Raw genomic sequence first — 69,418 nt, 5'->3', positions numbered from 1 at the left:
TTCCTCTCCAACTACAATGCTCAGAGGTCTCCCATTACACTTGGGATAAAATCTCAAGTCTCCATTGAGAGTGAGAAATACCCCATCTCAGAGCTTTTGAATTTGTTCTTCCTTCTGTCTGCAATGTTTTCTTCCTAGATGCTCATATGGTTCATTTTATTCAGGTATAGTTCAAATGTCACCTCTTTGGAGAGTCCGCCTCAGATTACCATACTCCAATTATCATCATTGATCATTCTCTACCACCCCACCTTCCCCTGCTTTATCTTTAATTTCATAATATGTATCTCTATGAGATGTGGTGTGTGTGTATGTGTATGTGTGTATATATATATAATCACATATATATATATATATATATATATGTATATATGTATTTGTTTATTTCCTCTCTTCTCCAGGCTTAACACCCTGTGAAAATAAGGATACTTTTAATTAGCCTCTAAGTTCTCACTACACAGAAAATGCAGGATACAAAGTAGATGCTCGATAACCATTTGTTGAATGGATGAAAAGAGGAGAAGCTTTTTTAAATAACAGGATTTATCAAAAGTTTACAATATTTCCCTCACATTTTAATAATCAAACCCTGTTCTACCCTCATCTCCTGTTTTTTTTTTAAACCAAAATGTGAAATGAGCCCTATCCAAAGTGGTCTCTTCCTCCCCAAAAGGTCTCCTTCATTTTCCTTCCTTTTTTACTGACCAGAATTTATCACAGTTTCCAGCATCATAATACATGCCTTTCTCATACTTTCCACTGCAATCACATGCAAAACAAAGGCTATTTGTCATTTCCTTTGTATTTAAGGTTAGTACTATATGAAGCACTCAATGTGCTAATTATCTGCTTCATCCCATTGTATTTTAACACAAATCACCCCTTTTTAAACAAAGGAAAGGGAAAGTGAAGTCGCTCAGTCGTGTCCGACTCTTTGCGACCCGTGGACTGTAGCCTACCAGGCTTCTCCGTGCATGGGATTCTCCAGGCAAGAATACTGGAGTGGGTTACCATTCTTCTCCAGGGGATCCTCCCGACCCAGGGATCAAACCCGGGGCTCCTGCATTGGAGGCAGACGCTTTAACCTCTGAGCCACCAGAGAAGCCACAGACACTCAAATGTTCAACTACATGACTGAATGAATTTCTCTGTGACATAAATAAATCAGGCAAACCAAACTGTAGTGTTAAATGACTCCGGCAAACCAAACTGTAGTGTTAAATGACTCCATGGGCAGTAGTTTATTAGAAGAGCTAGGATGTGCAGGGGAGGTAAGAAAGGAGATGTAGGGCTTCCCTGGTGGTTAAGAATCTGCCAACCAATGTAGGGGACAAGGATTCCATTGATCAATCCCTGGTCTAGGAATTAAGACCTCACACGCTGCAGGGCAACTAAGCCCGCACACCACAACCACTGAGGCACACATGCCCGAGAGTTCATGCTCAGCAACAAGAGAAGTCACCACAAGAAGAAGCCAGCACACGACAACTGGAGTGGAGCCCCTGTTTGCTGCAACCAGAGGAAGACTGCACATAGCAACAAGAGTCCCAGGGAAGACCGCAAGCAGCCAAAACTAAATAAACACATTTTTTTAATTTTTAAAAAAGAAAGGAAATTTCAGTCTTCCATTTAACCAAAATTGGAATCAATTATCTAAAATTTCCTCAATGGAGGGTTCAGGATGGGGAGCACGTGTATATCTGTGGTGGATTCATTTTGATATTTGGCAAAACTAATACAATTATGTAAAGTTTAAAAATAAAATAAATTTTTTTTAAAAAGTGCATTAAGGAATATGCACATGTCACAGAAATAGCAACATATTTATAGTCAGAAGACACACCTAGAATACCTTCTTTTCCATATTTTGGTTATGTGACCTTGTACTTCAAGAAGCATGTCTCCTCATCTATAAGATGGAGACCATATTATCAAACTCAGATTTTGCTGAAAATTAAAGGATCACTTTATATAAGTGCCTAATACCACCAACATCACAGACGAGATACACAGCATACATTTGTGAAAGAGAAGGGAGTAAGAAGGGTTTGAAAAGGGTACATAGGAAAGAAGCCAAGAGGAAAAAAAAACTTTTGATGGTGTTTATCCAGGGTGATAACATTCAACTAAACCCTCACTCAATTCTAGCTTTTGCTTAAGATGAAAATGCATTTTCAAAATAAGAGTCACGAATAAGGCCACTTATCATTTACTGGTGAAAATAAGTTTCTTCAGTGAAATTGTATGGGTTTCTTCACTGCAGCAATTATCCACATTGGTATTAGTTGTCATACAGACATAAATAGACACAAACAGAATCTAGATTTCTTAACACCAGTGCAACTTCAAATCCACAGAAGCCTTTTTAGAAGGAGAGGAAATTCAGGAGAGCTTGATTAGTTATAATTATGTTAGTATAGCTACTTAAAAATTTGTGTTAGTATAGCTACTTAAAAATTTTTCGAAATGCTTATTCACAATCTTTGTGAGTTTTTGTTTGTTTGTTTGTTTTGAGATTGACAACACAGAGAAACCCCAAAGAATTATTATCTCCATCTTATAACTGAGAATACTTCAAAAAAAGTGAGTTATCTAAGGTCAAGTGGGAGGTCAAAGTCTTCTAATTGTATTATTTCCACACTGACACTCAGCAATTTACCTTGAAACCTTGGACCCCTCAACCACTGAAACTGGAGGAAGAACATACACAACACTGGAGCCTCAAATAAGGGAAACATAAAGATGTATTTTTATTTGCTGGAACCAGCTGTACCCCACTCTTCCATCTTGCTGGTTACAACAACCACAGCTTTGTCCGTTGTGTGGCAGGAGCAGGGAGAAATGAAATTCAGCTCTGGGAGGATGCAAAAATCATAAACCAAGTAGAACTATATAGCATGGCCAGTGATACCTATGTCATGCTCTCCTGATCTCTTAACAATTAAATAGAAGATAAGGATACTATCCTCTTTGAGGTCTATCATTAGAGCAACTAAGGAATCTTCAGTGTGTAAAATAAAAATTATGCCTTTAAATAAGGAAACTACAGCACTGTTCATAATAGTTCTAGCATACCCAACAAATCTTTGCATTGTGAGGAAGAAAATTGATAGCACATGGAAAGACTGAAAGATAAATGAAATAGCTCCTTTTGTAGTTCAATAGCTTGAAGTGAAGTGAAGAGGTATTAGTTGCTCAGTCATGTCTGACTCTTTGTGGCCCCATGGACTGTAGCCCATCAGGCTCCTCTGTCCATGGAATTCTTTAGGCAAGAATACTGGAGTGGGTAGCCATCCCCTGACCCAGTGACTGAACCTGGGTTTCCTGCATAGTTTACATAATGGGAAATCTGCTCAGCCATCAAATGGGCTGTATGCTGGGCTCCAAAGCCAGGCAGATAGGTGCACTGGGTTCCACGATTTCTCAGAGTCACTATTTGCACTTCCTGGCTGGGCAAGCCTAGAGGCTGTGCTCTGGATGAGGCATCTGGATGGTGCTGTTGGCTTGCGACCCTGCCTAAGCAGGGATACAGGACAAATTCCAATGGCTTGGCCAGATTTCTGGCTGGGCACCTCATGTAGGTAGAGCTGCTCTCATGCTCCCTGGCCAAATGAGGTTACTGGCTCCACACCACAGGTGGGCAGAACTGCTTGCTGTGCTCTCTGATAGGGGTATCACTGCCATCAGGTACACAGTCCATCAAAATCTGTGCACTGGATGCTGTAAACCCTGCCCCACCTCCCTTTTATTTCAAGCTAATCCCAGGGAGTCACTCCCTTTTCTCCCAATGTTCCCTGTGAGATGGAAAGAAGTGGATCTCAAGAGAAGTTTCCCAGAATGTTGTGGAACCTGGAAGTTCACATAGGGATCTCTTTTCCCTGCTGGAGAAATATTTTGGTGTGGCTCTGTGCTGGCCTGCAGGAGGGGCTGTGTGGTCAGAGTGAAGTTGCTTTGTGCTCCAGAGGAGGGTGCTTCAGCCTCACCTCTGGGTTCTGGGATTTTTTTCCCCCTCTCCCTCCCCTCAAAGGCCTTCTTGTCTGTGGATAGTTGCTAGCTGGTCTTTCTTTAATGGAAAGTAAAACCAGGAGCCTCTGATTCTGTCATCTTGCTGATTTCACATTTACTGCCACCCACCCCCTCATGAGACTTTCTTTATAGCATCTGTGGAAAGTAACTAAGTTCTAAAAATCACTCAAATCTGCTACACATGGCATATCTGCATTATTTCCTAAATATACTTATATAAAAACATATTCACCTTTATGAGCTACCATGCTTTTCATAACACAGTATAGAATATCAGTGTTTAATGGTCTGTATTCAATAGACTAAATACCTATACTCTTGAAATAATTTAAAATAATATCTACTACATGACTACCACACTAAAATAAATTTAAAGAACATGATTAAAATAAGATCTACTACTCTTTGCATTATTAAGCCCCAAGTAGAGAAAGATCCTTGGAAGGAAAGTTATGACCAACCTAGATAGCATATTCAAAAGCAGAGACATTACTTTGCCCACAAAGGTCCATCTAGTCGAGGCTATGGTTTTTCCAGTGGTCATGTATGGATGTGAGAGTTGGACTGTGAAGAAGGCTGAGTGCCGAAGAATGGATGCTTTTGAACTGTGGTGTTGGAGAAGACTCTTGAGAGTCCCTTGGACTGCAAGGAGATCCAACCAGTTCATTCTGAAGGAGATCAGCCCTGGGATTTCTTTGGAAGGAATGATGCTAAAGCTGAAACTCCAGTACTTTGGCCACCTCATGCAAAGAGTTGACTCATTGGAAAAGACTCTGATGCTGGGAGGGATTGGTGGCAGGAGGAGAAGGGGATGACAGAGGATGAGATGGCTGGATGGCATCACTGACTTGATGGACAATAGTTTGGGTGAACTCCGGGAGTTGGTGATGGACAGGGAAGCCTGGCGTGCTGCAATTCATGGGGTCACAAAGAGTTGGACACGACTGGGCGACTGAACTGAACTGAAGTGAGAGAAAGCTCTGCAATAGAAATAAATAGACATGATCTAATGTCCCTGACCTTAGGAACTTTACAATTTCCTTAGAGTGCAAAGACAGATACACTTGAAATTAAATAGTAACTCAGGACAATAATATTAGAAATGTCAAAAGGCTATATAAATCTATACTTTTTATAAGCTACGTTTTGAAGATTAATTCCTCTTTCTCATACTAATCTTTGGGATTTATTGATTCCAAAGCTATTCATATATTTTGTAACTGCATTATCTGCCAACCTTTCCAGCAAAAACAGCATAAAACAGATTTTGCTGCTGCTGCTGCTAAGTCGCTTCAGTCGTGTCTGACTCTGTGCGACCCCATACACGGCAGCCCACCAGGCTCCCCCATCGCTGGGATTCTCCAGGCAAGAACACTGGAGTGGGCTGCCATTTCCTTCTCCAATGCATGAAAGTGAAAAGTGAAAGTGAAGTTGCTCAGTCGTGTCCGACTCTTAGCAACCCCATGGGCTGCAGCCTACCAGGCTCCTCCGTCCATGGGATTTTCCAGGCAAGAGTACTGGAGTGGGGTGCCATTGCCTTCTCCGAAAATAGATTTTAGTGACTAGCTAAAAAAGAGAAAGAACAAAATACGAGGGAAGAGAAAAAGCATTATATTTTCGGGATTTTAATAGAAGAGCCTAAAATTTAAAAATTAAGGTGAACTTTTTATATAGTGAGTAGACTACTTTCTCAGGGTCAGTCTAGTTCCTAAAATAAAAGCTACTGTGTATTGACTTTAATCAATCAACTGTGTAATATTAGCATAATCATAAATGCATCATCTAATCCTCTTAACATCTCATATCATTAGTACCATTTTTCTGATGAGTGAAACACTATAGGCAAGTTCAGACAGCTTGGAAGGCATAGAGTCAGGCTTTCAGCTGATGACTATTTGACACGAAACCCCACATCTTTCACCACCTCCTAAGAAGGGAGTAAAGAAAGGGTACCTTAAATAATGCAGCAGTATACTGAGAATACAGAACATGCGTGTATTCTAAGTCATTCAGTCGTGTTCAACTCTTTGCCACCCATGGACTGTAGCCCGCCAGGCTCCTCTGTCCATGGGATTCTCCAGGCAAGAATACTGGAGTGGGCTGCCATTTCCTACTCCAAGGGATCTTCCCGATGAGGGATTGAACCCGAGTCTCTTACATATCCTGCATTGGCAGGCAAGTTCTTGATCACTAGTGCCACCTGGGAAGCGAATATAGAACATGAATCATCTAAATTCTCCAGATTGAAGTGTACATTACACAGAAATTATTGAGAGATTAAATTTTAAAAGTTTACATTTTAGTAGCTAGCAAAAAATTTCCTGAATCACTTTGTTGCAGGAAGGGGACCCCTTCCAGGGCCCGAAACTGGGCTCTTGTCTAACACTCAGAAATGAATTGTCTGAGGAGACACATGTGCTGACAAAGCAAGAGACTGGAAGAGGGCACCCAGGCGGAGAACAGCAGGGTAAGGGAACCGAGGAGAACTGCTCTGCCACGTGGCTCGCAGTCTTGGGTTTTATGGTGATGGGATTAGTTTCCCGGTTGTCTATAGCCAGTCATTCTGAGTCAGAGTCCTTCCTGGTGGTGCACGCCTTGTTCAGCCAAGATGGATGCCAGAGAGAAGGATGCTGGGAGGTGGTCGGATATGTGGTATCTCCTTTTGATCTTTCCTGAACTCTTCTACTTGTTGGGGTTTATTAGTTTCGTGTTCCTTACCAGGATCTCCTGTTTTAAAACGACTCATGCAAATGGTTACTATGGTGCCTGGCCAGGGTGGGCAGCTTCAGTCAGTGTGCCTCCCCTAACAACTTCATATTAATAAATATGAAAAATGAAGAATAATTCATAACCTCAGTTTTCAACCAATGCTGACTCAATCCATGATATTTAGTACAACATGTGTATTTTTTAAAAGTAATAAGGACTTTCCTAGTGATCCAGTTGTTGGGAATCCTCCTACCAATGTAAGAGACATGGGTTCGATCTCTGGTTTGGGGAGATTCCACATGCCGTGGGGCAATTAAGCCCCTGTGCCACAACTACTAAGCCTGCGCTCCAGGGCCTGTCAGTCATAACTCCTGAGCCCTCGTGCCCTAGAGCCCGTGCTCTGCAATAAGAGAGGCCGTTGCAATGAGAAGCCTGCACACTGCGATTAGAGAGTGGCTCTGGATCACTGCAACTACAAAAGCCCACTTGCAGCAATGAAGACCCAGGACAGCCAAAAATGAATAAAATAAATTAAAGAATTAAAAATTCACATAATGCACACCCACACAGTCGGCCAAGATGCATGTTCCCACTAAGGTCTACTTTACCTGGCTAATATATATCCATACCACAATCCACAGTAAGGTATAAATTTTAGCAAAAGTAACTCTTAGCAATCAAAGGCTAATATTCACATACAAATCATACAAATACATGTATTCCATACACACATAGACACACTGTGGTTTTCTCACATGTTATTCAGGCTATCACAAAATGTGAATTGAGATGTCATATTTTTGCAAAAAGAGTTATAATATTATATTATTACCTGCTTTCTCTTATTTATTTGACTCAAAAGCAGTCCTTTGCAAGAACACAGTCTGAGGGATGCTCCACGTCATCTAGCTATGAAATAGTTTTATAAACACAAGTGTCCCAGAGAGAAGGGCTTGCCAGTTGGCCCAGTGGTAAAGAATCCACTCGTCAATGCAGGAGATGCAGGAGACGCGGGTTTGATCCCTGGGTCAGGAAGATCCCTGGAGGAGAAAACGGTAACCCATCCTGGTTTTCTTTCCTGGAAAATTCCATGGACAGAGGAGCCTGGTGGGTTACAGTCCATGAGTCACAAAGAGTTGTACACAACTTAGCAACTGAGCATGTACAAACATCCCGCATAGACATTTACTCCAATAACCTGTTTTGATTCAAAACATAATCTAACCAAACATGTTTAATAGCCTGGCTAGGAAAATAAGTACCACTGTTTATAGAACAGTCTCTCTGGAAAGAAAAGGAGATAGACTCTTGGTTCTACATAAAAATCTTGTTAATTCTATTTACGTTTCCCCTTCCTACATTTGTAACAACTGAATAAACAAATTATGCATTTTATTTTGTAGCTGCAATCTCTGTAGACAAACTGATTAAAATACTTACGTTGATGTGATCAATACATTTAGCAATTAATAAAGATCCAGGAATTGATTCTTAAAATTTAAGGAATTCTGTACCTTGATTCACTTGTGTGCTATTGTCTCTTTTTCTAAAAATTAGGGATTGTTGGTGCAAAAATCAAAAAAGAGTTAAGGGGAAAGGGCCACAAAGAGAAGACTTCAGTTTTCTACTACATCATTGAGGAATACATGTTATTAAGGAACAACGTGATGATTTAGGTGGAAATAAAAGCATGTATACTTGAAAGAGAACTCATGAAAGAAGGAAGCAATTGGAACTGACATTTCCCATTATCATCACTTTGTTTTTGTCCATGACAGTTAAGATCTGAGGAATATTAAGCAGTGTTTCCATAGCTGCATGTAGAAGAAAATAATATTCCTGCCACCAGAAGCTGCTCTAGTACATCTTTCTCATTGTACTCCAGGCCACAGATTCTACCACACAGACACACAAAGGGAAGTGTGTTATCCCTGAAAACTCTTTGTCAGTAGTTCTCTTCTCCTCAGTTCGCAGTTCTAACAGCCTCTTCCCTTTCTAAAAGGCTGCCTTTGGCCTCACCCCTTCCCAAATTCACCAGTTACTTCACAACACATCTGAAATTCCTGTCCTGTAAAGGAATGCTAGGCTTTGTCTTGGTGTTCAGCTTCTCTTCTAAGAGATATGTCCACACACACAAATTGTTAGGTTTACAGTTCTAACAGCATATTTTAAAGCTACAGAGCGTTATACCTAGCTATATGTTTGTGCATATTAAAGTAAAATTATAAGAATAATTTGTCACAATTGAGTCTCTTTGATTGGTTTTCCTGTTGTACACCCATGGCTGATTCATGACAATATTGTAATTAGCCTCCAATTAAAATAAATAAATAAATTTAAAAACAGAAAGTTTAAATACAAATTTAATACCAATTCCACTCATTGTTTTTTAATTTGGACAGATGAAACTAAAACTTTAAAAGGCCACTCAGTCTTTAAATCATGTTTCTGAGCCCCTACTTTGTGAAATCTAGCATCAAACAAGTTAAACGCAATCTTTGTTCTAATCCTCATGGTCCAGCCAAACTTTCCAAATTACCAATAGAGGAACCCAGTTCACAGTGTCACTCTCTATTATTTACAAGTTATGTGCTTTAACATGTTATATACTCTGTAATCCACAATTTCTTTAACTGTAAAATATGGGTAGTAATAGTGAAAACTCAGAAAGTAACTGTAATAAGAGAAGGTAGAGTGAACAGCCCAGTGACAGACAGGATTGATTTTAGATTGATATATCACTTTGTGTATGTGTGTGTTAGTTGCTTAGTCGTGTCTGACTTTTTGCAACCCCATAGACTGTAGCCCACCAGGTTCCTCTGTCCATGGAATTCTCCAGGCAAGAATACTGGAGTGGGTTGCCATTTCATTCTCCAGGGGATCTTCTGGATTCAAGGATCAAACCTGTGTCTCCTATGTCTCCTGCAACTCCTGCATTGGCAGGCAGATTCTTTATTACTGAGCCACCTGGGAAGCCCCATTTAGTAACAATACTGTATTGTATATTTGAAAGCTGCTTAGAGAGTAGATCTCAAAAATTCTTATCACTAGAAAAAAAATTCTGTAACTATCTGAGATGATTAACATTAAGCAAATTTATTGTAGTAATCATTTTGCAGTATATATCAAATTGTACATCTCGGACTAATACAATGTGATATGACAACTGTATCTCAAAAAAAAAAAACAACTTGAAAAAGACAGGAGGCCTGGTATGCTGCAGTCCATGGAGTGGCAAAGAGTTGGACATGACTTAGCTACTGAACAACAACTTGAAAAAGACATTTGCCTGAAAATAACTTGAATTGGTAGACTCAGTAAAGCAGACTGCCCTCCTTAGTGTGACTAAGCCTCAACTAATCAGTTGAAGGCCTCAAAAAACAAAAAGGCTGACTCTCCTTTGAGTAAGAGGGAACTCCTCCTGTCTGACTGCCTTCAACCTAGGACATCAGTATTTTCTTGCCTTCAAACTTAAACTGACACATCAGCTCCTCTTGGTTCTCCCCCTATCCAGGCTCTCCTGTGCCTTCAGCTGACTGTCAGTCTCAGGTCTTGCCAGCCTCCATAATGAGGTGGTTTAGTAGCTAAGTTGTGTCCAATGCTTGCAACCCCATGGGTCATAGCCCACCAGGCTCCTCTGTCCATGGGATTCTCCAGGCAAGAATACTGGAGTGGGTTGCCATTTCCTTCTTTAGGAGATCTTCCCAACCCAGGAATCGAACCCAGGTCTCCTGAATTGCAGGCAGATTCTTTACCAACTGAGCTTCAAGGGAAGCCCCGCCTCAATATTTACATGAGCCAATGCTTAAAATCAATCAATCCTATTGGTTCTGTTTCTCTAGAGAACACTGAATAATACATATACTGACCACAGACATTTCATTTTATGGTCCTATAATTGTTGCAGGGAGGAAGCCAATTCTGACTCCATGTTGGAAACTGTTTCTTTGATTTGCTTTTCTGTTGCTCTTGTTATTATAATCATACTCAATGGCTTGCCTGGAGGACTCTGCCCCTCTGCTTGACAGTAAACTAAAGTGCCTTTGTTCAGTTCCTGGAGAGAGAGTTTGTTCCTGCTCATCCATGAGTAGAAGAGATTAACACATCCCTTCCAAAGGCTGGCCATTCCCTTGGAGATGTTTTGCAAGGCTGAAGACCCTTTCACTTTACTTCCCTAATGCCTCTCTCTCTCTCTCTCTCTCTTATTCTGCCTTTTTAATTTAGTTCCTTATTGCTTCCTTCTCTCTGATCTATAAAAGAACCTGGCATCCAGGCCCCAATACAATGATTATTTTGAGGCACTAGCCTGCCATCTTCTCTGTCTGCCAGCTCTCTGATTGAAGTCCTTTTCCTTGCCTCAACACCCCATTACTCAGATTCACTGGCCTGTTGTGTGGCGAGCAGAGTAATATTGGACTCTGTAACATAATCATATTTTTTAAAAAACACATTCTGCTCTGAATTTTTCTCATTTTGTGTTTGTACTTAGTTTTATATTCTTCATTAATGAAAAACTGAATGAAATGGTTTATACACAAACAAACAAACACACACACACACATTTCCTTTCTGGAAATTTGAGTCCCAGTCCATGCTTCTTTGTTGATTATTCCTTAGAAATGTTGGTTAAGTTTTAGGGTTCCCTTAGTTATAATTTATATTTTACTATTACCTACTTACTTAGAATTAATGATAAGGTATAAAATATCTGAGAAACACCATTATCACCCTTTGGGACAAATATATCCATTCAAGAGTATTATTAAGATATTATGGAGTAAAATTGTAGGGATACTAAATATTCAATAAATATTTGCTGAATGAATGAAAGATAATTTGAGATCAATGGTATTTCCTACCACTGTGGCTCATTTCAAACACCATAATTGATGGGTTAAAAAATGTTTGCTGAGTGGCAGCGAAAGGACAAATGAGGCTGGAGGGGATGAATATATCCACATGGTTAAGTGCTTTCTCTAAGAATGCATCTAAGTCTTTTGTTTTCTGACAGAGAAAAGAGAAGTTTGCACTTACCCAAGAGGAAGGAAATTGGTAAGTCAGGTGAAAGGGCTGGGTTTCTAGGACTGTGCTGAAAGATTAGGAGATGAGAGAGAACAAAGGGAGCATAGATGAAGGTCAAAAAGAGTGAAAGCTGCAGAGGTGCAAAGATTCACTAAGACTCTGGAGGTGGCACTCCGCTGTCAGACAAGTGTGAACTTGACCAGAAACAGAAAAGTAGAGATCACTGGAGTTAATGAGGTCCAGAAACCCAATGAAGAACCTATTAGAAGTGTCATTAGTATGGGTATTGAAGTCACTGAGGAGAGCTGCCTTCAAAAAGAGCTCTGTAATAGTAAATATAACCACGATACCAAAAGAGGACTGTTTAATAAAACAATCACATTAGGGCCCTATTCAAATAAGTTGTGCAAAGAAATCACATACATGATTAACGCAAAACGGATGCACTAATATTCATGAATAATGCTTTAAAATATTATATCGTCCAGAAGCTCATTGCAGTTGCCCTGCATCACCCAGGTTTTGGAGGAACCTGGGACGCTGCACTCATGCTCTGCCCACTGACATGCACCACCTTCCCACCCCACCCCCATTATGGAACCGGAACCTCCTCTCAACCCTCCCAAGCCCAGTAAGGGACTTGACTTTCAGTCCCTTGCAGAACTGCTGACCTGACCTGAGATGCCTGCTCCTGGCTACCCGCATTGTCCACCCTGGGAACTCTTTGAGGCTGGTGGAAATGGCCCCGCAGCTTTGCATTCACCTTCTTGCCCACTGCACCCGTGTCGCCCGCCATGCTGCCCGTGCTGCCCTCACTAAGTACGCCAGAACTACTGCCCCAAATGTGAGGCCACGGTCAACAGCCACGCTGCCCTGGAGTTCCACGCCTCCTTCCAGTGCCTGGCCATGGCCTTCTACCTCGACTGTGATGACATGGCCTTGAAGCACTTCTCCCGCTTCTTCCTGCTCTGCTCCCATGAGCACAGCGAGCGGGCTGAAAACCTGCTGTTCCTGCAGAACCAGCGTGGCGGCCGCATCTGCTTCCTCGACATCAGAAAGCCTGAGACCCAACAGAGGGAAAGTGGCCTCCAGGCCATGCAGGACGTCCTGCACCTGGAGAAGTGCATCAACCAGAGCCTGCTCAACCTGTACCAGCTGGCCACTGACAGCAGTGATGCCCACCTGTGCCACTTCCTGGAGACCCACCACCTGGACCAGCAGGTCAAGTTCATCAAGGAGTTGGGGTATGTCAGCAACCTGAGCAACGTGGAGTCCCTGGAAGGCAGCCTGGCAGAGTACGTCTTTGACAAGCTCACCCTGGGTGACGGCGACAAGAAGGACTAAGCCTGGACTGGACTTTCCGCCGAGTCCCGGGTGAGTGCCCAAGGTCACCCTGCCTGCCATGCAGACCACAGTATTGCCCTCGCAGAAAAAGTTCACCTAAGTTTTTTCCCTCCAGTTTTGCCATTTCTTCACATAAAGTTATTGGTTCTCAGAATTGAAAGAGACATGTGTACCCCAATGTTCATCGCAGCACTGTTTATAATAGCCAGGACACGGAAGCAACCTAGATGTCCATCGGCAGATGAATGGATAAGAAAGCTATGGTACATATACACAATGGAGTATTACTCAGCCATTAAAAAGAATACATTTGAATCAGTTCTAATGAGGTGGATGAAACTGGAGCCTATTATACAGAGTGAAGTAAGCCAGAAGGAAAAACACCAATACAGTATACTAATGCATATATATGGAATTTAGAAAGATGGTAACAATAACCCTGTATGTGAGACAGCAAAAGAGACACAGATGTATAGAACAGTCTTTTGGACTCTGTGGGAGAGGGCGAGAGTGGGATGATTTGGGAGAATGGCATTGAAACATGTATAATATCATATATGAAACAAATTGCCAGTCCAGGTTCAATGCATGATACAGGATGCTTGGGGCTGGTGCACTGGGATGACCCAGAGGGAGGGTACGGGGAGGGAAGTGGGTGGGGGATTCAGGTTGGGGAACACGTGCACACCCATGGCGGATTCATGTTGATGTATGGCAAAACCAATGTAATATTATAAAGTAATTAGCCTCCAATTAAAATAAATAAATTTATATTAAAAATAAATCTTAATTCCTAAGTAAAAACAAACAAAAAGTTATTGGTTCTTCAAATAAAGTTATTAGTTGATGCATCAATAAATGTCTGTTTGATTTGTATGTGCAAATCTCTCACCTTTTAAACCTTAAAACAGATATCCAGGAGTCTCTCCAGCTACCCATGCCCTGTCCACGTGCAGCTCAGGATCTCCACCAGAGAGAGAAGGTGTTCCATGGGATCATGGAAAACACAAACTCATTCCTCTACTAGTAAACAATGTCCGGTGGGGGGTGGTCTGGGGCCCTGGTGAGTGTGAGCGCCTGTGCAGAGATAAAGCATAAGGTACATATACACAATGGAATATCACTCAGCCATTACAAAGAATACATTTGAATCAGTTCTAATGAGGTGGATGAAACTGGAGCCTATTATACAGAGTGAAGTAGCCAGAAAGAAAAACACCAATACAGTATACTAACACATATATATGGAATTTAGAAAGATGGTAATGATACCCTATATGCAAGACAGCAAATGAGACAGAGATGTATACAACAGTCTTTTGGACTCTGTGGGAGAAGGCGAGGGTGGGATGATCTGAGAGAATACCATTGAAACATGTATACTATATATGAAACAGATAACCAGTCCAGGTTCAATGAATGAGACAGGGTGCTCAGAGCTGGTGCACTGGGATGACCCAGAGGGATGGGATAGGGAGGGAGGTGGGAGGGGGGTTCAGGATGTGGAACACATGTAAACCCATGGCTGATTCATGTCAACGTATGGCAAAACCAATCAGATCAGATCAGATCAGTCACTCAGTCGTGTCCGACTCTTTGTGACCCCATGAATTGCAGCACGCCAGGCCTCCCTGTCCATCACCAACTCCCGGAGTTCACTCAGACTCACGTCCATCGAGTCAGTGATGCCATCCAGCCATCTCATCCTCTGTCGTCCCCTTCTCCTCTTGCCCCCAATCCCTCCCAGCATCAGAGTCTTTTCCAATGAGTCAACTCTTCGCATGAGGTGGCCAAAGTACTGGAGTTTCAGCTTTAGCATCAGTCCTTCCAAAGAAATCCCAGGGCTGATCTCCTTCAGAATGCACTGGTTGGATCTCCTTGCAGTCCAAGGGACTCTCAAGAGTCTTCTCCAACACCACAGTTCAAAAGCATCAATTCTTCGGTGCTCAGCCTTCTTCACAGTCCAACTCTCACATCCATACATGACCAACGGAAAAACCATAGCCTTGACTAGATGGACCTTTGTTGGCAAAGTAATGTCTCTGCTTTTCAATATGCTATCTAGGTTGGTCATAACTTTCCTTCCAAGGAGTAAGCGTCTTTTAATTTCATGGCTGCAGTCACCATCTGCAGTGATTTTGGAGCCCAGAAAAATAAAGTCTGGCACTGTTTCCACTGTTTCCCCATCTATTTCCCATGAAGTGATGGGACCAGATGCCATGATCTTCGTTTTCTGAATTTTGAGCTTTCAGCCAACTTTTTCACTCTCCACTTTCACTTTCATCAAGAGGCTTTTGAGTTCCTCTTCACTTTCTGCCATAAGGGTGCTGTCATCTGCATATCTGAGGTTATTGATATTTCTCCCGGCAATCTTGATTCCAGCTTGTGTTTCTTCCAGTCCAGCGTTTCTCATGATGTACTCTGCATATAAGTTAAATAAACAGGGTGACAATATACAGCCTTGATGAACTCCTTTTCCTATTTGGAACCAGTCTGTTGTTCCATGTCCAGTTCTAACTGTTGCTTCCTGACCTGCATACTAATTTCTCAAGAGGCAGATCAGGTGGTCTGGTATTCCCATCTCGTTCAGAATTTTCCACAGTTTATTGTGATCCACACAGTCAAAGGCTTTGCCATAGTCAATAAAGCAGAAATAGATGCTTTTCTGGAACTCTCTTGCTTTTTCCATGATCCAGCGGATGTTGGCAATTTGATCTCTGGTTCCTCTGCCTTTTCTAAAACCAGCTTGAACATCAGGAAGTTCACGGTTCACATATTGCTGAAGCCTGGCTTAGAGAATTTTGAGCATTACTTTACTAGCGTGTGAGATGAGTGCAATTGTGCGGTAGTTATTGTAAAGTAATTAGCCTCCAACTAAAATAAATAAATAAAATAAAATGTATAATAAAAAAAAAAGTGACCTGAAAATCATAATTGGGGTTAATCTGGAGAAAGAATGAAGGGAATGGGGTTGGGCAAGGGTTGAAATGAAGGGGGTTTTCACTTTATTTGAAATGTTAATGTTTAATTCTGCATAGCAAGAAGAGGGGTCCAGAAGCCAGCTTGGCAAAATCCCTCTTTGACAAGCTCAAAGTGAAGAGAAGCCCTGGTGAATGGAGGCTAGAATCATCTGGCCTCAGAAGGGAATAAACTACCTATTTTCTGCTCTGTTGCGATCTCATTTCCTTGAGCTATGTAATCAATATTACATAGGTGATTTCCTTTAGGCAATATTCCTGTAGGATGAATGGCATTATCCCTGTTTTATTTTTTTTTAAATGATAGGTTTATAAGTGGTGTTTGTATGTTTCTTTCAGGTGTTCAGACCTTGAGTCCAAGTTCTCTGTTGTTCCCAGCCCTGAATGACATATTTCACACTTGGTGCTCACTAAACACAGAGGTCTCTTACTCCTCAGCTGCCTCTCTCTATTTTTAGGTCAAAATTGGGCTTCCTAAAAGAGTTTTCTGTATTTTTTTTTCTTCCCTGGAAAAGTGAATTTCTTTCTGTTAAGTTTAGAAGTTGTAATACATCCATAAGATTCAGAAATCAAAGTATATAAAAAGATTTATTGTGAATTATTCATTCTTTCACTGTTCCCAGGCTCCCAATTGTCTCTAGGCAATGGGTGTTTCTATGGAGAGACATGTCCTTGGGGTTTCTTACTTTGATAGTGATGCTGAAATCACCCAATTCAACGACTTTAATATATTTACAGAGCTGTACAACCATCATCACAACTAATTTTAGAATATTTTCATCACACCCCAAATACCTCACGACATTTACAGTCACTCTGTAATATCACCCCCAGACCCTGGCAAACAATGATCTATTTTTGGTCTCTGCACATCTGGCTTTTTAAGACATTTACTATAAATGGAAACATAGCAATATGCATTCTTTTCTGTCTGCTTTCTTTCATTAGGCATAATGTTTTTGAGGTTTATCTGTCTTATATATTGGTACTTCATTCTTTCTTATTGCTGAATAATATTCTACTCCATGGATATACTACTTCTGTTCACCCACCAGTTGGAAGACACTTGAGTTTTTACTTATAGGCTTTAGTGAATATTGCTGCTGCAAACATTCACATATAATTTAAAAGAATATTTTAACTTCTCCTGGCAAAATATTTTAGGATTGATATTGCAATGGCCTATGGTGAACATATATGTAACTTCATAAGAAACTGCCAATCTAAATAAAAATAAAAGTAAACAAGTGAGACCTAGTTAAACTTAAAAGCTTTTGCATAGCAAAGGAAACTATAAACAAGGTGAAAAGACAACACTCAGAATGGGAGAAAATAATAGCAAATGAAACAACTGACAAAGGATTAACTTCCATAATATACAAGCAGCTCATACAACTCAATATCAGAAAAACAAACAACACAATCAAAAAGTGGGGAAAAGACCTAAACAGACATTTATCGAAAGAAGACATACAGATAAAACACATGAAAAGATGCTCAATATAGCTCATTATTACAGAAATGCAAATCAAAACTACAAAGAGATATCACCTCACAATGGTCAGAATGGCCATCATCAAAAAGTCTACAAACAATAAATGCTGGAGAGGGTGTGGAGAAAAGGGGCCCCTCTTGCACCGTTGGTGGGAGTGTAAATTGATACAGCCACAATGGAAGACCAAATGGAGTTTCCTTAAAAAACTAGGAATAACACCACCATATGACCCAGCAATCCCACTCTTAGGCATATACCCTGAGGAAACCAAAAATGAAAAAGACACATGTACCCCAATGTTCATTGTAGCACTATTTACAATAGCTAGGACATGAAAGCAACCCAGATGTCCATCAACAGATAAATGGATAAAGACGTTGTGGTACATATATACAATTGAATATTATTCAGCCATAAAAAGGAACACATTTGAGTTAGTTCTAATGAGGTGGATGAACCTAGAGCCTATTATACTGAGTGAAATAAGTAAGAAAGAGAAAGAAAACATATTGTATACTGATGCATATATATGGAGTCTAGAAAGATGGTATTGATAAATTTATTTGCAAGGCAGCAATGGAGAAACATATAGAGAACAGACTGGTGGACATGGGGAGAAGGAAGGAGAGGATGAGATGTATGAAGAGAGTCACATGGAAACTTACATTACCATATGTAAAATAGATAGGCAATGGGAATTTGCTGTATGTCTCAAGGAACTCAAACAGGGGCTCTGTATCAACCTAGAAAGGCGGGATGGGGAGGGAGGTTCAAGAAGGAGGGGACATAGGCATACCTATTGCTGATTCATGTTGAGATTTGACAGAAAAAAAAAATTCTGTAAAGCAATTATCCTTCAATTGAAAAATAAATTAATTTAAAAAAAAGAAACTGCCAATCTGTTTCCCAAAATGTCCACATAATCTCTCATTTCTATTAGCAATGTGTGAGGATCCAATTTCTGTAATGTTTTGGAAATACACAAAACTGCCTATTTACTTTAAATCACAGCCATTCTACTAGGTGTTAAGTAGTACCTTATTGTGATTTTTTAAAAAATTTCTCTAATTACTAATGGAGCTGAGTATATCTTTATTTATTTATAGATACTATTAATAACTAGAACTCATATGAAGAAATGAAGACTATTGTTAAAAGTAGCTACATAAATAAATATAAAAGCCACTATTATTGTATATTTCACTTAGAACTCCTTGTATCCTATAGGATATTTAAAAAGTCATAAAAGTTTGTCATAAATGTATACTAATGGGAACACAGTATATATATATAATTTGTGACAGCAACATAAAGGGGGGAATATGGAACTGTGTAGTGGCATATTTTGTGCAGTTGAAGCTAATTTACTACTAATTCAAAATACATTGCTCTACACTGAAGATATTAATTGCAATCTGCAAGGTAATCATTTAAAAAGTAAATAAAAATATACACAGAAAATTGAGAGGGAATCAGAATGGTTCACTACAAAAAATGAAACATGAAAGAAGTTAACAATAGAGGGAACAAGGAACAAAAATAAGATATATAGAAAATAAACAGCAGAAGTAAGTCTTCCCTTGTTATTAATTACAAGAATGATTAGAATGCATGTAAACCCTTGTTTAGAGGAAAATGTATAACTTAAGAGCCTAAACTTAAAAATAAAGGTTTCAAATATTACTTTACACCTTAAGAAACCAGAAGAGCTAGCACAAAGAAGGAAATAATAAAGATTAGAGAGGAGATATATGAAGTAGAGAATGGGAAAACAAAGAAGCAAATCAATGAAACTGATAGTTCTCTCCTTAAAAATATCAACAACAGTAACAAACTAAAGAAGTAGGAGAAACAAATAACTAAAACCTGGAATTAATATGGGGACATCACTACTGATTTTACAAAAAATAAAGTATCTAACACAATGCAATGGACAATTGTGTCAACAAATGTGGGATAACCTAGATGAAACAAATTACTAGAAACACAAACTACCACAATTTAATCAAGAAGAAATAATCTGCAAAGATCAGTAACCAGTAAAGAGATTGTTGAGAGGCTATTTATTATTGATTCAAAGAAAAGTCCAGGATGAATCCTACTGAACATTTAAAGACGAATACCAATTCTTTCTAAATTCTTCCAAAAAATAAAAGGAACACTTCTTAACTTAATCTACAAGACCAGTATTAACTGATACCAAAGTCCGATATTGACATCAAAGGAAAACTACAGAACAATATCCCTTATGAGTACAGATATAAACACTCTCAACAGAGTACTAGCAAACTGAATGCAGCAGTATATTAAAAGTACTATATATTGTATTATATAATACAGCATAATATATAGTATTATATACTATATTATAGGCCAAGTAGAATTTTCCCTAGGAATGCAAGGTTGATTCAATACACAAAAATCAACTAATCATACTAACAGAATGATTGGGAGAAAAAGCATGCAATCATTTCAACAGAAACACAAAAATATTTGACAAAATTAAATACCATTTCAATATTAAAACACTCAACAAGCTATAAAGAGAAGGGAACTTCCTCAATATGATAAAGGGCAGCTTTGAAAAACTAGAAGCTAACACCATATTCAATGGTGAAACAACAAAAGCTTCCCCTCTAAGGTCAGGAAAAAGAAAAGGATGCCTGCTTTTGCCATTTCCATTCAACCAGACATTCTAGCCTTACCATTTAGGCATGGAGAAAAAGACATCCTAATTGAAATGGAAGGAGTAAAACTATCTCTATTCACAGATGACACAACCTTAATATAAAGAGAATCCTGAAGAACAAAAATTATAATACTTTCAGGAAAATTGCAGAGCATAGCTTCAACACACAAAAATAAATTGTACTGTATACCTGATCAACGAATAATCTGAAAAGGAAATTAAGAAAACAACTCCACTAAGAGCATCAGAAAGAAAAAAATACTCAAGAATAAGTTTAACCAAGGAGGTGCAAGACATTTACTGTGAAAACTACAAACATTGCTCAAATAATTTTTTTTAATTTTATTTTATTTTTAAACTTTACATAATTGTATTAGTTTTGCCAAATATCAAAATGAATCTGCCATAGGTATACATGTGTTCCCCATCCTGAACCCTCCTCCCTCCTCCCTCCCCATACCATCCCTCTGGATCGTCCCAGTGCACTAGCCCCAAGCATCCAGTATCGTGCATCGAACCTGGACTGACAACTCATTTCTTGCATGATATTTTACATGTTTCAATGTCATTCTCCCAAATCATCCCACCCTCTCCCTCTCCCACAGAGTCCATAAGACTGTTCTATACATCAGTGTCTCTTTTGCTGTCTCGTACACTGGGTTATTATTTACCATCTTTCTAAATTCCATATATATGCGTTAGTATACTGTATTTATGTTTTTCCTTCTGGCTTGTTTCACTCTAAATAATAGGCCCAGTTTCATCCACCTCATTAGAACTGATTCAAATGTATTCTTTTTAATGGCTGAGTAATACTCCATTGTGTATATGTACCACAGCTTTCTTATCCATTCATCTGCTGATGGACATCTTCCATGTCCTGGATATTATAAACAGTGCTGCGATGAACATTGGGGTACACGTGTCTCTTTCCCTTCTGGTTTCCTCAGTGTGTATGCCCAGCAGTGGGATTGCTGGATCATAAGGCAGTTCTATTTCCAGTTTTTTAAGGAATCTCCGCACTGTTCTCCATAATTTAAACTAGGTCAATATGAATGAAAAGACATCTCTTGTTCATTTACTGAAATATTTAATATTTTAAATATGGTAACAGTCCCCCAAAGAGTTCACAGATTCAATGCAATTTCTCTCAAAATCCAAATAAAAAATGTATCATAATAAATTTTGGAATATTTTCACTGTCCCCCAAATAAACCTCATTCCACTTAGCCATTTCCCAAGGCTATTGGGAAAAGGCTACTATATTTTGCAGGAATGGACATACTGATCTTAAATACATACAAGTGAAAAGAAAAAAGGTGATCAAATGGACTTGATTAAAATTAAAAACTAAAAGACAAATTGCAAATGGGAAAATATTACAATATGTATCTATGACTAAGAAATTACATAACGTTAAATTTTATTTGTCAACTTGACTGGACGAAGGGATGCCCAGATATTTGGGCAAATATCATTATGACTGTGTCCCTGAGGGTGTTTCTGGGTAAGATTAACCTTTGAATCAGAATAAATAAATAAAGCAGATTGACTTCCCTAATGGGGGTGAGCCTCATCCAATCAATTGAAGGTCTGACTAGAACAAAAAGGCTGACCCTTTTTTAAATGAGGGGGGATTTTTCTTTCTTTTGGATTTGAACTGAAACATTAGCTCCTACTGGGTACTGAGGTTGCTGACCCTTACACTGGAACTATACCATCAGCTCTCCTTGATCCCCTGCTTGACACTGCAGATAGTGGGACTTGTCTTTCTCAATATAATTTCATGCCTTTTTCTCACCACACTTTAGAGCCTTCTTTTGAAAAAATGAATTTACTATGGCATCATTCATATACCATATAATTCACCCTCTGAATTTATATCCAAGAACTTTTAGTATATTCATAGTTATACACCCATCATAAATTTTAGAATATTTTCATCGTCCCCAAATAAACTTCACTCCACTTAGGTAGCATTTCCCAATATCCCTACCTGCCCAATCCTAGGCAATTACTAATTTGCTTTCTGTGTAGTATAGACTTGTCTGTTCTGAACATTTCATATAAATGGAACCATACAATATGTGTTCCTTTTTGGTTTCTTTCACTTAGCATGTTTTCAAGGTCCATTCATGTGGCAGAACGCATTATTACTTTATTCTTTTTATTAATGAATAATATTCTGTTAGATGGTAATATCACACTTTCTATATCCATTCATCATTTGATGGGCATTTGGATTGCTTCCAATTTAAATAATCTCCCAGGGCTGTGGTAACAAATTGCCTTGAACTGATGACCACACCCCCCCTACCCCTGCCATAAAACAAAAACCACATACTTATTCTCTTAGAGGTCTGGAGGCCAGAAGCACCAAAATATGTTCATTAGGCCCAAATCAAGGTGTCAGCTACTATATATATCCTCTGGAGGATCCAGGGTAGAATCTTCCTTTCTCCTTCCACTTTCTGTTTGCTGTTATCTTTCCTTGGCTTCTGCCTGCATCCCTCCAGTCTTTAAGGCCATCATCTTCAAATCTTTGTTCTATCTGCCCTTTACATTTTCCTCTCTGAGTGTGAAACCTCTATCTCCCTCTTAAGTGGTTGTGTCTGACTGCATTTAGAGCCCACCTAGATAATCCAGCATAATATTCCCATCTCAAGATCTTAAAAGTAACCACATCTAAAGACAGTCTTAGTTTTGCCATATAAGATTACATTCATGGGTTTCAGAGATTCATATGTAGATTATTTTTTGGTAGTGTAATTTTCAGCTTACCACAGTCTTCCCTCTGGCCCCCAAAGGTTCACATCTACATCACATGTGAAATACATTCATCCATCCCAACATCCCATTGAATCTTAATCCTTTACAATGTAAATTAAACTCAAGTCCAAAATTTCATATAATGAGTTTAGAAGTCCAAAACCTAATTATCAGCATTATGTAAATCAGAGAGTGAGACTCTGCATATGATCCATCTTAGGACAACATACTTGTCCATCTCTATACCTGTAAAACTAGAAAACAAGTTGTTGTTGTCTAGTTGTGTCTGACTCTTTTGGAACCCAGGACTGTAACCTACCAGGCTCCTCTGTCCATGGGATTTCCCCGGCCAGAATGCTGGAGTGGGTTGCCATTTCCTTCTCCAGGGGATCTTCCCAGACCAGGGATCAAACCTGTGTCTCCCATATTGGCAGGTGGATTCTTTACCATTGAGCAATCAGGGAAGCCCAGAAAACAAGTTACCTCTTTCCAATAAACAATGTTAGAACAAATCAAGTATAAGAGCTTTAGCCAATTCCTATTCCAAAATGGAAAAAATCAGAACAAAGAGGTCACTGATTCCAAGTGATTTCAAAGCCCAGTATGGATATTTCATTAGGCTGCCAGGCTTAGGAGGAATTCCTTGCAGGTCAAGATTTCCCCCTCTGTGCTGAAGGCTCCATGTTCTGAGCCCAGATTCTTCTCTGAAAGTTATTCTTCATTTTTATTAAAGGGTAGCATATGTTAGTATCTGAGTAGTTGTAGCCTGTTTCCTGCGTAGAATTTGAAAACCTTGTGACATTCCTTTGTTTCATCTTCTCTCTGTTGCACAGGGACAGCCTTGGGTTTCTCTCCACATGCTTTCATAAGAGTGAATCTCCTAATTTTTTCCAGTCTGGAGAGGTAAGAATACCTCCAATTTTGTACTTTATCACTAGGCCTGTTGATCCATTTTGAGTTAATTTTTTGTCACTGTAGTACTTCTTTCTCAGTCATAACAAATACAAAAAGCATAAAGTCATTCTCTATAAAATTCACAAATGAAACTATTGAACACCAAATCATATAAAATTCAAAAATATAAACTCAATAAGTTACAAATGTCAACCAATTATCATGGAGTGACTTAACACACGAATTTCTTCCTTAGCAAACAAATTACAGCAATCTCAATATTTATCTGTGTCTCATCCTATAGAAATGGTCACTGAGTTAGACTATATTTTTTGTGATTTGGTAGGCCTTAAATCTTGTTGAATAATTTTTCAATTTGAGAACAAATTCTCTACCGGCAACTGGTATTGACAGTTATATATAAACTGAGAGTCAGATAAGGATTTGGAACTGTGTGCAGTATATTAAGTTGCATGATGATGTCCCATCTGTTATTTTTTACTAGGTTCATCAGTCACTTTCAATTGTAATTTTTTATTTAGTTGTAGTAATTCATTTCTACAGTTTTTCAAAGTATACATGTTATCTGAAACAGAGGTTAGCAAACAATGGCTTACAACCTGAATCTGACCCATCATCTATTTATGTACAGCCCACAAGCTAAAATGGCTTTTGTATTTTTAAATGATCAGAAAATGTTAAAAGAACAGTAATTTTGACATGAAAAAATTTTTCTAAAATTCAAATTTCAACAGCCATAAATACAATTTTATTGGAACACAGCCATGCTCATTTGATGACACCCTGTCATTGGGGTGCTTTTACACCTGGCTGTTTATAGACTACAATGGTAGAGTTTTCCTAAGTACATTTGCCTCAGTCTTACAGTTGAAACTGACCCACTAAAAAAGACACGTGAGGCAGAAAAATCATCACCCTTCTAAGGATCAGACATCTGATTTCATAAGAGCTCACTAACAACTGAAAACTTCATTTAAACTCACACACCTATGGTTAATTTATCTACCACAAAGGAGGCAAAAATATACAATGTAGAAAAGACAGCATCTTCAATATGTGGTTCTAGGAAAACTGGACAGCTACATATAAAAGAAATACATTAAAACATTCTCTAACATCATACACAAAAATAAACTCAAAATGGATCAAAGACCTAAATATAAGACTGGACACTATAAAACTCTTCCAGGAAAACATAGGCAGAACATTCTATAACATAAATCACAGTAATATATTTTTTGATACATTTTCTAGAATAATAAAAATAAAAATAAACAAATAGGACCTAATTAAACTTATAAGCTTCTACAGGGCAAAGGAAATCATCAAAAACAAAACAAAAAGAGCCCACAGAATAGGGGAAAATATTTTCAAATGAGGTGAGCAACAAGAGACTAATCTCCAAAATATACAAACAGCTCATGCAGCTATATGTCAAAAAAGCAAACAATCAAACAAGAAGATCTAAATTGACATTTCTTCAAAGAAGACATATAGATGGCCAAAAAGCACAAAGCAGAAGAAAAGATGCTCAACATCACTAATTATCAGATAAATGCAAATCAAAACTACAATGAGATATCAGCTCATACTGGTCAGAATGGCCATCAACAAAAAATATGCAAACAATAAATGCTAGAGAGAATATAGAGAAAAGAGAAACCCCCTACACTGTTGGTGGGAATGAAAATTAGTATAGCCACTATGGAGAACAGTATGGCGGTTTCTTAAAAACTTAAGGTAGGAACTACCATATGATCCAGCAGTCCCACTCCTGGGCAGGCATTGGAGAAAGCCATAATCCAAAAGGACACATGCACCTCATTGTTCACTGAAGCAGGACATGAAAGTAACCTAATAATCATGACATGGAAGCAACAATATATCCATCAACAGAAGAATGGATAAAGAAGATGTGGTACATATATAAAATGAAATATTGTTGTTGCCATTGTTGTTTAGTCACTAACTAATGTAAAACTCTTTGCAAGCCCATGGACTGTAGCCTGCCAAGCTCCTCTGTCCATTGGATTTCCCAGGCATGAATCCTGGAGTGGGTTGCCATTTCCTTGTTCAAGGGATCTTCTTCACCCAGGGATTAAACCCATGTCTCCTGCATTGGCTGGCTGATTCTTTAAGGCTGAGCCAACAGGGAAGCCCACAATGAAAATATTACTTGGTCAGAAAAAAAAAGAACAAAATAATGCCATTTGCAGCAACAAGGATGGACCAAGATAAATGCCATATGTTATCATTCAAATGTAGAATCTTATTTTTTTCAAAAAAAAGGTACAAATTAACTTATTCCCAAACATAAAGAGACTTACATATATAAAAAACAAACTTATGGTTACCAAAGGGAAATGTGGGGGAGAGGGATAAATCAGGAGACTGGGATGAATATACACACACTATACTATATAAGATAGATAACCAACAAGGCTCTGCTGTATAGTATAGGGAAACTCTACTCAAAATTCTGTGATAACCTACATGAGAAAATAATCTAAAAAAGAGTGGATATATGTATGTATATAAATAAATCATTTTGCTCATCACCTGGAACTAACAAAACATTGTAAATCAACTATATTTCAATAAAACTAATTTTTTAAAAAATTTAAAAACTGTATTTAAAACTCCAGTTGGAGATTGCTTCTCTTTCATGTTGCCTTCCTTTTTCCAGAGATCCCAATAAGGCAAAAATCATCACTTATCAAGATGTATTGTTGTTTAGTCACTAAATTATGTCCAACTCTTTGTGACCCCATGGACTGTAGCCTGCTAGGCTTCTCTATCCATGGGATTTCCCAGGTAAGAATACTGGAGTGGGTGGCCATTTCCTCCTCCCCAGGGGATATTTGCCAACTCAGGGATCAAACCTGCTCATTTCCTGTGTTTTCTGCATTGGCAGGCAGGTGTTTGTTTTTTTTTTTTTTTTTTTTTACCACTAAGCCACTAGGGAAGCCAATGAAGATTTACAGTTTTCAATATTCAAATAGTTCAAATTTCAATCAGCCCAGCAGTGGCAAAGAGCAAGGAAAGTATAGTCCACAAATGCTTCCCCCACCCCTAGCTTTCCCTTGTGACATTTATATAATTAGAAGGATATAATATTTTATATCCATGTCATCATACACCCAGAAGCAATTAGCCACAAAGTACAAACTCATTTTTTATGATTCTTTTTCTTCAGCAGAAATTATTCACTCAAACCCTAACAAGAAATTCAAAATGTATGGGTTTAGTATTACAGATCCTAGGACTACCCTGGTGGTTCACTAGTTAAGGCTCCAAGTTCCAAATACAGGCAGCCAGGGTTTGACTCTTCCTCAGGGAACTAGATTCCACATGCTGCAACCAGTAAGAGTTTGCATGTCACTAAAGATCCTCTATGGCACAACAAAAATCTAAGATCCCACGTGCTGCAACTAAGACTTCGTACAGATAGATGCACAGATAGTTGGATAGCTGGATGGATGAATAAATAGATCAATCAATCAACATTAACATTACAGATCCTGGACATCTGGTCTGGAATATGACATAGAAGGGCAGTGCAGTTTGCCATAAGAGCTAACTCAAAGAAATTGGAGTGTCCCCTCTTGCCTTTCTCCCTTTTGTGATTTTTCTAAAGTTTTGTTTCACTCCTGGGAACTGAATGTAACCATTTTCCTCGCATTTGGAGGACAGAACAGTGTAAAACATTTAACATTCCAGGCCTACTAAGCTTATTTTTTGGAAATATGGGGACCCTTTCTCCTGCATCCTGGAGGCAATACAAAAACCAAAAGCTTTTTGGACAGTTTTCTTCAGTTAGCCTGCCTGGCTAAAAGCAGTCAGGGGAAGGAGCAAGCCAACTCTCCTGGTGTTGGATCTATCAGTTTCAAATTCCACAGTTACCTTTCACCCCTCACTACAGACAGCAGCCCAGATGCTGTTTCACACCATGGATGACTCCATAGCCACTTAGGTATCAATGGGTGACAGTGAGGGTCCTTAGCCTACCTGAGTTCTCCATGCCATGCATTCCCCAAAGGAGAAGGTCACTGAATAACTGACACACTCTGCCCTCCAATACAAATGGGACTGTACATGAAATGGACATCCCAGCTCTAGAGCTGATCCATGCTAATTAGCCAGGCAAATCAAATGAGTCCTTTATTCCTAAGTTTAAGTCGAGAAAGGTTTGTAAGATATTGAGGGAAGTAAAAGAAAAGATCATGATGAATAAAACAAACTATTTCTGGAGGAAAACCCCCAGATAATATAAAACTGAAGAGAATATCATTAAACCTTCAAATACAGAAACATACTGTAGAAGAAAACAATCAGAGCAGGTCTCCCCAACACTCTGTTGGGAATGGCTCCACACAGCAACAAGTGAGTTGTTGGGCACATAAACCTTCACCTGTATTGACACTCACTCCTGATTGTTCATATTGTCACCTGGGTGCTACCTCCTGTCACATCAGCAGTGCATTAGATTCTTAAAGGAGAACAGACCCTACTGTGAACTGTGCACCTGAGGGATCTAGGTTGTGCTCTCCTTAGAATAATCCTGAAAACATACTCTCCCTCCAAGACAAAAATTGTCCTCCAGGAAACCAGTCCCAAGTTTCAAAAATGTTGGAGGATGCTGAATTAGACAATGAGAAAAGTTCTTTCAAATTATTAGTAATGCTAAATTTAAAACTTTAAGGCATCAGGTGCTCAGGTCAAAGCATTGGTGCCTCACCCAGGCTTTGAACTTGGAACGAACTCAGTGCTCTTGCCCCGCCCACAGGCCCCGCCCACCTGATGACCTCTTCCTTAAGGGACCCAAAGCCCAGGCGCTCACCCTGCACTAACGGTCACCATTTCCTGTCCATCCCAGAGCCCGCACCCAGCCACCTGCCCCGGGGCCCAGAGCCCGCCTCTGGCCGCCGTCATGGGTCACCGTGAGAAGGCTCCGAGGAGGCGGCCAGCACCTCCTCACCCGCTGCTGCCCATCCCGCTGCTGCCCTCGCCGCACCTCCCTCATCCGAGACGCCTTCCGGATGGTCTTGCCACTGCCCGCCATGTTGCCCGCAGCGGCCTGGCAGGGGCGCTACCACTACCGCCCCGAGTGCGAGGCCTCAGTCAACAGCCACGCCACCCTGGAGCTCCGCCTCCTTCCAGTGCCTGGCCAGGGTCTGCTCCCTGCACCACCACCACGACATGGCCCTGGAGCACTTCTCCCGCGTCTTCCTGCTCCGCTCCCAGGAGAACAGCGAGACGGCCGAGAGCCTGATGTTCCTGCAGAACCAGCGTGGGCGCCGCGTCTCCTTCCTGGACACCAGGATGCCCGAGACCCAAGAGCGGGAGAGCGGCCTCCAAGCCACGCAGGATGCCCTGCACCTGGAGAAGAGAGTCAGCCAGAGCCTGCTCGACCTGTACCACCTGGCCACCGAGAGCAGCGACGCCCATCTGTGCCACTTCCTGGAGACGTGCCACTTGGACCAGCAGCTCGAGTTCATCAAGGAGCTGGCAGACCATCTCACCAACATGTGCAAGATGGGGGCGCCAGAAGGCGGTCTGGCAGAGTACGCTTTTGACAAGCTCACCCTGGACACCAGTGACAGGAGGACTGAGCCTGGACTGGACTTTCCCCCGAGTCCCGGGTGACTGCCCAAGGTCACCCTGCCTGCCATGCAGACCACAGTGTTGCCCTTGCAGAAAAAGTTCACCTAAATTTTTTTTTTTTTTTTGCAGTTTTACCAGTTCTTCACATAAAGTTATTTGGTTCCTCAATAAATAAAGGTCTCTGTTTGATTTTTGTGTGCAGCTCTCTCATCTTTTAAACTTTAAAACAGGTATCCAGGAATCTTTCTTGGCTACCCAGGTCTGGTCCATATATAGCTCAGGATCTCTGCAGAGGGATGGAGGAGTTCCTGAGATCCTGGAAAACACAGGACCCCCATGAACAAAGTAGGTGGACAGGGTGGGGTGGGCCATCTGAGGACCTAGTCTATGTGGGTACCTGTATGGTAAAATATATATATATATATACATACACATATAAACACACACACACACATTCAAAATACTGCATTCAAAATACTGGTTGTCTCTTAGTGAGAAGTGAAGAATGAGATTGGACAGGGAGTAAAATAAAGGAGTCTTCAACTTTACCTGAAAACCTTTTAGCTCAATAGATTATGCAAATGTTAAAGTTTGTTGCTTCTGAGTAGCATGTGGGTCCTAAACAGGTATGGTACTGGCAGGGTCTGGCATATCATTGGAAAACACTGATACTGGTAACTAAGCCATAGGCTGACTTTCCCTATAGACACAGGAGTAACATCCTAGCTCACCATGCTAGTCATACATATTGCCCTTAAAAACATCCATCATATATGTTGTTATTCTGTCTGTAAGTCATGTCCAGCTTTGTTAACACCACAGACCACAGCATGCCAGGTTTCCCTGTCCTCACCATCTCCCAGAGTTTGCTCAACTTCATGTCCATTGAGTTGGTGATGCTAACAATCCCATCATCTGTCATCCCCTTCTCCTCCTGTCTTCAATCTTTCCCAGCATCAGGATCTTTTCTAATGAGTTGGCTCTCTGAATCAGGTGGCTAAATTATTGGGGCTTCAAGTTCAGTCCTTCCATTGAATATTCAGTGTTGATTGCCTTTAGGATTGACTGGTTTGATCTTCTTGCAGTCCAAGGGACTGTCAAGAGTCTTCTCCAGCACCACAGTTCAAAAGCATCAATTTCTTTGGCACTCAGCAATTTATGGTCCAACTCTCTTTCTCTTTCTCTCACACACACACACACATATTTTCCCCCTTCCATTGTACCCTTTCTTCCATTAAAGTAATCATATCAGAAAACTCAAACTACCTCAGGAGAAGGGCTGAAAAATATGTGGTCAAGGTTAAGGTCAAATTTTTCTTTCTGAATAAAAAATAAAATAAGACTCCCCAAATATTAAGCCAGTGATTTTGGCTCCTTTAAAGAAAGTAGGTAAGTGATGGTGAGTTGAGGCTGGGAGACAAATTAGGAGACATGGTAGCAGGGCAGACAGACAGTGGTGGCTGGAAATAGAGTGGTCACTGAGGAAATGAGATCTTCACATGTTCCAGATGGATTTTGGAGACAAGATTTGCTTATGGGACAGAGGAGAAAAATGGGAAATGGTGAGAAATAATCTCCATTCCAGGTTTTTCACTTGATCATCTGGGTTGAAGTGTTTCTATTAATTAATCTGGGAACATTAACGGGGAGATGAAAAGGATGTGGAAAGGCATGTCATGTAAGTCTCAGATGCCTATTAGATTGCAAGTGGAAATACCTTGCAGGCAGCCAGAAAACTGAATCTGAAGCTCATGTGGAAATCAAACACTGCTCTGAGGGCATTTCTGGGGTTAGATCTTGTGTGCCCCTCCCACCTCTTGTTTTAAAAAAGCTTACAAGCAAATTTAATCAAAGAAATGAGAATATACAGAAACAAATGAAAACACTTAAAAAGAACAAATAATGGTTTAGCCATTAAAACACCTTCAGTTTCTTCTCAAGGGCTTTATATAATATTCTGAAATACGTCCTTGAGTTGTCTTGCAGTTACTAAAACCCCACCATGTAGAAAGAGTTAACTACATGCTGACCACAAGAATGTATAACCCAGACCTGCTGAAACCAGAAGGCTCATGACTGAGATTCCTGAAAACATCACCCTGTTACCTCGCCATCAATGGATCAGAGAATTGAGCACAAGGTGATCATGCACCCTGAGACCCTTTGCCTCACACTGTTGTTAAAACCTTCTGGTGAAAGCAGCTGGAGAGCTGGGGTCTTCTCAGCATGAGCTGCTGGTTCTCTTTGCCTGGCCTGCAACAAAGGTTTTACTCTCCCTTATACAACCTGTGCCAGTAGATTGGTTTCACTGTGTTTTGGGGGAGTCAACCCCAGGGTGGTTGAGTAACAAGGTGAGATAACAGTACTGAAAATAAACATAGGAGAGCCAACATCTTCTTGAGAGTGCTGGACTCACAGGACTGGATAAACTAACTATTGGACAAGAAGATAAGCAGAGTCCTGGAAGATTAAGTGAGAGATCACAAAGGTCAGGCCACCTAGGCTTTCTAGTTAGATATCTTTGGTACTGAAGTAGTTTATATGGTATCTAATGTGTCATGAGCTCATTTAACCAACCTAGGCCTACTTAACCAGTTCATCTAATTAACAAGTGCTGCCCACTGTCTGTGTACAGGAAGCAGCTTATGTGATGCAGGGCTATGTGGGTTGCTCTGTAGTACAGGTCTCTATAGTCAAAGCTATGGTCTTTGCAGTAGTCATGTATGGATGTGAGAGTTGAACCATAAAGAAGGCTGAGTGCTGAAGAATTCATACTTTCAAATTGTGGTGTTGGAGAAGACTCTTGAGAATTGCTTGGACAGGAGAGAGATCAAACCAGTCAATCCTAAAGGAAATCAGTCCTGAATATTCACTGGAAGGACTGATGTGGAAGCTCCAATACTTCAGTCACCTGATGGGAAGAGCTGACTCATTGGAAAAGACTCTGATGCTGGGAACGATTGAAGGCTGGAGGAGAAGGGGATGACATAGGATGAGACGGTTGGATGGCATCACTGACTCAATGGACATGAGTTTGAGCTAACACCGGGAGATAGTGAAGGACAGGGAAGCTGATCCTGCTGCAGGCCACGTGGTTGCAAAGAGTTGTACATGCCTTAGTGACTGATAAACAATCTCAACAACTTGCCAAGTCGAGAGGAAGGGATGCTACACGATAGAGAGGAAAGTCTTCCACATCTTGCTTGTCTCAACAGGATCCACACCTGTCCTCTCTTCTCACTGTCCCATCCCTTCCTCATCTCTCCATCTGCTCATCCAGTGGATTCCATACTGAGGGCTCTAAATTCCCGCTACTCAAAGTAATCTCCCTGACACCAAGAATACTGGCTTCATTTGGGAGTTTGCTAGAAATGCAGGTTCCTAGCTGGACCCCAGACCAAGTAAATCAGAATCTATACTTGAATGGAATCCCTAGTGATTCATGTGCAAGGTAAAGTTTGAGAAGCACTGATCTACAGAATCTTCTCAGGCACTCACCGTGCATAATGGTTGCCATTTCCTGTCCATCCCAGAGCCCACACCCAGCCACCTGCCCTGTGGCCCAGAACCCACCTCTGTCCTCTGTCATGTGTCTCCGTAAGAAGGCTCCGAGAAGGCAGCCAGCATGTCTGCACCCGCTGCTGCCCTTGCTGCACCTCCCTCATCTGAGACGCCTTCCGGATGGTCTTGCCGCCGCCCACCATGCTGTTTGCAGTTGCCTCGCAGGTGTGCCAGGGCTACCACCACGAGTGCAACAGCCACGCTGCCCTGGAGCTCCATGCCTCCTTCCAGTGCCTGGCCAGGGCCTGCTCCCTGCACCACCATTACCACAACGTGGCCTTGCAGAGCTGCTCCTGCTTCTTCCTGCTCCGCTCCCAGGAGCACAGCGAGACTGCCAAGAGCCTGATGTTGCTGCAGAACCGGCGTGGGGGTAGCTTCTCCTTCCTGGACATGAGAAACTCTGAGACCCAAGAGTGGGAGAGTGGTCTCCAGGCCATGCAGGATACCCTGCACCTGGAGAAGTGTGTCAACCAGAGCCTGCTCAACCTGCACCAGCTGCCCACTGACAGCAGCAACACCCACCTGTGCTACTTCCTGAAGACCCACCACTGGGACCAGCAGGTGGAGTTCATCAAGGAGCTGGGAGACCATGTCAGCATCCTGAGGAACAAGGGGTCCCTGGAAGGCAGCCTGGCAAAGTATGTCTTTGATAAGCTCATCCTGGGTGACGGCGACAAGGACTGAGCCTGGACTGGACTTGCACCAAGTCCCAGGAGACTGCCCAAGGTCACCCTGCCTGCCATACAGACCACAGTATTGCCCTTGCAGAAAAAGTTCACTTAAGTTTTCCATCTTTCAATGTTGCCAGTTCTTCCAATAAATTGCTTCCTAAAAAAATAAAGGCCCCTTGTAGATACATGCGTGCAAACCCTTAACCTTTCAAGTTTTAAAACAGGTATCCAGGAGTCTCTTGAGCTACCAATGCCCTGTCCACAGGCCGCTCAAGATCTGCACAGGAGGGAGGGAAGAAGGGGATCCATGGGACCCTGAACAATACAAAACATACCTTCCCTTAATAAACAATGTGGTATATGGGGTGGGCGTGGGTGAGGTGAGGCCCTGGTGAATGTGGGTGCCTGTGAGTAGACGAGACATAAAAACATGGCCTGAACATCATGACTGGGGTTGATCTCCAGAGAGAGTGAAGGGAAAGGGATTGGGAAGAGAACAAAATAAAGGGGTCTTCATTTTGTTTGGAGCAGACTTCTGGGTAGCAAGATGGGGGCCCTGGATGCTGACATAGCAGAGTTTCTTTCCGACAAGCTCACCCTGGGCTTCAGTGACAATCTAAGTGTAGCAGGGCTGGCTTTCCTAGAGACACACTTCCTGTAGTCACCACTGTTGAGCATGGATGCTGCCCTTACAAAATATCAATGTGTGATTTTTTTACTTGAACTGTACCACCCTGCGATAAAGTAGCATGATACCACTCAAAATTTACCTCAATAGAAGGGCTGAAAAATATGATATAAAAAATATCTGATTTATTGATATGGCAGGAAACATTCCTTTCTCAACATATTCATATACATTACATAGAGTATGTCAAATACCTAAGAACAATTATGATATAGCATTTCTGATCATCATACTTTAAGTATGACCATCTCAAGAAAAATAAAGAACTGACTTGTTCACAGTACTTTTTTCACAAACCACAGACTGTTAGGAATCACTCTTATAAACCTCTAGTGTACCTGGGCTGGAAATATGAAATTTTTAAAAACCAGTCTTCCCAGGTTATATTTATGACTGGAGCAGGATTGCAAGATGCCTTCTTAATATTACAAAGGGGACCAACAAGTTGCTTTTTTTTTTTTTTTCCTTCTAACACAGTAAACATAAGACTTGAGAAAGCACTTCAGTATCTCCATATTTGCTGGATGTAATTCTGCAGTTTTATTTTTCCAGTCAGATGGGGAAAGCATAGCTCATGAACTTTTGTTGACTGAAGTGCACTGTTCTTCAGAGCTATAGCTCACATAACTGCCAATTTACATGAAATGGTCCCTTGGCGACATTCACTCCTACAATGCAAGACACTTTGAGAGCAAAGTTCTCATCTTTGAAACTGCTTTGCCTTTCCAGTTATAAATACAAAACTTTTCAAAGCACATTTAAAGGTAGTGTGGTATTATTTGATTTAAAAAAGAGTTCTGTTATATACATGCACACTGAAATATTTATGCATAAAATATCTTAGCATTTCTTCAAAGTAATAATGGGTGAGGAAATATTGCCAGGAGTAAGTAACTGTTGAAGGTGGGAGATGGTATAACTGAGCTTGACACTGTGGGTCCTTTCTAGGAGAGACCCCTCCCCCATATCCTCTGCCTTAGCTCCTCTCTGAAGTACCTAAATAATAATACCTTTATGTACATTTCCTGAGTTGTTTTACAGATGTTAAAACCATCACCAGAGAATTCTCTGGCAGTCCCGTGGTTAGGACTTGGGGCTTTTATTGTCAGGGGCCCAGATTCAAGCCCTGGTCACCTGGTCAGAGAACTAAGATCCCTCAAGCCACATGGCATGGTCAAAATAATGTTTTGTTTTGTTTTTTTTAATTAAACACCACCAAACAGAAGAAATTTAACTACTTGATGATCTGAGCATGTACCTCCCTCCAGACTTACTGGTGCCTAAGGACTGATAATGTTGACCCCAGTGACATCGCCCTGGTACCTTACCATCAATCAATCAAAGAACTATGCACAAACCGATCACATACCCTGAGATGCCCCTTCCTCAACTTGCCTTTCAAAATGCTTTTGAAACCCATCAGGGAGTTTGGGTGTTTTGAGCATTAGCTATCCTGAATTCCTTGCTTGGTTCCCTGCAGTAAATGCTGCATTTCTTTGCACCAAAACTCAGAGCAATAGATTGGCTTTACTGCATGAGGGCAAGTAGACCCAAGTTTGGTTTGGTAACAATGGGAATATGGGAATTTATTGTAATATTCTGTCTACTTTTTATACATTTGAAACTGACCACAATCTAGAGATAACTCATACCTTCCAAAACACACCAGTATAGTTTTGTTACAAAGTATTGCAAAAACAGTAATTTTAATGGTTTAATGTGAAATTTATAGCACTGTTTAAGGTAAATCTTGTTTAAAATAATAACCAAAATAACTAGAATAAAATCTAGTTAGTTCTCCTTCACATTCATATATCTCATGAGATGAGTTTCTAGTATTTATACCATTTTTATAATATATTCTAGAACCTTCCATGGTAACATTTTTTATTATTTATATACCAATATTCTTGGATAACTTAACCTTGAGAAAATATTTTTCATTCCTGACAAAACCAATGCATAAATCTTTCACTGCACACGAAGAGATATGAAGAAAATAGGAGAATGTGTAGTTTTGTTTTTATGTATAAGAAACATGGTTATGCTTTTTTTTGAAATTGTTGATGGACAATATGGAAAAATTATTTATATTTAACTTCCAAAATTAACTTAACTCAAAAAAATTCCCTTTGGCAATTAAGATTTCAAAAGCAGATGAAAGGCAATGATTTGATGTCCCATTTACAAAATGTAGCTTTACAAATTATTACATTGAACAACTAATCTAATGTGTAGGTCATGGCCACTTGAACTATTTCCCAGTTTGACAAAGCAACAATTTTATTCAGCACCACTGATGAAAAGGATTAGCACAGATTTTGGAAACATTGAAATATGATTTGAAGCTTGTTTCTGAAAGGTTGTTGTTGAATCACGCAAAGATGCCGGGATTCTTGGCCCCCGGAGGAAAAGAATTTAATCCGGGGCCAGAGATGAGGCTTGATCGCTCAGAGCTTTTGTGTAATAAAGTTTTATTAAAGTATAAAGGAGATAGAGAAAGCTTCTGACATAGGCATCAGAAGGGGGCAGAAAGAGTACCCCCATGCTAGTCTTCAGGTGGATGTTATATAGTCACTAGCAGTCTGTTAATGAAAGAAAGGAATGTCTTAAAACTCAGAATGGCACCAGGCCCCTCACCCATAAGATGCATTTTGGGATAATCTTGGCACCAAATGGCTCATCCTGGGCCATAAAATGATTAACTTGAATCTTGAAGAAGGGAAGATCACCATACAAATAGTTTTGTTTACATAGATTAGAGGAATAATATCTGAGTATAACATACTGGTTTGTCAAGTAGGTTCTGAGCCAAGAGGCAGAATCGACTTGAAGACAGAGTTTGGGGTAAATGCATAGTACATTAGCATAGCTTAAGACAAACATTTCCATAAGAAAAAGGCATTAGTTATCTCTAAGTTTGAGAATAGTTAACTTCAGGTGAAGCCAGGTGTCATTAAGGCAACACAGTATTTTAAGAGAAACCTCCTTTTAAATTTGTATAGAGAAGGAAAAAATAATCGCTAGTTTGTTTCCTCCTGCCGCTTAAGAGAGAGAAAAATGTCTGACAATTGCAGGCTATTTCCTCTGTTTGAGACCCCTGGCCTTCCTGCCTGTTACCCTCTCATTTCCTAACATGGAGGAGTCTACAAAATGTGTTGTTTCTAAACTGTAAACATGATTAAGGGATCCAAATGACAACATGTGAATCATGACTTCAGACCCTAAACAGTTTTTCTCCCATGTAAGTATCTCTTCTCTCCTCAGAGACAGTATTATTACTCAGGGCCCTCAACCACCAGCACCACCATCTCCTCCATCCCTTCCTCTCCCCCAGCAGATGCACTCATGTGACATTTTCCCACATAATCCCAGACCAGAAGTTTGGATTCTACAGCATAGTTTGATGGTGATGACTGAAGAGAGCGGGGGCAGTTGATACCAAGGCTTTGGTATGTGATCCATTAGTGTGGCTCACTTCCAGCACTCTGGGCCCACAGATTTACAGATACGTTCACACAAGCCCTTAATTATCTCATTCTTTACATACTGTTCGCAGTCTTTTGTATGTTTTTAAAACAGTGTATATTATTAATCACTTTCATCAGAACACAGCAATGGAACATATGAAATACCACCCACTGTCCAATCAGTATTTCAGATGACATTAATAGCACCAAATTTTTACCCTATTTGGTACTTTTCTCTCTTTACTGACTTTAAAAGCTAAAGATCATGCTGGAAACCCCCCTTAATTGTCTTGCAAACTCTTTATTCCATGAGTGCATCTAATACTTTATTAACCTCATGAATATTTTGAGGCTATACACCCTATGGGTGAAACATGTCCTTCACATCCAGTCTCTACTTTGTAAAGTATGCACTGGTGTCTTTAATTTGACCTAAACTATTTTTTTCAACCTCCAAAGAGTGACTATTCATCCTGGAATTTTAAAAAACAAATTTACATTAATTTTCTCTATATACATTCAGATTTTATATGCTTCAATCTCACATTCTTGTTAGTATCTGCTTTTGAAGACTGAAGAGCTCTTTCTTAGAAAATTTCCCTCTGTAAAGTTCTCCAGCCCCTCAACTATATAAACTGCTATCACTGAAAATGTTTCCAGCACTGCTAGTGTTCCACCTGCACTCTGTAGCCAGAGCTGAACAAGGAAATCTGCATGTTAAAAAAAGATCAGTGTGGATTTCTGCTGGGTGCCATGACATTTGACAACTTATACCTTGAGACAGTTACTGCCTTTCTCAGACTGCCCCCCAAACCAGAGCATATGATTGCATTCATTGGTTGGTTGATTTGTTCAATTGTTAAATCATTCATTTTGTAAAAATAATAATTATCTAATAATAACTGTCTGCCATGCCTAGTTGGGGTATTGTTGGTACAATGGTGATTGTGCCCTCATGGCAATCACAATATGCATAGTCTTTATCTTCCTAAAAGGAAATTTAATTTGGCTAACACTGAAAAACAGGTAAATCCAGTTTAAACATCAAGAAGTCCATGGTTCATGAACTGCTGAAGCCTGGCTTAGAGAATTTTGAGGATTACTTTGCTAGAGTGTGAGATGAGTAAAATTGTGTGGTAGTTTGAACATTCTTTGGCATTGCCTTTCTTTGGGATTGGAATGAAAACTGACCTTTTCCAGTCCTGTGACGACTGCTGAGTTTTCCAAATTTGCTGGCATATTGAGTGCAGCACTTTCACAGCATCATCTTTTAGGATTTGAAATAGCTGAACTGGAATTCCGTCACCTCCCCTAGCTTTGTTCATAGTGATGCTTCCTAAGGCCCACTGCACTTCACATTCCAGGACAACTGGCTCTAGGTGAGTGATCACACCATTGTGGTTATCTGGGTCATGAAGATCTTTTTTTTGTATAGTTCTTCTGTGTGTTCTTGCCACATCTTCTTAATATCTTCTGCTTCTGTTAGGTCCATACCATTTCTGTCCTTTACTGTGCCCATCTTTGCATGAAATGTTCCCTTGGTATCTCTAATTTTCTTGAAGAGATCTCTAGTCTTTCCCATTCTGTTGTTTTCCTCTATTTCTTTGCATTGATCACTGAGGAAGGCTTTCTTATCTCTCCTTGCTATTCTTTGGAACTCTGCATTCAGATGGGTATATCTTTCCTTTTCTCCTTTGCCTTTAGCTTCTCTTCTTTTCTCAGCTATTTGTAAGGCCTCCTCAGACGGCCATTTTGCCTTTTTGCATTTCTTTTTCTTGGGGATGGTCTTGATCCCTGCCTCCTGTCCAATGTCATGAACCTCCGTCCATAGTTCTTCAGGCACTCTATCAGAGCTAATCCCTTGAATCTATTTCTCACTTCTATTGTATAATTATAAGGGATTTGATTTAGGTCATACCTGGATGGTCTAGTGGTTTTCCCTCCTTTTTTCAACTGAAGTCTGAATTTTGCAATAAGGAGTCATGATCTGAGCCACAGTCAGCTCCTGGTCTTGTTTTTTTCTGACTGTATATAGCTTCTCCATCTTTGGCTGCAAAGAATATAATCAATCTGATTTCGCTATTGACCATCTGGTGATGTCCATGTGTAGAGTCTTCTCTCGTGTTGTTGGAAGAGGGTGCTTGCTATGACCAGTGTGTTCTCTTGGCAAAATTCTATTAGCCTTTGCCCTGCTTCATTTTGTACTCCAAGGCCAAATTTGCCTGTTACTCCAGGTGTTTCTTGACTTCCTACTTTTGCATTCCAGTCCCCTGTAATGGAAAGGACATCTTTTGGGGGTGTTCATTCTAGAAGGTCTTGTAGGTCTTCATAGAACCATTCAACTTCAGCTACTTCACCATTACTGGTTGTGGCACAGACTTGGATTACTGTGATACTGAATGGTTTGTGTTGGAAACAAACAGAGATCATTCTGTCATTTTTGAGACTGTACCTAAGAACTGCATTTTGGACTCTTCTGTTGACTCTGAGGGCTACTCCATTTCTTCTAAGGGATTCTTGCCCACAGTACTAGATATAACGGTCATCTGAATCAAATTCACCCATTCCAGTCCATTTTAGTTTGCTGACTCCTAAAATGTCGATGTTCACTCTTGCCATCTCCTGTTTGACCACTTCCAATTTACCTTGATTCATGGAGCTAACATTCCAGGTTCCTATGCAATACTGTTCTTTACAGCATCAGACTTTACTTCCATCACCAGTCACATCCACAACTGGGTGTTGTTCTTGCTTTGGCTCTGTCTCTTTATTCTTTCTGGAGTTATTTCTCCACTCTTCTCCAGTAGCATATTGGGCACCTACCTACCGACCTGAGTAGTTCGTCTTTCAGTGTCCTATCTTTTTGCCTTTTCATACCTCTCACGGGGTTCTCAAGGCAAGAATACTGAAATGATTTGCCATTCCCTTCTCCAGTGGACCACATTTTGTCAGAACTCTCCACCATGACCCATCCGTCTTGGGTGGCCCTACACGGCATGGATCATAGTTTCATTGAGTTAGACAAGGTTGGGGTCCATGTGATCAGTTTGATTAGTTTTCTGTGACTGTGGTTTTCAGTCTGTCTGCCCTCTGATGGATAAGGTAAGAGGCTTCTGTACGCTTCCTGATGGCATAGAGTGACTGAGGGGGAAACTGGGTCTTGCTCTGATGGGTGGGGCCATGCTCAGTAAATCTTTAATCCAGTTTTCTGTTGATGGGCGGGCTGTGTTCCCTCCCTGTTGTTTGACCTGAGACCAAACTATGGTGGAGGTAAAGAAGATAATGGCGACCTCCTTCAAAAGGTCCCCTGCACTGCTGCACTCATACACTACATCTTCTTTATCCATTCATCTGTTGATGGGCACTTGAGTTGCTTTGGTATCTTGGCTATCATAAGTAATGCTACTATGAACAATGGGGTGCCTATATCTCTTCCAAGTGGTGTTTTTATTTTTATTTCCCCAATATACACTTAACAGTGGAATTGCTAGGTCATATGGTAGCTCTATTTTTAGTTTTCTGAGAAACTTCCATACTGTTTTCCATAGTGGCTTCACCAATTTCCTTTCCAACCAACAGTGTAAAAAAGGGTTCTTTCCTCCACATCCTCTCCAACATTTATTATTTGTGTTCTTTTTGATGTCAGGGGTGAGGTGATATCTCATTGTGGTTTTGATCTGCATCTCCCTGATGATTAATGATGTTGAGCATCTTTTTCTATACCTGTCAGCCATCTCCACCATATGCTACTTTATAAAAGAAACTTATCGTACCTACTCTGTAAAGAACCAAAGCCAAATAACTGTCACCTAGGAAACACTTTTTTCTTTGCATGTAGAATACAGGGTCATGTGCTCCTTGAGCTTACTGGTTTTCATGGTAACAGTCTTAAGACACTGCTGCTGCTGGTGCTGCTGCTAAGTCACTTCAGTCATGTCCGATTCTATGCGACCCCATGGACTGCAGCCTATCAGGCTTCTCCGTCCATGGTATTCTCCAGGCAAGAACACTGGAGTGGGTTGCCATTTCCTTCTCCAATGCATGAAAGACACAACATAAGGGTAAACTTATCCTCTTCAACAGATTTGCATTCAAGGACTTGCTGAAGTGAATTAGGACAATAAAAGTGATTTTAACAGGTACCAATTTGCAATGGCTAACAGCCACTATATTTATAACTGACAGTAACCAAATTCTGGCTGCTATCATTCCGTACAGGGGAAACACATTCGTAAAATACCTAGGTATGAAACTCTTCCGTACGGAGTTGCCTTAGGCAATTTTGCTGCAGTAAAGCTGTCTAACAAGGAACCTCAAAATCACATTCGCAGGTCTGTAGAATGACATTTTCAGGAGTCAGGTTCTACGTGCTAGGCTTGGCTATAGGTTGAGTTTGGTTGAGCTAGATTCCCTTCTCTTCTACATGTCTCATTTTTCTACAACCTGCCTAGGACACGTTCTTCAAATGGTGGATGGAAGAAACCTAAGAGGCCATGCCCAACCATGCAAGCACATTTACATCTTTTGGTCAAACTTGACAAATCTTACTATGACTACTAAGTCGCTTCAGTCGTGTCTGACTCTGTGCGACCCCAGAGATGGCAGCCCACCAGGCTCCCCTATCCCTGGGATTCTCCAGGCAAGAATACTGGAGTGGGTTGCCATTTCCTTCTCCAATGCATAAAAGTGAAAAGTGAAAGGAAGTCGCTCAGTCGTGTCCAACTCTTAGCGACCCCATGGACTGCGACCCACCAAGCTCCTGCGTCCCTGGGATTTTCCAGGCAAGAGTGCTGGAGTGGAGTGCCATTGCCTTCTCCAGACAAACCTTAGGTCTTCTCATATATCACTGACCAAAACAATTGGGTTGGAACAGCACAAGTCAGAGAAGAGAGGAGTATTTACCACCATCAATGAAGCCATGATTAGGACAGGGAGGGAAGAAAGAATTTGAGTAAATAATGAAATCTACCACAAGGAAAGGGAATTCTTGGAGTGGCAGGGAGAAGGTGAATGGTAAGAGTCCAATCTCAGTCCATCTTGGGTCTCCAAACAGGTGGCAAGACTAGACTCACTTATGGTTTGGATGACTGTAATGACTGACAGCAACATCAATAAATTACTCAGACTGGGCAATTATGCAATAAACCCAGATGACAATTCAGACTTTAAAAACCAATGACAGCTTAAAGAAAAATCTGGTGACAGCTTTTGTTCATGCCACAAATCCAGTTTGAATACATCAAGTGATCGCAAAAAACTAGCATTTGAAAATGTAGATGTTGTTAGGCTTCCATCTAGTGGCCATCAAGAGCATCTGCTCAAGATGGATGCTGAATAAAGCATGTTAAAGGCAGAACAAAAGTGAAAACAAACAAAAATGCCCTATACATTTAGTATGGGTGAGGCTGAAAAGTCAAATTCAATAGATGTTAATAGACAGAGTATTTATAGGCCAGGAACTTGTTTCTCAAGGATTTCTTTCTTCTGTAGTATACCTAGAACAGTTTCACACACAGAAATTAACAAGTAATTATTGATGGATTCAATAATAGGGCTTAGTATTTGCCAGGGGCTGGAGGGAAGGGGATTGGGAAGTGACTGGTAATGGGTGTGAATGTGTACATGGCTTCCCTGGTGGCTCAGATGGTAAAGCATCTGTCTGCAATGTGGGAGACCTGGGTTCAAACCCTGGGTTGGGAGGATCCTCTGGAGAAGGGAAATGGCAGCCCACCCCAGTACTCTTGCCTGGAAAATCCCATGGGCGGAGGAGCCTGGTAGGCTACAGCCCATGGTGTTGCAAAGAGTCAGACACGACTGAGCGACTTCACTTCACTTCACGTCATTGATCGATTCAATTTTACCAGTTTCCTTTTCCCGTAAGGAGTATTAAATCCTTTTTTCTGAATGTTTTATTCATCTTATTCTACTGCTGGGTGGTAGAAAAGAAGCCATCATTAACATGAAAATTTGCTTCCTTCAATATTGCCAAATGATGAAACTAGTAACATTTCATGACAAATGAGCTGCACAGCCTACTCTGAATTTCATCTCTGTTGCACAGCCTGATCTTTGGCTGACACACTGTTCCTTTTTAAAAAAAAAATAACAGCCTCATCAAGATATGATTGCATACCATACGATTCCAAGTATACCACTCAATGTTTTTTAGTACATTTGAAGAGTAATGCAACAATCACACGACTACATCACTTCAAGGCATTTTCATTATCCCCCAAAGAAGCCATGTACCCATTCATACCCATTAGCAGTCACTCCCCATTCCCCTTCCCTCTAGCCCCTGGCAAATACTAATCTACATTTTTTTCTCTATAGGTTTGTCCATTCTAGACATTTCACATAAACGGAACCGTGCCGTATACAGCCTTTTGATACAGATTAAAATAAAAATTTTAAAACACGTCAAGGAAAATCAAGAAAGGAGATGTGTCATGCTTCAAGGGCAATCTTAGCATGAAGGTTGGATTTCCATCTTTTTCCCTAGGGGCAGGAAGTTAGATAACTGACAAGAAGGATATATGATTCTGAATTGGCTCTTTTTCTCCAGTCACTTGCTTCCAGGCACAAAGGTCATTCAAAGGACCAAGCCTCAATTTTCCTCGGCCCAGAGCCTAAAAGGAACTCTCAGTCTGTCCCCAGTCTTTGTTTCAGTATCTTTCATCATCACACAGTAGAAAGAGTTCTCACTTAGACGTCTGTTCCAAATGGCCAGTTCAACCACAGACCCTAAAGTTGACCCACTGGTCTCTCCCTGGGGCCAGTCCCCAATAATAGTAGACATGCTCCTCAACATCTTAGCTTTGTCCCAGGTTATAAGACACTGCTTGGCTTGCAACAAACTCTTCCCTCTGCTTGATTTAGATTTCTTTTGTTCCTCATTCTTTCCATTTCTTAAGATGGGAAGTTCAATAATTTGAGACTTCTTTTTGTTTTTTAATACAGGCGTTTGGTTCTTATACATTTCCACCTAAGCAATGATTTAGCCACATTTCACAAATGTTGATATGTTGTATTTTACTTACTGCCTGTCAAGTCACTCCAGTTGTGTCTGACTCTTTGTGACCCTATGGACTGTGGCCCTCCAGGCTCCTCTGCCCATGGGTCCATTCCAAATAATTTTAATACACCCATTATTCTTTGACTTTTGGATTGTTTAGAAGTATATTCTATTATTAGCTTTCAAATATTTGGGGATTTATCAAATATCTTACTGTTAATGATTTCTAGTTTAATCCCACTGTGGTCAGAGAACATATCTTGCATGATTTAAATCTGTTAAAATTTACAGAGACCTGTTGTGTGGCCCAGAATTTAGTCTGTCTAGGTAAATGCTCCATGTATACTCAAAAATTACATGATTCTAAAGAATAAGTTTCTAAAGATTCCTCTCTTATGTGTCTATGATTTTTCTTCACATGAGTATTATTTGTTTTTCTTTCTCTTTCTTTTTCTTATTCTAATAATACTCCACTGATTGACTACAGAGAGAAAACTATGTGGTTTTTAAGCCATGCAAATGTATTAACTTTTTAAAAAACAAGCATTTTATTTTCAAATAGTAAAAAGTGATAGTTGACTCATACTGGCAGACTAGAAAAAAAAACAATTATCTAAATGAGAAAGGATATAGTTAGCAAACCAGAGATTTTGAGGCATGCATGAAAGATAAAACCATGATATGCTTTCACAATTATAAAACCAGAGAATTAAAAGTAACTGCAGCAGACTACTGGGAGATCAAGATACCAAAGGAGGAGGACGCTGAGCTTACCTCCCCTCATGAACAGATCAAAAATACATCTACACTTGGAGTAATTTATCACTGAAAACAAAATGGAGACTTACAAGAAGGCTCTTCTATTCTACAATGAAGACTGGAAGAAAGATACACATAGGAAGGAAGGAAGGAAGGAAGGGAGGGAGGAGAAGCAATAGGATTGGGACCTGCGCTCCTAGCAGGGAACACAGACGAGGGAGATCACATGTGCTTGGAATCTTCCCTGGGGGGTGAGTGGTTCAAACCACATACTGGGCACCCCAGATCTGGGGTCTGATCCAGGTAAGATGAGTCCCTTGGCTGGTTTGAAGACCAATAGCACTGGCAAGGGTGCTGTGAGAAACCTAGACACCACTCATGTACACACTTGTAGAGGAATAAGATTGAGACTGAATGGGACTCTAACCAGTTTCCTGCAACCACCCTAGTGCATACCCCAGTCCATTCCAAGTGCATGATCTGGCCCGTCTTGCTCCATCACACAGCTCCCCACTAAGGCAAAGGCTGCCATTGCTGAAGAGAGTGCACAGTTGTGGGGTATGGAGCTGGCTCAGACCCAGCACTACATCTAAATGGGGCAAGGGCAGCCAATGATGGCACTCTAGGGAGGCAGCAGGTCAGGAATATCTGGAACTCAGACTGGGTGCTGGGACGAACCAAGCACAAGCCCAGACCCACACAAGGAACCCACTCTGGCCCCTCTTGCTCCAGTGCTGCTCCCTTCCAGGGTCAAAATGTTGATGCTGGGAGAAGGGAGAACATACATTTAGAGGAAACATAACCAGCTTAGACCCAACCCTCTAGGCTTCTGCTCCAGCACTTTGGGACTCAATCCCACCCCTAATAGAGTGGCATTTGCCACTCAGCATAGGAGAAGCCCCATCTCATACCTGGCTCTGACTCTAGCTTCTCCATCTCCAGCCCTACTGCTCACCAAGGTGATAGTTGCCAGGAAATCCTTGGGGAAGATATGATTCATGCTCACTTCAGATTCAGCTCTACCACCAAAGCTACTGGGCACACACAAATTGTATAAGGATGTTCCCACAAAAGGACACCCCTTCAAGAATGGGATTGGTAACTGTTTTACCTAATTTCATAGAGATAGACAAAGTTAAACAAAATGAGAAGATGAAGGAATTTATTTCACACACACACACAAGAAAAAACTCTGAAAAAAATACTGAAACAGGTGATTAATTTACTAGATAATGAGTTCAAATAATTAGTAATAAGAATGCTAAGTGAACTAGGGAAAAGAATAGATGAATATAGCAAGAATTTTAACAAGGAACTAGAAAATATAAAAAAGAACCAGTCAGAGCTGAAGAATACAATAAGTTAAACGGAAAAAAAACAAAACAAAACAAAACACTATGAGGGATTAACAGCAGACTAAGTGATACAGAAGCATGCATAAGTGATCTGAAACATAAAATAATGAAAACCACTCAATCAGAACAGCAAAAAGAAAAAAAAACAGTCCAGTTCAAAAAATGAGAACAACTGAAGGGACCTCTAGGACAACATCAAATAATACTAACATTTGTATTATAGAAGTCATAAAGGAGTATAGTTAATAAAAAAAAAAAGAGGTCAAAAATAAATTTGATAGATTTATGGATGAAAAATTCCCAAACCTGAAGGAAATTGTTATCCAGGCATAGGAAGCAGAGAAGTTCCAAAATAAAATGAAAGCAAAAAGACCTACACCAGAACGTATCATAATTAAAGTGGCAAAAATTAAACAGAATTCTAAAGGCAACAAGAGAAAAATAGAATCATATACAAGGGAACACCCATAATGCTATCAGCTGACTGATAGCAGAAACTTTGCAAGCCAGAAGGTAGAGGCATGGTATTTTTAAAGTGATTAAAGGGAAAATCCTATAACCTAAGATACCCTACCCAGCAAAATTATCATTCAGAATTGAAAAAGAGATAAGGAACTTTCCAGAGAAGCAAAAACTAAGAGTCCATCAATACTAAATCAATCCTAAAGAAAATAGTAAAGAATCTCCTCTGCATAGAAAAGCAAAGACTACAACAAGAACTAAGAATCTACAGAAAAGGAAAAACCCCACTAGTAAAGGCAAATATATAGTAAAAGTTATGGAGTAACCATTTAAATAAGCTAGTATAGATATTAATAGACAAAAAACTGAAAAATCAACTATAAATACAATAATAGTTAAGGCATAAATATGAAGATGTAAAATATGACATCAAAAACACAAAATGTGAAGGAGGGGAGCTAAAATAATGAAGACCTTTTACAATATGTTTGAATTTAAATGACTACCAGTTTAAAACAATTATAGTTATAAGTCACCATATCTGAATCCCAAGGTAACCACAAATCAAAAACCTACAACAGATTCACAAAAACTAGACAGAAAGGAACACAACTATGCCACTAAAGAAAATCATCCAATCATCAGGGAAGAAATTAAAAGAAGAAAAGAACAGAGTCACTACAAAAACAACCAGAAAATAAATAACAAACTGGTAGTAAGTACAATACACATCAATAATCACTTTAAAGGTCAATGGACTTAATGATCCAATCTGAAGAAAAAAGGTGGATGACTGGATAGAAAAAAAACAATATTACTGGATAGAAAAAAAAAAAGACCATCTATATGCCACCTACAAGAGACTTATTTAAGAGCTAAAGACAAGGATAGGCTTAAAGTGAAAGGATGGAAAAAGATTTCTCATGCAAATGGAAATGACAAAAAAGCAGAGGTGGCAATACTCATATGAGACAAAATAGATGTTAAAACAAAGTCTATAACAAAAGACAAAGAAAGGCATCATATAATGATAAAGGGATCAATACCAGAAGAGGATATAACATTTGTTATCATATACACATCTATTATGCTATGTTAAGTCACTTCAGTCGTGTCTGACTCTGTGCGACCCCATAGATGGCAGCCCACCAGGCTCCCCTGTCCCTGGGATTCTCCAGGCAAGAACACTGGAGTGGGTTGCCATTTCCTTCTCCAATGCATGAAAGTGAAAAGTGAAAGGGAAGTCGCTCAGTCGTGTCCAACTCTTAGCGACCCCATGGATTGCAGCCTAACAGGCTCCTCCGTCCATGGGATTTTCCAAGCAAGAGTACTGGAGTGGGGTGCCATTGCCTTTTCCGATAGGAACATCTAAATATATAAAGCAAATATTATCAGACATAACAGGATAAACAGACAATAATACAATAATAGTAGGGAACATTAACACCTCACTTATATCAATGGACAGATCATCCAGAGAGAAAATCAAATAAGGGAACAGAAATCTTAAATGACACAATACACCAGCTGGACTTCATAGATATCTATAAGACATTCTATCCCAAAACAGCAGGATACATATTCAAGTATACATGGAATATTCTCCAGGTTGGATCACATACTAAGGCCAAAACACCAGTCTCAACAAATTTAAGAGGATAGAAAGCATATTAAGCATTTTTTCAGACCACAATGGTATAAAACCAGAAATTAATTACAGGAAGAAAAATGGGAAAACACTACAAAAACCAGTGGGTCAATGAAGAAATCAAAGAGGATATTAGAAAATACCTCAAGACAAATGACAATGGAAACACAACTTTCCAAAATCTATGAGATAAGGGGACTTCTATGGCAGTTCAGTGGTTAAGACTCTGCACTTCCAATGCAGGAGGTGTGGGTTCAAATCTGGTTGGGGAACTATTAATAAGATCTCACATGCTGTATGGTATGGTCCCCTCTCCAAACCACCACCACCAAAAAAAAAAAAAAAAACACCCACAGAATAAACCCAAAATCTATGGGTCGCAACAATAGCAGTTCTAAGAGGGAACATTATAGTGATACAAGCATACCTCAAGAAACAAAAATCTCAAACAACCTAACCTACCATCTGTGAGAATTAGAAAAATAAGAACAAAGTTAGTAGAAGGAAGGAAATTATAAACAGCAGAGAGAAAATAAGAGAGATTCAAAAACCCATAGAAAAGATCAATGAAACCAAGAGATTTTTTTTTGAAAAGAATAAAACCACAATATTGATTATTCCAATCCAAGAATGTGGTATACCTCTCCATCTGTTTGTGTCATCTTTAATTTCTTTCATCAGTGTCTTATAGTTTTCTGCATACAGGTCTTTTGTCTCTTTAGGTAAACTTATTCCTAAATATTTTATTATTTTTGTTGCAATGGTGAATGGGATTGTTTTCTTAATTTCACTTTCTGACTTTTCTTTGTTAGTGTATAGGGGTGCAAAGGATTTCCGTGTATTAATTTTATACTCTGTCACTTTTCTATACTCAATGATTAGGGCTAGTAATTTTCTGGTGTCATCTTTAGGGTTTTCTATGAAAGAATCATGTTATCTTCCAACAGTGAGAGTTTTACTTCTTTTCCAATCTGGATTCATTTCTTTTTCTTCTCTGATTGCTATGGCTAGGACTTCCCAAACTATGTTGAATAATAGTGGTGAGTGTGGGCACCCTTGTCTTAAATGACCATATTACTCAAAGCAATCTATAGATTCAATGTGATCCCAATCAAACTACCAATGGTATTCTTCACAGAACTAGAACAAATAATTTCAAAATTTGTATGGAGACACAAAAGTCCCCAAACAGCCAAAGCAATCTTAAGAAGAATGGAGTTGGAGGAATCAACTTCCCTGACTTCAGATCATATTATAAAGCTATAGGCATTAAGGCACTATGGTACTGGCACAAAAACAGCAATATGGACCAATGTGTTCCATTGGTCTACATTTGTATAGATAGAAAGCCCAGAGATAAATCCATGCACCTATGGGCACCTTATCTTCGACAAAAGAGGCAAAAACATACACCAGAGAAAAGACAGTCTCTTCAATAAATGGTGCTGGGAAAATTAGGCACCTACATGGAAAAGAATGGAATTAGAGTGTTTCCTAACACCATACACACACACACACACACACACACACACACACACACACAAACAGAAAAAACTTAAAATGCATTAAAGACCTAAATGTAAGATCAGAAACTGTAAAACTCTTAGAGGAAAACATAGGCAGAACACTCTTTGACATAAATCACAGCAAGATCTTCTATGACCTATCTCCTAGAGTAAAGAAAATAAAAACAAAAACAAACAAGTGGGACCTAATTAAACTTAAAAGCTTTTGCACAATGAAGGAAACTAGAAGTAAGATGAAAAGACAACTCTCAGAATGGGAGAAAATAATAGCAAATGAAACAACTGACAAAGGATTAATCTCCAAAATATACAAGCAGCTCATGCAGCTCAATACCAGAAAAACAAAAAACCCAATCAAAAAGTGGGCAGACCTAAACAGACATTTATCGAAAGAAGACATACAGATGGCTAATAAACACAAGAAAAGATGCTCAACATCACTTATTATTAGAGACATGCAAATAAAAACTACAATGAGGTATCACCTTACACTGGTCAGAATCACCATCATCAAAAAGTCTACAAACAATAAATGCTGGAGAAGGTGTGGAGAAAAGGGAATCCTCCTGCACTGTTGGTAGGAATGCAAATTGATACAGCCACTATGGAGAACAGTATGGAGATTCCTTAAAAACACAACAAAAAACTAGGATTAAGACCATCATATGACCCAGCAATCTCACCACTGGGCATATACTCTGAGGAAAGCATTATTGAAAAAGACACACGTATCCCAATGTTCATTGCAGCACTAGGTACAATAGCTAGAACATGGAAGCAACCTAGATCTCTATGGGCAGATGAATGGATAAAGAAATTGTGCTATATGTAAGCAATGGAATATTACTCAGCCATAAAAAGGAACACATCTGAATCAGTTCTAATGAGGTAGATGAACCTAGAGCCTATTGCACAAGGTGAAGCTAAATTAAAAAAGAGAAGACAAATATCATATTAATGCGTATATATGGAATCTAGAAAGAAGGTACTGATGATCCTATTTGCAGGGCAGCAAAGGAGATACAGACATAAAGAACAGACTTAGGGTCACTGAGAGGGAGGGAGAGGGTGAGATGACTTGAGAAAGTAGTACTGAAACATATACATTACCATATGTAAAATAGATAGCCAATGGGAATTTGCTGTATGATGCAGGGAACCCAAAGCCAGTGCTCTGTGACAACCTAGGGGGTGGGATGGGAGCTTTGAGAGGGAGGGGACATATGTATACCTATGGCTGATTCATGTTGATGGATGGCAGAAGCTATCACAATATTGTAATTATCATCCAACTAAAAATTAAAAGAAAAAATAATTTAAGATAAACAAACCCAAAAGCCTAGAGACAAAAAGAGAGAGGACCAAAGTAAACCAAATAAGAAATGAAAGAGGAGAAATTATAATTAATATCACAAAGGTACAAAAATCATAAAAGAATATTATGAACAGTTATATGCCAACAAATTGGACAACCTAGAAAAAATGGATAAATTTCTATAAATACAAAAATTTCCAAGACTGAATCTGGAAGAAACAAAAAATCTGAACAGATTGTTTACTAGTAGTAAAGTTCAATTAGTAATAAATGAGCTATCAGAAAGGGAAAGCAAGAAAACAACCTCATTTAAAATCACATCAAAAAATATATAGGAATAAACTTAACCAAGGAAGTGAAAGACTTATACTCTGAAAACTATAAAACACTGATGAAGGAAACTGAAGATGATACAAAGAAGGGGAAAGCTATGGCACCTTCATGGATGAGAAGAATACTGTTAAAATGTCCATATTGTCCAAAGCAATCTACAGATTTAATGCAATCCCTCTCAAAATACCCATGACATTTTCCACAAAACTTAGAACAAATAATCCTAAAATTCATATGGAACCACAAAGACAAAGCAATGTTAAGAAAAAAAGAACAAAGCTGGAGCTATCATGCACGGTGATTTCAGACCATGCTACAAAGCTACAGTATCAAAACAGTAGCTAAAAAAGGCACAAAACAGATGCATAGATCAGGTGAACAGAATAGAGTGCCCAGAAATAAAGCCATGTACATTATGGTCAGTTAATCTACCACAAAGGAAAGCAAGAATATACAACAGAAAAAAGACAGTCTCTTCAATAAGTGGTGCTGGGAAAACTGGACAGCTATATGCAAAAGAATGAGATTAGAACATTTCCACACCATATACAAAAACAAACTAAAACTGGATTAAAGACCTACATGTTAGACCAGAAACCATAGAACTCCTAGAAGAAAAAACACTATTTGACATAAAAGGTAGCAGTATTTTAGACCTGTCTCCTAAGCAAAGGAAATAAAAGAAAAAATAAACAAATGGGACATAAGTAAATTTAAAACTTTTGCACATCAAAGGAAGCCATCAACAAAACAAAAAGACAACCAACTGAATGGGAAAAAATATTTTCAAATGATATGAATGATGGGTTAATATGAAAAATATGTAACCAACTCAACAAAAAAAAAAAAAAAAAAGAACCCAAACAACCCAACTGAAAAATGGGCAGAATGCGTGAGTGGACATTTTTCCAGGGAGGACATACAGATGGCCAAAAGGCACATGAAAAGATATTCAACATCACTAGTTAGAGAAATGCAAATCAAAAACACTTGAGAAATCTCCTCATACCTGTCAGAATGGCTATCATCAAGAAGACCACAAATAGCAAGTGTTGGCAAGGATGTGAAGAAAAGAGAACCCTAGTACTCTGTTGGTGGGAATGTAAATTGGTGAAGCTACTGTAGAAAACAGTATGGAGAATTCTCAGAAAATGAAAAATAGGACTACCATATGACCCAGGAATTCCACTCCTGGGCATATATCCAAAGAAAATAAAATAAAAACACTAATTTGAAAAGATGCATGTAACCCAATGTTCATAGCAACATTATTTACAATAGCCCAAGTATCCATCAACAGATGAATGGATAAAGATGTGGTGTACAGAATACTATAATGGAATACTATTCAGCCATAAAAAGACAAAATCTGCCACTTGCAACAACACGAATGAACCTGGAGGATATTATGCTTCATGAAATGTCAGACAGAGAAAGACATATACTGTATGTTATCACTTATATTTAGAATCAAAAAAACAGAGCAAATGAATGTAACAAAACAGAAAGAGATTTACAGATTTAGATAACAAACTAATGGTTAACAGGTTCCACTAGTAGGGAAGGGGAGACAAAAAGGCAGAAGGGAGAAGGAGAAAGGAAGGAAGAGGTACAAGACAGGAATAGGGGATTAAGAGGTACAAACTATTCTGTATAAAATAAATAAGCTACAAAGATATGTTATAGAGCACAGGGAATAGAACCAGTTATTTTTATAGTAACTTTGAATAGAGTATAGTCTATAGAAATATTGAATCACTAAGTTGTACACCTGAAACTAACATAGTATAAATAAACCATACTTCATTAAAAAAAATAAAGAACAATAAAATAATATGCCTGTAGTAGAAAGTCAAGCACATTCAAAGAAAGTTCAAGAACAGAGCTGATAAAATCCAAGCAGTGCAGAAGGTCCTGGTGGACTGTGAGGTTGAAGAGTTCCTCTCTGAACAACAGTTCTGTTTTCCACACCCAAGCTCTGACCCTACCCCAATCTTCCTTACATTGGACAAAGCCAAAGTGGCATTTGATCAGCTTAATCTCCCAAAACTACACTCCAAAGACAGTGAATTACTTGTCCCGGAAAGGAACCCAAATTAGAGCAGACATGAGGCAAAACAGGACACATCTATCTGAAGAGCAATCCACTTAAGTTTTCTGATGTCAGAGAAATGCCATGCTTTTAGCATTTGGAAGGGTCCCTATACTACCTTAAAAGTTTTATGCCACATACACCCAAAGGAACTGACACACTCCCCCCTACCATACAAAGGAGATGCATGTTGATGAAATGGACGTCATAACTGTACATCAGATCCATGCTAATCATTTGATTCTGAGGCTAATCCAATGAATCCTTTATTCCCAAATACAGATGGATAAATGCTTGCCAGATATTTGAGGGAAGTGAACGAGAGGATCATGATGAACAAACAGAACTATTTCTAGAGGAAAAAAAATATAATACAGGAAAAGAAAAGAACATTACCAAAAAATGCAAATTCATATCCTCTAAGGAAGCCAGCAGGTTTATAAAATGAGAATAGGGTGCTGTAAAAGGGAGCAATTAGAGAACAAGAGAAAGTCCTTGAAAAACAGAAATATTACAGCAAAATTTAAAATATAATAGATGCCAGGTGCTCAGCTCAGTCTTGCCCCACCCAGGCTCTGGTGGAACCTGGAACACTGGGCTCGGGCTCCGCCCACCAGCACGCCCCCTCTCCAACAGAAATGGAACGTCTGTCCCCCTCGTAAACCTGGTAACGGAATCCTCTTCCAGTTCATCCCAGAGCTGCCGCCCTGATTTGAGCCGCCTGTCTCAGGCCACCTTAATAGTTCACCCTGGGTACTCTCCCAGGCCACCGGTACCGGCGCCGTGGCTTCACGGTCACTCTGGCGTTCTCACCTCCCACACCTGCGGTGCGAGTTATGCAGCCAGCACCGCCCTCGCAGGTACGCCAGAACTACCACCCAGAGTGTGAGGCTGCGGTCAACAGCCACGCCACCCTGGAGCTCCATGCCTCCTTCCAGTGCCTGGCAGTGGCCTTCTACCTCGACCGTGATGATGTGGCCTTAAAGCACTTCTCCCGCTTCTTCCTGCTCCACTCCCAAGAGCATAACAAGAGGGCTGAGAGCCTGATGTTCCTGCAGAACCAGCGCGGGGGCCGCGTCTCCTTCCACAACATCAGGAAGCTGGAGACCCAAGAGTGGGAGAGTGGTCTCAAAGCCATGCAAGATGCTCTGAACGTAGAGGAGCACATCAACCAGAGCCTGCTCGACCTGCACCAGCTGGCCACCGAAAAGCGCGACCCCCACCTGTGCCACTTCCTGGAGACCGGCTACCTGAACCAGCAGGCGGAGTTCACCAAGGAGCTGGCGGGCCATGTCAGCATCCTGAGTAAGATGGGGTCCCCGGAAGACGGCCTGGCAGAGTACCTCTTTGACAAGCTTACCCTGGGTGATGGTGACAAGAAAAACTGATACCTGGACTCTAAGTCCAAAAGTGGACTTTTCCCAGAGTGAGGGGTGATTGTACAAGGTCACTCTGTCTGCTATGCAGTCCCCAGTATTGCCCTTGCAGAAAAGTTCACTGAAGTTTTTCTTCTTTCAATTTTGCCATTCCTTGCAATAAAGTTATTGGTTCCTAAAGAAATAAAGGTCTCTGGTTGATGTGTGTGTGCAAACTCCTAACTTTTCAAGTTTTAAAACAGGTATCCAGGAGTCTCTCCAGCTACCAATGCCCTGTCCACAGACAGGTTGGGATTTCCACAGAGGGAGGGAGAAGGGGTTCCATGGGACCCTGGAAAATACAAAATCCATTTCCCCCTAATAAGCAATGTGGTATATGGGGGGGGGGGTGAGGTGAGGCTCTGGTGAATGTGGGTGCCCGTGAATAGTAGAAGTATGAAAATCACAACAATGGTGCCTCTGGAGGAAGAATGAAGGGAATGGCATGGTTCATGGATTAAAATAAAGGGTTCCTAAATTTTACCTGAAAACTCTGAGTTTACTAAAATATGTAAATGTTAGTGTTTGTTGATTCTGGGAAGCAGGATGGAGATCACAGAAGCCAGACTGGTGGAGACCCTCTTTGACAAGCTCACCCTGGGCGATGGTGACAAAGGTAACTGAGCCTTAGGCTGGACTGTCCACAGACAAAGGGGTGACTCCCTAGGTCACCATGCTGGACATGCATGTTGTCCTTACAAAACATGCAAAAGTTATTTTTATTGTGCCCTTCCTTCCATTAAGGTTACATGGCACCCCAAGCCCCAAATTACCTCAATAGAAGGACTGAAAAACATAAGGCCAAGATTGAAGGTCAATTTGTAGTATTAAGTATCAAGCAGCATAAATCTCTCTGAATGTTAAGATTCTGACTCTGACTCTGGCTGCTTTGAAGAATGCAGAGTGAAGAGAGTTGAAGCTGGAAGACCAATTGAGAGACTACAGCAGGCCTAGAGAAACAATGGTGGCTTAAACTGCGGCATTGGCAGAGGAAGAGGTGTAGACAAATTTCAGATGAATTTCATGAGTCTATAATGTTTGCTTTATGGACCAGAGGTGATGAATGGGAAATGGTGAAAATAACCTAGGATCCAGTTTGGATTTGAACACCCTGGCTGATGGTTGTTCTATTTATGAAGCTGGGGATGTCTTCAGGGGGACTCGAGGAGCTGGGAAGACATGTCATGTAAAATCTGAGATGCCTATTAGATACCCAAGTGGAACTGTCATGCAGGCAGCCAGAAAAATGAATCTGACGCTCGGGTGGGAGATCAGGTTTGGAAAGACACATATGGGATATATTAGCGTATACATAAATGGGTTGAGGTCATGGAGTAGATTAAGCTGACCAGAAGGGAAGTAAGGAGATTATGGCATAGGCAGCTCCAAACCCAGGGCAGCCAAGCTTCAGAGGATGGGATGAGGTGCTGGAACACCTAGAGGGCTGCTGGGCCCATCTGGATCGTTACCTCATTCCAGATTGTGGCCACCTATGTCTACTCAGTTGATCTCAAAATCAGCTTCTTCCTAACCTCAGTGTGGCCTCAGGCTCCTCCTCTGTAGATGTGGAGAGGCGTGATCCTATTACCTTATCTTCTTGACAATGGGTAGACATTATTTCCCAGCAAAAAGGTTTCCCAAGGAAAAAGTAGACCTGATTTTCTGTTGTTTTTCTTTTTTTCTGTTCTTTTAAAACTCTTCTGTTCTTTCAATTTGTTCTTTATTTACCAGATAAAGTCTGTTCCCATGTAAACCCTAAGGCTGTCTGTGTCTGAGAAAAAATACTCAGAACATACAGTATTATTTCTTCTGTGTCATGTATGGTGTTCAAAGATCAAAGTTAGAAATTTGCAGACTTTGTATCCTATTTGCAAAGCCACATGGATAGCTTGAGCCATTTTTGAGATAATAGATTGCTTTTAACATTCACTAAACTATGAACAAGTTTAGCTAAACAGTACTTTCTTTCTATATTGCCTCATAATTGTGCTTTAATACTTTCTTAAAAATGAAGATTATAGCCCTTTTAGTTTCCAGAAAATGATAGTGAATGGTATTTGCCCTTTTACTCTTTTTAGTCAAATTTGTTCAAATATGTTTAGTCAAACATATATATACACACACATATATATGTACATATATTTGAGATTAATATATACACACACACACATATATAGTTGTTGTTTAGTCATTAAGTCGTGTCCAACACTTTTCAACTCCATGGACTGTAGCTCACCAGGCTCCTCTGTCCATAGGATTCTCCAGGCAAGAATACTGGAGTGGGTTGCCAAATCCTCCTCCAGGGGATCTTCCAGGCCCAGGGACTGAACCCAGGTCTCCTTCACTGGCAGGCAAATTCTTTACCACCAGCCACCTGGGAAGCCTATATATATATATATATATATATATGTATATATATATTCATGTTCTCCTCTAGATATGAAGAAGCACATGATGAGCAGCTGTTTGTAACTATAATATAAATCCTTCTTCTCTTATTTTGGAGAAGCAGTTTAGTGTCATGGATTTTTGAACACAGATGCCCTGAGTTCAAATGCCAGTTAAACTACTTACAAAATTGGGGGAACTTGGGAAATTTACTTTATTTCTCTGGGCCTTGCATGTAAAATAGGGATAATAAAAGCATCAGCCCCACCAGAGAAAATATTTTAAATGACGCAAACAACAAGGGATTAATTTCCAAAATACACAGCTTATATACATGAATAACAACAACAAAACCCAATCAAAAAATGGGCAGAAGACCTAAATAGACATTTCTCCAAAGAAGACATTCAGTTCAGTTCAGTTGCTCATTCATGTCTAACTCTCTGCGACCCCATGAATCACAGCATGCCAGGCCTCCCTGTCCATCACCAACTCCCGGAGTTCACTCAGACTCATGTCCATCGAGTCAGTGATGCCATCCAGCCATCTCATCCTCTGTCATCCCCTTCTCTTCCTGCCCCCAATCCCTTCCAGCATCAGAGTCTTTTCCAATGAGTCAATTCTTCACATGAGGTGGCCAAAGTATTGGAGTTTCAGCTTTAGCATCAGTCCTTCCAATGAACACCCAGGACTGATCTCCTTTAGGATGGACTGGTTGGATTTCCTTGCAGTCCAAGGGACTCGCAAGAGTCTTCTCCAACACCACAGTTCAAAAGCATCAATTCTTCGGCACTCAGCTTTCTTCACAGTCCAACTCTCACATCCATACATGACCAACGGAAAAACCATAGCCTTGACTAGATGGACCTTTGTTGGCAAAGTTATGTCTCTGCTTTTTAATATGCTATCTAGGTTGGTCATAACTTCCCTTCCAAGGAGCAAGCGTCTTTTAATTTCATGGCTGTAGTCACCATCTGCAGTGATTTTGGAGCCCCCCAAAATAAAGTCTGACACTGTTTCCACTGTTTCTCCATCTATTTCCCATGAAGTGATGGGACCAGATGCCACAATCTTAGTTTTCTGAATGTTGAGCTTTAAGCCAACTTTTTCACACTCCTTTTTTACTTTCATCAAGAGGGTTTTTAGTTCCTCTTCACTTTCTGCCATAAGGGTGGTGTCATCTGCACATCTGAGGTTATTGATATTTCTCCTGGCAATCTTGATTCCAGCTTGTGCTTCTTCTAGCCCAGCATTTCTCATGATGTTCTCTGCATATAAGTTACAGATGGCCAAAAATTACAAGAAAAGATGCTCAAGATCACTAATTAGAGAAATGCAAATCAAAACTACAATAAGGTATCACCTCATATTGATCAGAATGGCCATCATCAAAAAATCTACAAATAATAAGTGCTCGAGAGGGTGCAGAAAAAAGGGAACCCTCCTACACTGTTGGTGGAAATGTAAATTGGTATAGCCACTATGGAGAACAGTATGGGAGGTTCCTTAAAACACTAAACACAGAACTACCACATGATCTAGCAATCCCACTCCCTGGTATATATCCAAACAAAACTAAAATTCAAAAAGATACATGCACCTCAATGCTCACAGCAACACTCTTTACAATAGCCAAGACACGGAAGCAACCTAAGTATCCATTGACAGATGAATGGATAAAGAATATGGGGGATACACATACACACAAAGTGGACTATTAGCCATAAAAAGAATGAAAGAATGCCATTTGCAGCAACACGGATGGATCTAGAGATGAATATACTAAGTGAAATAAATCAGAGAAAAATAAACATCATATGATATCATATGTGGAATCTAAAATATGACACAAATGAACTTATTTACAAAACACAAGAAGGCTCAAAGATATAGAAAACAAACTTATGGTTACCAAAGGTAAAGGGAAGTGAGGAAGGAATAGATTAGGAGTTTGGGATCAGTGGACACATACCACTATAAATAGAATAAACAGCATCCTACTGTATGGTACAACTATATTCAAAATCTTGTAATAAATAATAAGAAAAAAAAAAGAGTATGAAAAAGAACATGTTTATTTATAAATGAACTGCTTTGCTGGATACCAGAAACTAACATATAGTAAATCAACTATACTTCAATTTTTAAAAGAAGTGTCAACCCCACTGGGTTGCAAAGAAGAAGAAATGAGTTAATATTTTTAAATGCTCACAACAGTGCCTGGCACATATAGTACATATATTACTTGTAAGCCATCATTTATCATCATTATCATCATCATCATTCGCTTAATTTCTAAGTCCCTCTGAGGTGTTTATGATTTGTTTATGAAAGGATTTCACATCTATACTTTGCCACTGGGGGTCTCTCTTGCATTTCTACCAACTGTGTCTCTCTCCATATCAAGAAGGAGAAAGCCTCCCTAACTGCTTGGCTGTCAGTTGCTGCCAGGCTTCAGGAGAGTAGATTGCTATTTCCAGTGCCCCAAAGTCGGGCCCAAGCCTGGAGCTGAGTTTTGCTGTGACAACTCTTTCTGGTAATCCCCCATTCATCTCAATCAGCCTTCCCTTTATATCGGCCCCTAGAACAATTTTTTGCTTCTCCTTCCCCAACTCAGGTTCCCTGAGCATCCTCTTTCTTTCCTGAACTACAGTCCACTCCTCAGAGGTGGGGAAGATGGAAAGGATGAAGAGCTAAGCCTGAACCCACTGTTTTCTGGATGTTTGGGTCTGAAAAGGAGAGGAATGGATGGAGGGAAAGGGGAGATGGGCAAAAGGGCTCCTGATAACACAGTAAGTGACACTGACAAGTCACCACACACTTGATCTAGCACAGAAGTTCTCAAGCTGTGCTGTACCTTAGCATCACCTGTGGAGCTTTTAGAGTTCTCAATGCCCAGGCCACCTCCCAGACCAATTACATCAGTGTTGGGGGCAGGCCCTAGACATCCCAGGCATTGAAAATTCGTGAAAGCATCTTGCTACACAAAATGTGGTCCATGGACCAACAGGTCAGTGTCATCTGACAGCTTGTTAGAAATGCCAAATCCCAAGCTCAACCTCAGACCTACTGAATCAGAATCTGCATTTTAACAAGATCCTAGGTGATACATATGCACACTGAATTTTGAGTAGCATTCTTTTTTTTAATAAACTTATTTATTTTTAATTGGAGGATAATTGCTTTACAGTATTGTGTTGGTTTCTGCCATAAATCAACACGAATCAGCCATCAGTAGACATATGTCCCCTCCCTCTTAAACCTCCCTCTACCTCCCACCCCATCCCACTCTTCTAAGTTGTCACAGAGCACGGGATTTAAGTTCCCCACCTCACACAGCAAATTCCCACTGGCTATCTATTTTACATGTGATAATATATATGTTTCAATGTTGAGTAGCAGTCTTTAGCATTCTATTTGTCAAACATGGCGGCACCTTGGAATCACCTGGGGTGCTGGAAAGTAATACCAATGGTTCGATTTAACCAACTCACTCAGTCATACTCTCATGTAAGTACTGGACCAAGAACAATAAAAACATACCAAGCACAATAAAAGCTCCAACAACAATAAGTGAACCAACAATTATTGATTACACACACATATTCAAATAGTGGCTTTTGCACAATCTGCTGTTTTGTCTCCAAATGGTGTTTTTCGAGTGTGGGTTGGCCAACTACAGTCTGCAAGCCAAGTCTGGCCCCAGCTGGTTTTGAAACAAAGTTTTACTGGAACACAGCTACACCCATTCAATTACCTATTGTCTGAGGCCATATCCACCTACAACAGCAGAGTCAGTCACTGCAACAAAGACCGTATGGTCCGCAAATCCTAGAAGGTTTATAGGAAATCTCTGCCAATCCATGTTTGACAGTAATTGGCCACAGCCCTGAAGTCATCTCAAGCTGTCACATATTTTAAACTTTTCACCAGTCTTTGTGCAGCTCTTTGGCTTTTCCTGTTTCATTTTTCCTCACTTTCAATGACTATACTAGAATGGCTTAGCTGTTTATAATGTTTGTTACACATCCCTAACCCTCACACTGCCCAGAATTGTCATGGCCACCTTTCAGACTGACATCTTTGTGTATTTCAGCAAGTCAACCTGTTGACTTTCTTTATCTTCAGTTTCCCTAGGCCCATACTCTAGCTTTGTTAATTGAGGGCCATTAGTCATCTGTCTTCTGGGAGCATTAGAGTGGGACTAGCCTTTTTGACTGATTCTCCATAATCACACATTATTCACAGATGCTGTTTAAAGTGCACTCATTTTGAAGTTATTGCAGTCTATTCCAATCACTTTTCTTACTGTGAGACATTTAAATTTCATTAATATGCAAAGCTACTGCTCTGCCTGAGGAAGAATAGACTTCTTCCCTTTAATGTGTATTTTAACGTTTATTTTTTGGTCACATTTCTTCCGGTTTACAATGCATTATATCTGATATTAACTAACTATACCATGTGCACAAAGGAGATTTATTTTCTTTTTTTTTCCTGTGGAGTAATTCCCTGGGCATGATTTTTTTCTCCCCAAAGTTTAGTTTACCCATAAAATTCATGGAGAAGTAAAAGTTCCAATGTAAAATATTTTTAGAATCACAACTCAAGAAATAAACCTAAAATAAAGCATTCTAGGAGGGAGCATTCATGCAGCTTGGGAAATTGGTAACCAAGTAGCCAGTTCTTTCAACAAATGATCCTAGATTCTGTGAAGTGTTCTTCGCTATGCTTGGCACTAAGAATATAAGATGACTATGGGGGCGCACAGAGTCGGACACGACTGAAGCGACTTAGCAGCAGCAGCAACAGGGTACAGTTACTGCTCCCAAGTGAGGTGGAAAAGATTAAGGAAGATACCTCAAGTCTATTTGAGTAGGATCTAAAAGAGGCGGCTTGGGACTTCCCTGGTGGTTCAGTGGCTAAGACTTCACGCTCCCAATGCAGCAGGCCCAGGTTCAATCCCTAGTCAGGGAACTACATCCCACACGCCGCAACTAAGGGTTCATATGTCACAACTAAAGATTCCACATGATGCAACTAAATCTCGGTGCAGCCAAATCAACAGACAAAAATATTAAAAAATAAATAAATAAAAGAGGAGGCTTACAAGGTATAAAGTGAATGCATGAGAGGAAAAAGGTCTGAATCTTACATCCACTAAGGTGACATTGGGTCTTCAAAGAGGAACTGGAGCCCTACAAGTGTAAAAGAGAGGGAAGGATATTTTAATGATGTTTATTTGCTGCAGAGGAGCCAGTAGAGAGGGAAAGATTACAAATTCAGGAGTGGTCTGGGATAGTTAACTAAAGAAGATCCAGAGAAGATAGGGAAGGTGGAGGATTTACGTGACACAGGAGATGGGGAAGTTTTTCCCTTAAAGGAACTCTACCAAAACTCTTCTCTCAAAGGTAACTACTGGCTTTCTACTTCACATTACCAGGGGTCTCTCTTCAGCACCTGTCCTGCTTGATCATTCTGTAGTTCTTAATAATGTCCTTCTTTCCTTACCTCCCTTGTCTTTTCATGGTTACCTAAGGTTTGTTTATAGAGAAGTATATAGACCTAACCATTCCCTGGATTCTGCTGTTGGCCTCTTCAACTCTTGTTCTATACATATTTCCTCTCCAATTCAGCCACATCCATGAGCTGATCTTTGTCTGTCTGTCTCTTTCTCCTCCCAGACACTCCTCTTGACCATGAAATTTGCACAGTCATCTGTGAAACATCTCCTTCTGAATGCCCCCAGAAAACTCAGACTCAACAAGTCCACAGACGAACCCACTGTCTTTTCTCTAAACTCATTCTAGTTGTGCCACGCCTTCTTGTAGTCTCACAAGTAAAAAAAATTCAGAGTCAACCCTAGGCTTCTGGCGTTTAGTCTGAAATGTCTCTGTCCTCTCCTTGGGCTCTTCTCTTACCAGATACCCTCATCTTTTTCAGGGTCTAATCATCTAGGACCTAACAATTTCCATCATCTCTGAACCTGTCAGGGTTCTTGGTGGCAAACCACAATGCTGCTGCTGCTGCTGCTGCTGCTAAGTCACTCCAGTCATGTCCGACTCTGTGCGACCCCATAGACGGCAGCCCACCAGGCTCCCCTGTCCCTGGAATTCTCCAGGCAAGAACACTGGAGTGGGTTGCCGTTTCCTTCTCCAATGCAGGAAAGTGAAAAGTGAAAGTGAAGTCGCTCAGTAGTGTGTGACTCTTAGTGACCCCATGGACTGCAGCCCACCAGGCTCCTCTGTCCATGGGAATTTCCAGGCAAGAGTACTGGAGTGGGGTGCCATCGCCTTCTCCAAACCACAATGCTAGACTCTGGCTAATCAAAACAGAAAAGGCATTTTTAGAAGGATGTCTAGTGGCCTCTGGGGAAGGACTGAGAACTTTGCTGAGAAAATGCAAAGCATCACATGGAGTGGAGCCCTGTCTTCCATCTGTCTTGACATTTCTCCCTCAACAGGAAGGGTACTCAGATGTTGGGCTGCCCAAAGTGATAAACATATCATCTAGCTTTTTCTAACCCTCTTTTAGCAGACGTTACTGGTGATCTGCCCACATCAACTTGACCAGCCAGGACAGCTAAAGCCCCAGTCACTTCAGCCCCAGACTGGAGCTGACAGCTTATGTCTGTGATGTTCTCAGCATTGCCCTTGGCTCATCAGAAGAGCCAATGACAGGTACACAAAAGCCTGGACCGTTTTGCCCCATCTCTGCAGTGAGACTTGCACTCCAGAATCTGTCATGTTAGACTCAGCCTGAGATCACATCCTTGATTCTTTCTCCTGCTCTATTCGGCCTCCCTTCCTTCTGTACAGTTTTCCTCTGAGTGTATTCCTTCAATAAATCCCTGTCTCCAGCTCTGTTTACAGGAAACTCAACCTAAAAATCCACCCTTAAACAACATAACTCCTACTTCTTTTAATGACATTTACCACTCTTATGACAATTTTTTTTCTTCACATGCCTATATTTCTTAATAGACTACAGAATCCTTGAGTGCAAGGATTATGTGTTTTTTACCCCCCTCCTTAAACCCTGGCATACATGTAATAGAAACCTTAAAAAATAGTAAACTGAACTTAATTGAAAATAAAGGCCTGATCACAGTGAATTTAAAAATGAATAGAAATGAGATAGTGGAAACAATAAAGGTAGGCTATTCTGTCTAATGTCTAAATGTCACTATTGGCTTACCTATTTTTATCCTCCTACTAGACTGTGGATGATAGAGCAAAAGCAAGTTTTTGGTAATTAATCTCTGATCAAAAGGATTTCATAACAAGACAAGGTTTATGCAATCTGGTTAATTTCCCAACTGGGTAAGATGTATTCTTTCTTTCTTTGCTAGTTTCATCATTACCTACTCAGGAGGGGTTCAAGTTTAAAATTTTGTGGCTTGGCAATCTGTTCCATTCGAATGTCTGAAAATATGAATGGCCAGAATGGATGGCCATTCTGGATGGCCAGAATGAAGGATTTCACCCACTGTGTTTGCATTTTTGAAGCCTATGTTCCTTATCACTCACCTATTATGCACAATTACTTTGAACTTGGCAAATGATTCCAGTTTTATTACCATGTTGGTTCAAGAGTAGGAGTCTGTGTGTGATGGATATGAGATAATGTTTACTGAGCATTTATTATATATATATATATATATATTTCATCAATTGTTGGGGCTAGACCATTGACAACAAAGAATAGAAAGTATCTCCATGTAGAAGGAGCTCAAGATAGCTAGAATCATGGCATCCGAGAAGTAGGATCACATACAGAGGACCTCCATCAACCATTTTCAAACTGATTAATAATTAATGCTGAGCCTGTAAGAATCAAGAGGGTGCAGTGCAATGGGATGATAAGCAAGCATCGATCAGTCAAGAAAGAACATCTTTTGGAGAGAAATGTTTAAGTGCACTTATGAACCTCATTTTAAGACACTTTTTCAACATTCCCTTCTAACCCATGCCCTCCTACTCATGTTTACTTGTGAATTCTCAAGACATGATTCTGGACATGATATAACCAAACACTGGGACAAACTGAGTGGGTGCTGATCAGCCTGGCTTTTAGGCTAGGATGTTGCCTCTTAGTGAAATATCATTGGTCCAAGTTCTGGCCCTTGTACTCACAAATATAATTCATGGCTTCCTTTTTCTCAGTGAACCCACTGAGAAAGATGAACAGTTTCTGTGAGGGGTCAGCAACCTTTTCCTATAACGCATATATATTTTAGAATTTACAGACCTATGGTCTTTGTCACAGCTCCTCAAGTCTTACTGTAATGTGAAAGCAGCCACAGAGAATACGTAAATAAGTAAGTGTGGATGTAGTCCCAATAAAACTTTTAAAGAACAAGTGGCTGGTCACATTCGACACACAGGTTGTCGTTTGCCAATCCCTGTTCTAGAAGACTGACTTATATCAACAGGATTTCAAAGAGTCACTAATCAGCCAGATAAGACTCACATATAACCAAGACAGATTATCTGCAAAGAACATCCTACCAGAAATTAGCCATTAATGTAACTAAATATAAATCAGAAGACTGCTTAGTAAGCAGTGAGTCAGGCAAATTAAACTGTTTTCTCGGGTTTTGTTCTTCCAGAAGTGATCCTGAGAAAATGGTTTAAATGCAAGTGTTTACTTGGCAGATAATCCCTGGAACTACCAGTAAGGAAGCACAAAAGTAAAGCAGGGAATGGAAGGAAGCCAGTAAAATCTGCATAGATGAGAAGGATCACTAAGAGCAACTTCTTGATAGAACACACCTCGAATTGCAATTCAGAAAGATACATGCACCCCAATGTTCATTGCAGCACTATTCACAACAGCCAAGGCATGGAAGCAACATAAATGTCCACTGATTGACAGATGAATGGGTAAAGAAGATACGTATACCATGGAGTATTACTCAGCCATAAAAGAGAACAAAATAATGCCATTTGCAGCAACATGAATGGACCTAGAGATTGTCATACTGAGTGAAGTAAGTCAGACAGAGAAAGACAAATATCATATGATATCATTTAAATGTGGAATCTAAAATATCATACAAAGGAACCTATCTATGAAATAGAAACAGAATCGGGGACATAGACAACAGACTACTTGCCAAGGGGAAGGGGTGGGGAAGGAGTGGAGTGGAAGGTTAAAGTTAGCAGATGTAAACTTTTATACATAGAATGGATAAATAACAAGGTCCTAGTGTATAGCACAGGGAACTATATTCAATCTTTTATAATAAATCATAATGGAAAAGAACACTTCTAAAAATTATGTATGTATGCACAGCAGAAATCAAAAGACTGTAAATCAACAGTATTTATGTATATATTATATAAGAATTAAATATATATATATATACACATATATAATGAAAAAAGGAAACATGGGGCTTGCTAACCTGAGGTGAGGTCAACACTTGTCCTATTCTTATTTTGCTTCTGTCTACAGTGGTTCAGGACACTATGTGCCCTGTACTGCCATGGTTATTATAAGAGGAGACCAAAGGCTGGTCTATGGAAGAGCAGAAAGTGGACTAGCAGTGGAAGAAGAAAAGTGGGCAATGAGGCCAGAGGACGAGGACCAGAGAGAACCAGAAGCAGTGGGGTTTAGACAGAAGTAGGGTGAGCAATAATCACTGCAGCCTAGGGGGAAAGGAAGAGATAGAAACAGACCTCTTCTGACTCCTGAGATCAATCTGTTACTAGTAGTAATAGTGGTGGTGATGGGAGGGTTTGAGAGTATTCATCTTATGTATCCAGCATTTGTGCTTTCCGCTTCTCTCCATTGCTCTTCACCAGAGACTGCATTTTCTTCTGGTTTGGCTGTTTGGGCTTGTAGTTCCACCCAGAGTCACTGCTTCTGATCACCTGTAACCTATTCCAGGGGATCCAGGATCAACACAATAGTAACAGCTGAATGCAAGGATATGGATGATCATGGCTATCTTCTTTGTCAGGTCGTGTGAACCCTCAGGGGTTGACTAACCAGGTAGTTACTCTGGAGCAACTATGGAGAACAAGAGTAGGTCTGTACTTTCTGGGTCCACACCCCGGGTTTTGGAACACAAGCCCATAAAAGAAAGTGAAAGTCGCTTAGTCGCATCCGACTCTTTGTTATCCCATGGACTACGTAGTCCATGGAATTCTCCAGGCCAGAATACTGGAGTAGATAGTAAAGGAGTGGATAGCCTTTCCCTTCTCCAGGGGATCTTTCCAACCTAGGGATCGAACCCAGGTCTCCCACACTGCAGGCAGATTCTTTACCAGCTGAGCCACCAGGGAAACCTGAGAATACTGGAATGGGTAGCCTATCCCTTCTCCAGTGGATCTTCCTGACCCAGGAATCGAACCAGGGTCTCCTGCATTGCAAGCATATTCTTTACCAGCTGAGCTACTAGGGAAGCCCATGTAAGAAGGATCTCCACAGTTCTGGTGTATTTGGGACAAAACAATTTTCCAGCTGTTTCACTGACTTTGTGAACCACCACCACCCTCTTTGGAAGTCAACCAACAACAGTAAGCCTAGCAGTTGAGAGCATAGGTTTTGGCATCATGCAGACCTTATATTGACCATGTCTCAGCTACTCAGTGCTGCTGCATGGTATATTCATCCAGACATACATGTCCATAACTCATCGAGGACCCTGTGAAAAATGCACTCTCGCAATAGCATTTGAGGCCAATGTAGACTTAAGATTCCACAGTAGAAATCAAGAACGAATCCGTATCATGCCACCCAAAGTAATCAATGTTAGTATCTCTGACATTTATCATCTCCCAAATTCCTTCTTAGCCTTCCCTGATATAATGATCTTCTCTCTGTCCTTCATACAGTGTCCAGCATCACTGACTCCATTCTTGTCAACCTTATCCCTATTTATTTTCTCTTCTATCTTGCTACACCGCTGAGTCCCCTCCAGATCTCCAGCTCAGCAACATAAAAACTTCACCATGTAACAGGACCTTCTGAGAAGGCAAGTGGGGTTATATGGTATTAGTTGCAAGAAGCAGAGGGAATTCTTTCTTATGTCTCAAGGACTTCCCCTTCATTGGTATTTCTTTCTGGGTTTCCACTTCATTCCTTGAGAAAGCAGCACACGAGAGCACCACTTCCTGCTTCTCTCTGCTCTCTGGCCCACTTCTCTTCAAGGGTGAAGGA

General features: G+C 40.2%; 3 protein-coding genes and 1 non-coding gene across 4 annotated transcripts; all 4 read left to right on the top strand.

The window, feature by feature from the left end:
* The first annotated feature begins 11,717 nt into the window (after positions 1-11,717).
* Positions 11,718-13,101, top strand: LOC102271391 (ferritin heavy chain-like). Its single transcript, XM_005889442.2, has 2 exons — positions 11,718-11,787; positions 12,578-13,101. The coding sequence occupies exons 1-2, from the start codon at positions 11,718-11,720 to the stop codon at positions 13,099-13,101; spliced, it is 594 nt and encodes a 197-aa protein (XP_005889504.2).
* A 16,045-nt stretch (positions 13,102-29,146) lies between these two features.
* On the top strand, positions 29,147-29,593 carry LOC102282810 (ferritin heavy chain). Its single transcript, XR_001351993.2, has one exon. It is a non-coding gene; the product is annotated as a ferritin heavy chain (transcript).
* A 3,639-nt stretch (positions 29,594-33,232) lies between these two features.
* Positions 33,233-33,796, top strand: LOC102271110 (ferritin heavy chain). The gene has a single exon (XM_005889441.1). It carries the CDS (start codon positions 33,233-33,235, stop codon positions 33,794-33,796), a length of 564 nt encoding a protein of 187 aa, XP_005889503.1.
* Positions 33,797-55,282: 21,486 nt separating this feature from the next.
* LOC102264724 (ferritin heavy chain) lies at positions 55,283-55,834 on the top strand. Its single transcript, XM_005889420.3, has one exon. The coding sequence runs from the start codon at positions 55,283-55,285 to the stop codon at positions 55,832-55,834; it is 552 nt and encodes a 183-aa protein (XP_005889482.2).
* Positions 55,835-69,418: the final 13,584 nt, after the last annotated feature.

This window comes from Bos mutus, chromosome X (assembly GCF_027580195.1).
Source record: "Bos mutus isolate GX-2022 chromosome X, NWIPB_WYAK_1.1, whole genome shotgun sequence".
NCBI classification, from domain to species: Eukaryota; Metazoa; Chordata; class Mammalia; order Artiodactyla; family Bovidae; genus Bos; species Bos mutus.
Note: the sequence above shows the minus strand (reverse complement) of the source record. Positions and strands in the feature narration are given on the sequence as shown.

Bases quoted from the DNA above. Each gene is read 5' to 3' on its own strand.
- LOC102271391 (XM_005889442.2), top strand. From the start codon at position 11,718: ATGCATCTAAGTCTTTTGTTTTCTGACAGAGAAAAGAGAAGTTTGCAC. The intron at 11,788-12,577 runs GTAAGTCAGGTG...GCCCTCACTAAG, and splicing joins ACCCAAGAGGAAGGAAATTG to TACGCCAGAACTACTGCCCC.
- LOC102271110 (XM_005889441.1), top strand. From the start codon at position 33,233: ATGGTCTTGCCGCCGCCCACCATGCTGTTTGCAGTTGCCTCGCAGGTG.
- LOC102264724 (XM_005889420.3), top strand. From the start codon at position 55,283: ATGCAGCCAGCACCGCCCTCGCAGGTACGCCAGAACTACCACCCAGAG.